Below are 72,089 nucleotides of genomic sequence, written 5' to 3' on the forward strand. Positions count from 1 at the left end.
CTTCCTCTTCCCCCTTTCCCCTTTCCCCTCCCCCTTCGTATACCCTTTTCTCCCCCCCCCACCGAACGCGTTTTCTTTTATTTCTTTTTAAATTTTATAATTTTTTTATTATAGGGGTAGTTTAGGAATTAATTAAAAAAATTTATTAGAAATGACGATTTTAAATTCAATATTACAACTTTAAGAATGATTTTAAATCAAAATATACATCAGGGACGGGTTCGATTCCGACCCTCAACGTGAGGGACCAAAACAATACTTATCCCATCCTAAAACGTAATCCCTATTAAATCACAATTTAATAATTAAAAATTATTGAGAGGTATCTTAAAAAAATAATTTAATTATTAAATTTTTTAAAAATATTTTGATAAAAATATAATTTAATTAATAAAAAAATTATTGAATAGTATTTTAATAAGCAAAATTTAATGATAAAAATTTTTTTTTACTAAAGAATATTTTTATAAAAGTAATTTATTTTTTCTTGAAAATTTGATAAAATTAATATTAGTTAATACAAAAAATTTAAGATAGATTAAAGAAAGAGCTTTTTAAAAGTTATAAAAAATATATATATATTTTACAAATAGAAAAAAATATATTATTTTAATATCTTTTAAAAAAAAAAATAAATTATTATTATTATTATTATTATTATTATTATCCCAACTCAAAATAAATTTTTGTTCAAAGTCATAGATTCTCACAATAGCCCACTTGAAAAAAAAAACGGCATGCCCATACCCATTATCAATAAAAACAGATAAAATATTATCTTTCTTAATCATGTGTTCAAACTTTTAAATTAATATATTTTATTAAATAATTAATTCAACACAAATTGACACAATTTTACACTCACAGCTATTTTCTCAATCTTTATCTACACTTGCAGGTAAAGTAATACCACGCGTATAACTTATCTTATTGACACCTCATTTTAGCCAATGCTAAAAAAAATTTACTTTATCACCGTAGCACTATCCCAAAATAAATACTTTCTTAAAAAACAACAAAGTAAAAGAATGAAAACGACAGTAACATCTTATAGGATAATTAGGATTAGAGTTACTGACTTTTTTTACTTCTCATTTTTTATTATTATTAATTTAATTATTTTTATTAAATACTCAATATAGTGTTGAATTTTTCAATGTTAATAACATGGCAGAGTCTTCTCTTTTTTTATTCCAGACCTGTACGCCAAAAACAATTATCATGGGATCAAATATTAATTTATATGGTGAAGATAAATAAATGGGCTGTGTAGATTGACAGAATATTTTATATGTATAGAATATTACTTGTCAAACGGAGAAATGTGTACATAAGACTAGACGCAGAAACTGTCGGTCAAAGAGACCCACACCTGCATTGGAGTTTGTGCTTGAAGGAGACTAGGTCTGTGTTTTTGCAATTAATTTGGCTAGATTAAAGTTGGTGTTTAGCTGATAATTAAAAAGTGATTATATTATTACCTGGATTCATGATTGGACTTTTTGGGTTATTAATTGTGGACGTGGACTATTTAATAATGTAATTTTTGGCTGTGGTATTTTTCTTTAATACATCAAATACAAAAATACTTTAGGAATAATTTTTTAAAAAGAGGACTTTTGTAGTTGATTTAAAGTAGCTAACATTGAAGTACTTTTTTGTTGTAAATTGTAATGATTGAGGAATGATGGTCACATAAGGCCAAAAAAAATTTGGAATGGGATAAAAAATGAACTAGCATGAGATACCTTGTCCGAAGAAAAAAATAGAAACATTTGCATAAATATTGTTTGTACTTTAAATTATTACTGTTAGAGAAAATTGAAAGAAAATAAGTGTTTGTAATGTAATTATCAACATTTTGAAATTTATAATTAGTATTAAGAGGATATTTTAAAGAAATATGTTATGCAGTAAAGATAAAGAAGCTAGGTGATTCATTATTAAGTGATAAATTATAAATTTGTTTTGAAATATTGGTGAAGAGCATTTATGCGAATAATTTGAAAAATAATTTTGTGAGAAGCATGAAAAGAATCTACTTTAATATATTGAAACTGAGTTTTCTTCCCAGATAATGGAAGTGAATTGTCAATTCTTTATAAATTCATTTTCTCGCCAAACTGAATGTACTATCTTCTCTTCTAAATTTATTTTATAAAAATATCTTTACTACAATGAGCTTATAATTAACATTTTAGTAGTAATGCATAATTATACTAATTTAAGAGAATATCTTTATCATAGTTATCTAAAATCAATGTTTAATAGATTATTTAACTAATTATCAATTATGAATCCAATATATTTTTAATAATAATAATAATAATAATAATAATAATAATAATAATAATATGATAAATATATGACGATGGTAAATATAAGAGAATATCTTTATCATAATTATATTTATGTAAATAAATTTATTTTTTTAAAAAATGTTTATTATAATTATATTACAATTTTATAGTTAGTATTTAATAGTTAATGCATATTTATTTTAATTTTAAAAAATATCTTTATTATAATTATATAAAATTAATATTTAATGTAATATTAGTGATTGTTTTTACTCCAACTTATTCTTTTCGTCTAATGTTCCAATGCGATTGTCTCTTGCCGCAATCGTTTACAATGTATCACATCTATGAAATAGCTCATCGAGGAGGGTTCACTGAATTGAGTAATGATGGTTGGATCTACTCACATATCGTGACCAAGCAGATGAAATGTGGGTAAAATTAGTTTCGTTGACAGGTTCAAGATTTTTAATTGAGGATTTGTATCCACAGAGCTTTGTTGGCTAAGTTCAAGTTCCATGCCCTCCATGATTTGTACGTCTGCTCGGAGATATTCGAAGTGAATTATATAATGAGATTGAAGTCCCTCAATTTAAGTTCTGTTTTTCTAAATTCGTATCAAACTGGGACATGAAATTTTAATGATTGGCAATATCTTTAAATTTTCTTATGTTAAGTTTTTCGTTATTAAAATAATTTTATAAGACATTGTAATTTTTTTCAGAAGTTAGCGACTTTCTTTTGCATCAATGTAATGCCATTAGGGGGAATAAGGGCCAGTTTAGTTTCTCGGTGTAGCAATTCTATACCTTGCTGTTTTGAACAAATAGTGAAGGATGAAACTTATCTAACAATAGGATAGATTGAATTTGCACAAATTCTAGATATCCAAACTTATAATGTTTCAGTTGGTTGTCGTTATGAGAATGTAACTAAACTATTTTTCTGTTTTTTTTATCACAATGATTCATGCTATAATTCTCACACATCCTTAACTATATAATTCTTTATCTTCTATTTTATTTACTGAATAATAATAGTAATAAAAATAATATTAATAATAATAAAAATTAATAGCGGGATAGTAGCTGTTAATTTACCAATATTGACGATAAATAAATTATAATTCAAGTAATATTTAATAATTTCGATAAATTAATTCTACATATTTTGATTTTGTTAAAATATTTTTTTTAAGTTTAATTATTCTGTTAGTCTTTACTGAATCTCCAGATTTTCAATTAGGTTGTTGTATTTTTTTTTTTTGACAAGGTTTCCTATGCTAGTTCATTTTTTATCAAAGTTGCGAAAACCAAATCAGTCAATGAACCGGAAAAGTAATTGATTCACTAATTTATTGGTTCGACCAGAATTCAACCGGAGTTCAACCTGTTTAATTAAATATTAATTAACGATTCAATATATAATTTCTAAATTTTTAAATTTGATCATTTCTAACCTACTAAATTCAAAATTGCACCTAATGTTCTACACCCAAAAACTAATAACAAAATTCAACTACCCACAGGAATTAATTATCACTAATTAGTAATCATCAGAAAATCAGCAACATCATCCTCATTTCAGAAACTTAGCATTTTAGAATAAGCAAACATCAACAAAATAAATAATATTAACTCAGCAACTCAGAACAGTAACTCAACTACATCCAACTCCAATTCAGAATTAAACAAGGCCACTGATCATCACCAATCAGTAATCATCCGAAAATCAACAACAAGCCAACAACATATCAGTAACAACATCATCATCATTTTAGAAAATCATTCTGAAATCATAAATCATCAATTAACCGGATTATTCCAGTTTCATAAAATAAGAGACTATGTACTCATTCACAATTTCAGAAATAATGAAAATTTTGATGCCAAATATAATTATACTTGTCTTAAATCAGTCTGCTTTCGAGTGAAGTGATGTGCAAATATGAAGATTGGGACCAACACTCAGAGAGTCAGAGTGCTTACTGCTTTTCGGCGGCGAAGAGGAAGGGGAGTGACGGCGACGACGAAGGACACGGCCACACCGGCGAACAGAGAGACAGAGCGCATGAACAGGGGAGGCGGCGACAGCCACAGAGCTTCCACGCGACAGCAACGGAGCTTTCTCCAGCGGTGACACAGCTACCTAGGACGGTGACCGAGGTTCCTACGACGGCGATACAGCTCCTGCGATGGCGACAGAGCTTCCGCGGCGCAGCACCGGCGAATGGAGAGAAAGCACGCTCGAGCTGAGGAGAGGAGCTCCAGTGTCTGTGGGTTCCGCGGGGCTGTGGGGCTGCGGTGGTTGCGGTGGGTGCGGCGGTTGCAGTGGTTGCGGTTGGTGCGGCGGCTGCAGTGGTCGCGGTAGGTGCGGCAGCTAGTCCGCTAGGGTTTCCTTATGTTCTTTCAATTTGATTTTTTGAGAGAGAGCGGAGAGGAGATGAGTGGGAGTGTTGGACTTTTGGTGGGGGGTTGTCTGGGCTTCGGGTAGGTGATTTAGATTTTTTTTTCCATAACAGGCCAAAAACGACGCTCCATTGAAGGGGTTTTCAAATGTAAAGCCATTCATAAAGTGTTTTTGTATTTGGGCTATATTAAAGGAAAATACCACATCCAAAAATTACATTATTAAATAGTCCACGTCCATAATTATAAGCCCAAAAAGCCCAACCATGAATCCAGGTAATAATTAATATAATCACTTTTTAATTATCAGCTAAACACCAACTTTAATCTAGCCAAACTAACTGAAAAAACACAGACCTTGTCTCCTGCAAGCACGAATCCCAATGCAGGTGTGGTTCCCTTTGCCCGACAACTTCTAACCCTAGCCTTATGTGCACATTTCTCTGTTTGACAAGTGGTATTCTATACATATAGAATATTCTGCCAATCTACAAACTACAAACTAGCAAAGTCCTAAATATATTTTATTCCTATACATTAATCAAAAAATTTTTAAAATTCAGGAGGTACACTTGCCTCCCCACTGTTGAACATACATCCGTGCCTGTCGATGGTGGACGTTAGATTATCGGTAATAAAATGATTATTATAATGAAAATCTTTAGATTATACATATTACATAACATGGTCTAATAAATAACAATAGGCGCTAGTCTTCATGCATCTTAAATATATGGAAAAGTATATGGAACTAAAAGGTTACCAGCCAAAAACTAAACAAAATCACATTAATTTATATTAATTATTAATTTTAAATTTTTTAAATTCAAAATTTAAAAATTTAAAATTGATTAAGTAAATCTAATTAAACCCTATAAAAACCTTCCTCTTTTCTCTCACATTAACCTACCCATCCTCCAACAATCACACACACAGACCTCTCTCTCTCTCTCACCAATACTGCTGGAAGCGCCGGCGACTTCCATACTCTCTGCGACGCCCTCAACAAGCCAATATAGAGAAAGTCCTTGGCCTTGATGATACAAAGATTGTTGATATTGCTGCCGGTGCCGAACACTCCATTCTTATCACAGGTAAGATGTTCTTCTCTTATTTTTAGGCAAGAAAAAGATTGCACTTAAAATTGTGTCGTCTTCTCATCTAAAAGTAGGTTTGGTTTTAGCGTGGAGACCACGTTAAAATATGGAAGCAATGCAATAAGTATTGACAATTTGACATAGAATACAGTATCAAGAGGTTGATTTTTTTCTATACTTTCATTATATTAACATACTGATTTCGTTCTTATTTTTACCCTTATTCTTTAAATCAGAGAATGGAGAAATAAAGACATGGGGTTAGGATGAGCATGGTCAACTTGGTCTGGGGGATCCTTGTGACAAGCCTATCCTCGAGAATGGAGAAATAAAACCATTGACCACGCGCTGTGCGTGGTGAATTTCATGTCCACGTTTGGCATGAATATGGATCTGATGGACACAATTGCTGAGACTACAAACTACATAATTATAGAATTATAAAAAAATATTCATTTAATATGAAAAAAAAACATCCTAATACTTAATAAAAGAAATATTCAGTTATATTTTAGCAAAAATAATTAAATATTTGTAAAATTAAAAAAAATATGAAATTTTTAAAGAAATAGAAACATTCACATTTGCAATATAAAAAAATTTGAAAAATATATAAAAGAACATCCATTTAATATGAAAAAGAAACATTCTAATACTTAATAGAAGAAACATCCATATATACTAACTCGTAGAGATTTTGAATTTACCCAAAGGTATTTGACTGATTTTTGGCTAATACCCTTTTGGTTCCTAGCATTGCTCTAAATATATATTTGTTTCTGAGAGACAAATGAAAAGTGTTACTGATTCATTTATAGTTATTATATTAGTGTCCGTATCTATTTTAATTTAATTCAAGTACATAATAAATAAATTAAAAATATTTTTTATATATTAAAATTAATTATTAAAATTAATTATTAATATAGTTATATATATATAATTTAATTTATTTTTAATATATATTTATATTTTTTAATATATATTTTATATTAGTAACTAATTTTAATGATTGATTTTAATTTTAATGTATACGTAATATAATCGTAAACAAATAATATGTTGAATAATTCCTTTCTACTTATCTTGAAGCAGACAATTTATCACTTATAATGTCTATTTTAAAATTTTGTTGAACCTACGGCATTAGAGTATATAATTTATGAGAAATGCTATATAAATAATAACTCATCAATAATAAAAAAAATATATAATTTAAATAATACTCTCAGCAAAAGGAGCGTGTTATCATATTTTACGATAATCAGATACATTTTCTTTTTTTATCGTAATGATTTATTCAATTAATTTAATCACATATTAAATTCTAAATTTTGTATGCTCACATATTAATTACACTCATAATGCAAATTTATCTACATTCAATGAAAGATGAAATTGATTATGTTCCCAAAAAATGTGACGACATCAATATGAGTGACTGTAACGCGAAATAGAGAGGCTGAATAAAGCAAGTGTAATATAGAGCAGGACAAACAATTTACTTCGGACAACAAAACAAGTCAAACGAACTATATTGGTTTAAAAGAAGACATGAATGATGATAACGATGATGATGAGTTGAGGGATGTAAAAATTTGCTTTTCGGTAAATTGATTTTTTTTAAGTTATTTGTAATTTATTCTACAAAATCTTAAACCACGACTCAATAACTATTAACAAGTCAGGTCCGATTCAATAGTAAAAAAATTAAAAATAAATTAAAAATACTAATTAATAAGTTAAATTTAATTTTATGAGGACAATTAATTTTTCTAAATTAAATTTGACTAATAAAAGATAATGACTTGCTTTTTTTATTTATTTTTCTCATTAGAAACTTTTTAAACCGAAAATTCATTTTCAGCGACGGTTTTGCATGCGCTGGAAAAAAGTTAATAAACAAAAAACTCGAAATTAGTGGCAAAAGTAATTTCTATATAGGTAATTGTGTCCCAAAATTAATATTAGCTAATAAATCGTCTTAGCCATTGTATTTTACCACATAATAAAAATTATTCCGAACCAAATTTCTAACTAGTATTTCATAAATGATTCTTAGAGATCTCAAATCTTTTTGCTTGTTTCCCAAGCAATACGCCCCTCTCTCTCAGCCTCTCACCCCTTTCTACTGTTTTTTTAATTTTGAGTAACTAACTACGGTTAATTGTGGATAAACTTGACACATAAGCGATGACCAAACTTCTTCGTTTTCACGCCCCTTCTTCGTTAATCCTCAGACCTTGAACACAAAATTCTCAGCCTCTTTAACCACAATTAATCCACCTTAAACTCATATTTTTATTTAAAGAATTCTTGATCACAAAATTCATGAAAAACTTTATGCATTTTTGCACAAAATGACCAAGTTTTAAAGAGAGAAAGAGAGTAAATTTTTGCACTTCTTCTCCATGTTTCAGCCCTCATTTCTACTGTTCTTTCATTGCTATTCAAGTGTTCTTCAAGAATTCAAGTCATACAAATATAATTTCTTGTTCGTTTTCACTAATTCTCGCATTTTTACCGAAAATTTAACAAAGTGAATTCTTGTTCTTTTTCTATTCTTTTTTATTTTTCAGCAGCGATCATAATGAATTTTTGTCAATTTATGTGTCTAGAAAATCTCTCTTAAAATCCATATGGAGCACACCTAAGAAGCAATACAAAATATAAGCTCAAAATGATCAAATTCTAACACCTTTTACGATGATTTTGGCAAAACAAAAATAGCACTATAACCAACGTGTTCCAGTCTTTGTGAGAGCATTCTCTAGTGGTTGAGAGGTCTAGTGACTAAATTATACAAGAGGTAAGGGTTAGAATTAGTTAGAGCATGTTTGTGCTTGTTTTAGGTGTTCATATGAGCCACTTTGTAGTGAACTTGTGCTTGTTTTGCAAATTTGAAAATTCTGTGAGTTATCTCTATTTTAGATTGCTAAATATGTGTAATATGCAATATATTTATCTCTAAATTTTGTGTGGTAACAGCCGAAAATATGGAAGCACTTGGGGTTTAAGTTTCAAGCCTTAAAAGTCACTAAAAGTGGAGAAAAAATATAAAAACTGTACTTCTGAAAATTTCAGCCATTAAGAGTACAAAAATTAGGGTGAAAAAGAATTTAAAAAATTAGAAAAAATAGTTTTAATCCTATAGAACAAGTAGGTAAAAATAAAACGGGTGTTATAATCATTTTTGGGTAAAAAGAGGATTAAAAATGTGATTTAATTAAAGAATAGTAAAATTCTAAAATTAGTGTTATAAGGGATAAAATGATAATTATATAAATTGTTTGGATCAAAATTATATTTAAAATAAATTTTTAGGTCTAAATAAAAGTTTCAATAAAAATTAAAAGTAAAATGGTAAAAAGCGGTAATTAGAACAAGTAAATAAATTAATAAAAGGTAAATTAGTTTTTAGGTCTCTAGTCGTAAAAATTGGAATTTAATAAAGGTTAAATTACACAGTTAGTTGATCCTTACACTTTCACTGAAACTGCAAATTAGTCCTATACTTTAAAAGTTTGTAATTGGATCCTTAAACAAAATTAAATTTTATAATTTAGTCCCCACTATTCAAACACCATTTGATTTAACAGAATATTCGTCAGCATATTCACTATTTTAAACATGTGAGTTACGCGTGTTTGACAGTAGAGACTAATTTGTAATTTTAGTAAAAGTATAGGGACTAACTGTATAATTTAACCATTTGAAAATGACCGAAAACTCTCTAGACTATCTGAACCCACTCCATCCCTTCCCAGCTCTCTCACTCTCACTTTTCCAAAATAGCACCCCACCCCAACGCTCTCTGTCTCTCACCTCGGTTCACTGTCATCATTGCTTCACAATGTTGAGACGGGATCTTTTGGCATCGGTATTCCTTCAACACTTTACCACAACTCCTAACACCATGATCCACTTCTCTTCTTCTTCATTGTTGTTGCCACCATTATTGAGAATCTTTGACTCTGCCAAACGACATCGTGTTTTCGGCACTACCACCATTAATTTTGGAAACGGCTTCACGCGTCGTGTTCAGGTCCTCCACGGGCCCGGGTGGTTCCGGTGTTGGTACAGTAAGATGCTACAGAGCTCGGGCGAGAGGGTTAGGATGGTCCCTGATAAGATCTGGATGGCGCAAGGCGGGGAGGTGTTGGCGAACGTTATGAGAAGGGGAGAGGATGAAGAGTTTACTGCGTTCCAAAATAGTGCGTTTAAAGTTGATGCCGGTGATGGTGTTGGACCGGTGGAGGGGAAGACGTTGGTGGATCGTGAGTTCTTGGATTGATATGTGCCTGCGGGTGGGATCCAGAGGCATATTATGAAGGATTTGATTAGTAAGATTCGAGTTGTTAAAGAGAAGGATTTTTCTTGTGATGAGGTGATGGAGATTTTGATTATTGCTAATTTGAACATAATTGGATTGAGTTGAATTGAGTTCATATATGATTCATGATAATAGCGCACATTAACGTGGTAGTTTGTTTAATTACTATTAATTTTTTTTACTATGTGTTAATGAATTTGGTCATCAGCAACGATGCTGGCATTATTGTTGTTGAAGCCGTATTGTTGTTGTTAAAGAAGAAGAACAAAAACGTTGAAGAGAAGATGAGGAATAAAAGGGACAAGAGAAAGAAGAGGATATTATGGTAAATGTGCATTTTCTTAATGGTAAACGTTATTGAGGACCTAATTACAACATTATATTTTGTACAGGGATCTAATTACAAAATTTTAAAGTGTAGAGACTAATTTGTAATTTCAATGAAAGTATAGTGATCAATTGTATAATTTAACTTTTAATAAAAATATTAAGAATAATTTGGTCATAAAAAACTATCAGGAATAATTTGGTAAAATTTTGATGCTAAACAAAGTTAAACGATAAAATTAAAGTACACAGGTTCAAAAATGGTAATTCTAGGCATAAAGTAAATGTAAAAATGATTAATTAACTTAAAGGGCAAAGAGATGTGTTAGGAAGGATATGGGGGTAAAATGATAATGTAATAATATTAGTGGTAAAAGTGTCACTAAAAGTCTAAAGAAAATAGTAAAAAGAGAAGTTAAGTAAAAAGGAAAAAATTGGAAACATATAAAAGTACCAAAGGCAAAATAGAATATGTGATAAAGGCTGAGAGATTTAAAGAGCAGAGACCAAACACAAGTTTTTTATAAAAAAAAGGACAAAGAAGTCTTTTAGAGATAAAATTTATTTAAAAAGTGCCACGAAAAGAGAAAATTATAAACCTCAAAGTGCTAAGATATTATCTGGGGAGGAGGAATGTCTGCTCTGACAGAACCAGAACCATCTTAAGAGATTATCTGGAGAGGAGAAGTCTCAGCTCCGATGAAACTAGAACCATACGTTGTGGGAATGCCCACTTTATGTTGAAACTTGTTCCTCCAATTGTTAGCATACTATGGCGTCAAGCTCTAAGATGATTGCTAGTTGCCAGAATACACGTGGATTTGTCCATTAACCCATTAGGCACATATGCAGAACATACGCAATTGGAAAAGCCATATCTTGGACTAGTTCCTAGGTAACGTTAGGTTGCGGGTAGTCAATCGATGCATGAGTTCATGACCTGCATAGGACCAACCATGCATCATACTTGGTTACTGCATTTTTCTGTGATTGTGATTTATCTCTACTTCCTGTACTCTATACTTGTTTACTATTCTATTATATACTTGCGCTTGTACTTGTTTGTGTGACTTACCAACACAACTACGCAAACTCTTAGACTTAGGCTGCGGTAACCGTTAGTTTTTTGCTTAGTACCCTACTGAAAACCTTAGGTTTTCACCCCTTACTTCTTCCGTTCCACAAATGCAAACCTGTGAGATCTTCTTTGGGTTCCTACCCTTGGGACGGGCGAGCAGCAGTAGCATTACCATTACCAGTGGGTCAGCATGACTTTTTTTACTTCCACACAACACTTCCATGTTTCTTCAGCTACCAGGGATTAATGACCACCAGCAGCAGCAGCAGCAGCAGCAGCAGTAGTAGTAGTAGTCTTTACCCTCACTCTGATAGACTTTTAGAGAATTAGGTGCTTTTGTAAATATCTATATAAACAAGTTAGAACGGGTCCTAGACTGGGGTGACTCATGTGAGTCGAGACCTATTACTTTAAATATAGAGTCTGAAAATATTTTCATGAATAAGCAATAACGTAGCCCGGTGTGAACTATGATGTACTAAATGAGTTCTCGGACATATATGTATGATATTATTATATTTTTTTGTGTTTTCTAAGCTTCATGTAGATATTCACTACAAGAAATACGTTGAGTACCATCGGATTTAACGTTGGATTTACCATCGTCCTGAAGTTAACGGTATAAATGGCATCGAAAACTGTTTATTGGCATATTATGTCATTCGAAGGTAATTATTGGATGATTTTCCGTCGATTTTTTAAATGAATTTGTCGAGATTGAGTTGCTGATAACCGTCTAATTATTTTGACGGTAACTTTGGCGCTATATCACGTGTTTTGGCGTGAAGTTATCATCGGATTTGTTCGCTAATAAATCCTATGGTAGTTTTTTTTTTGGCACAGTTAAGCCACAATTAATAGTCAAATTAAAACTCGTTAACAAAATTAGGGTAAAAATTTAAAATTACCAGAAGTCAACAAATTATTTTATTAAAAATAAATGGTCTGAATATAATAAAATATCATAAAAGTAGAATACAATGAAGTAGATATAGAAAAATCAAATTTCTAAACCCTACATATCCCAACAATCATCGTCGTTGTCTTTCTCCTGTTGAGGCGACAATGAAGTAGACATTATCAGCATAAATCCAATTTTGAAATTGCAATTAAGTCTTGCTGATGTTCAACAAAAAATTATAGGTAGAAAAAGAATTAAAAAGACTTTGAACGAGATGGTCAACAGAAATTTAAACATAAATGAATTTTTTTTTCTTGGTGGTAAAGCATCACTAAAGAAATCTCTTCAATATCACTTTAATTTATTGGAAAATTATAAGGTATAGATATCAATATACATATATTCTATTTTAATCACAAACATAGTGACACGTCATTTTTCTTTAGTGCAATGAGAAGTAACTTCACAAAGTATTAAATGGCTTAAAGTTTCACATGAGCCAATTATTATTGCTAGCTTGTAGACTTGCATACATAATAATAATTGTTGTGACGAGGATGCTATGAATAAGAATGGATGTCCATTAATGAGCAATTCAATTTTTCTATGTTGAGAGGAACAAGTCTTTATGTTGAAGGAAATTAATGAGGTTTGAAAAAGCAAATTTTGTTTGCCTATAAAAATATGTACGGGGCAAATGGAATATACACAAGCAAGCAATAAGAAATCAATTCTCTCTTTTTACGTTGCAATCAAATACTTTTCTCTCTTTTATATATATATACTACAGCATATAATATTAGTAATATATTACTCTGATCAAATTTTTAGGAAGATTCCAGGTAATAAATTTTCATTATGTCGAAACTCTCTCATCTTGAATTCAATGCTCTTGATATATCTGGAAACAATTATTTATCATGGATACTAGATGCTGAAATTCATCTTGATTCAATGGATCTTGGAGATACCATTAAGGCTGAAAATAATGCATCCCAGAAGGATAAGGCCAAAGCCATGATTTTTCTTTGTCGTCATCTTGACGAAGGATTGAAAAATGAATATCTCATATTAAAAGATCCTGCAGATCTTTGAAAAGACCTTGAAGAAAGGTATAATCATAAAAAAACGGTGATACTTCCTCAAGCCCGATATGAATGGACTCACTTGCGTCTACAGGACTTTAAATCCATAAATGAATATAATTATGCAATGTTTCGAATCACCTCACAAATAAAATTATGTGGGAAAAAAGATAATTGATCATGATATATTGGAGAAAACTTTCTCAACCTTCCATGCCTCAAATGTGCTCCTGCAGCAGCAGTATCGAGAAAAAGGGTTTAAAAAATATTCTGAGTTAATTTTTTGCCTTCTTGCAATGAGTTGCTTTTAAAGAATCACGAAGTGCGCCCAGCTGGCGCCGCCCCATTTCCTGAAGTAAATGCGGCAAATCATTACTCCAGAAGAGGTAAATGGCAAGCTTTTAATAACAAGAAAAATTATGGAAGGAAAAGGAATTATATTCAAAAGAGAGGATCTCACCAGAAGTGGGATAAAGAAAGAAATATCGGGCAGAATAAATCAACAGAGGATAAGTATTTCCGTTGTGGTGGAAAGGGCCATTGGTCATGTACCTGTCGTACCCCAAGGCACCTAGTCGATCTTTATCAAGCATCTTTGAAAAAAGACGACAAAGGAAAGGAGACGAATTTCATTTCAAATGATGTTGCTGAAAATTCCACCACTCATTATGATGTATCTGATTTCTTTGAGGATCCTGAAGGAAATATTGGTCATCTGATCAATAATGGAATAGTTTAATGTGTGTAATTGTTAAGTATCCATGTAAATAAATAATGTAAAGAACTTATTGTTAAGTTTTATTTTCTATGTATTTAAGTTTCAAAAATAATGTATATAAATAATGAAATATTAATGTTTATAAATTTTGAAATCATTAAATGTGTCATGTTTTAAAATAAAATTTTAGTATATGACATTATTTTATGTACAGTGAAAATAATTTCGATCAAGTATTCAATTTAACTGTGCATACTACTCATTTTATTATTATTTGTCTTTGAAGAAAATGACAAGAATATATTATGAAGATGTATGTCTTGCGGATAGTGCAAGTTCGCACACCATTCTCAAAAGTGATATATATTTTACCCATCTTGTGCCAAAAGAAGAATATGTTAATACTATTATTGGCTCAGGCAATGCGATTGAAGGCTCCGGAAGAGCTATAATTTTGTTTCCTGGAGAAACAAAATTCATAATAAATAATGCACTATTATCTACCAAGTCTCTAAGAAACTTGTTGAGTTTTAAAGATATTCGCCGAAATAGATATCATGTTGAGACAATGAATGAGGAAAATCATGAGTATTTATGTATCACAACTCATGATTCAAATAAGAAAGTTATATTAGAAAAATTACCCTCACTTTCATCTGGGTTGTATTATACCAAGATTACTGCAATTGAATCACATGCCATTGTAAACCAGAAGTTTACTAGCCCAAATGAATTCATAACTTGGCATGATAAATTGGGTCATTCCGGAACAACCATGATGAGGAGAATTATTGAAAACTCCCACGGACATTCACTAAAGAACCAGAAGATTCTTAAAACTAGTGAATTTTGTTGTGCTGCATGTTCTCAATGGAAGTTAATTTTAAGGCCATCACCAGTAAATATTGGATTTAAGTCCCCTGAATTCCTAAAAAGAATTCAAGGTGATATATGTGGACCTATTCATCCACCATGTGGATCTTTTAGATATTTTATGGTTCTGATAGACGCATCTTCGATATGGTCGCATGTGTGCTTGTTGTCTTCTCGCAACCTGGCGTTTGCGAGATTACTGGCTCAAATTATTCGATTAAAAGCACAATTTTTAGAAAATCCAGTCAAAGCAATTTGTCTTGATAATGCTGGTGAATTTACTTCCCAAGATTTTGATGCTTATTGTATGGCTAATGGAATAAGTATTGAACATCCAGTAGCTTATGTTCACACACAAAATGGGTTAGCAAAATCACTTATTAAACACCTCCAATTGATTGCTAGACCCTTACTTATAAGAACAAATCTCCCAACCTCGGTTTGGGGGCATGCTATTTTACATGCCGCAACACTTATTCATTTGAGGCCAACGAGTTACCATCAATTCTCTCCTATGCAATTAGCTTTTGACCAGCAGCCAAATGTTTTCCATTTAAGAATATTTGGGTGTGCGATATATATTCTCATTGCACCACCTAATCGCACCAAAATGAGACCCTAAAGAAAATTGGGGATATATGTTGGATATGATTCTCCCTCTATAGTGAGGTATCTTGAGATACAAACTGGAGATGTATTTAAAGCCCAATTTGCAGATTGTCATTTTGATGAATCAAAATTTCCAACATTAGGGGGAGAGAAAAAGCTTCCTGAAAAGAAACTTAATTGGAATGCATCATCGTTGATGCATTTAGATCCTCAATCAGGACAATGTGAACTGGAAGTTCAAAAGATTATACATTTGCAAAGAATAGCAAATGAATTTCCTGATGCATTTTCCAATACAAAGAGGATAACCAAATCTTATATACCAGTGGAAAATGTCCCAATTCAAATTGATGTTCCAGTAGGACAAGTAACCACTGAAGCAAATTCATGCCAAAAGCGTGGCAGGCCTGTCGGTTCTAAAGACAAAAATCTTTGAAAAAGAAAAGAGGTAAATACGATTCCTATTGAAAAAGACATAGTAAAGACACCTGCAGTTGTCCAAAATTCTGATATAACGCCAAAAGACGTTCAGGTACCTGAAAATTGTGAAAATGACGAGATCTCGATAAATTATGTCTTTACAGGAGAGAAATGGGACCTAAATAAGACAATTGTCAATGAAATATTTGCATATAATGTGGCATTAAATATCATGCATGAAAATAAGGATCTTGATCTAGGATCAGTCGAAGAATATCGACAAAGAAATGATTGGCCAAAATGGGAAGAAGCCATGATGGCTGAATTAAACTCACTTGCAAAACGTGAAGTCTTTGAACCTCTAGTCCGTACACCTGCAGATGTAAAACCTGTTGGATACCGATGGGTATTTGTGAGAAAACGAAATGAGAAAAATGAAGTTGTGCGCTACAAAACCCAACTTGTGGCACAAGGTTTTTCACAAAGGCCCGGTATAGATTAGGAAGAAATGTATTCCCCTGTAGTGGATGCGATAACATTTCATTATTTGGTCAGTTTATCTGCATATCATAAACTGCATATGCATTTAATGAATGTGGTAACAGCCTACTTATACGGCTCATTAGATCGGGATATCTATATGAAAGTCCCTGAAGGACTAAAGATATCTAAACCATCCAATGAATATTCGCAGGGGTTATACTAAGTTAAATTGCAAAGATCTTTATATGGTCTAAAGCAATCTGGACGAATGTGGTATAATCGTCTTACTGAGTATTTGGCCAAAAATGGATTCAAGAATGATGATATTTGTCCATGTGTTTTCATAAAGAAAACTGCATCTGGATTCATTATAATTGCTGTGTACGTTGATGATTTAAATATCATTGGAACTCTTGAAGAAATTCCAACAATTATAAAAACTCTAAAAGAAGAGTTTGAGATGAAAGATCTTGGAAGAACTAAATTTTGTCTCGCCTGCAGATCGAGCATACAAAAAATGAGATCTTTATTTATCAAACAACATATACAGAAAAGATCTTGAAAAGATTTTATATGGATAAGTCACATCCCTTGAGTACCCCAATGATCGTAAGATCTTTGGATGTGAAAAAGGATCAATTTCATCCTAAAGAAGAAAATGAAGATATCCTTGGTTCTGAAGTACCATATCTTAGTGCCATTAGAGCACTAATATATCTTGCTTATAATACGCGACCTAACATATCATTCGCGGTGAATTACTAGCATTAGTTCAGAGCCAAAATCTTTCGATATCTTCATGGAACGGTTGATATGGAATTGTTTTATCCCTATGGATCCAAGTCACAATTAGTTGGCTATGCAGATGTTGGATACTTGTCTGATCCACATAAAGGGAGATCTCAAATAGGATACCTATTCACATATGGTGGTACAGCTATATCATGGAGGTCCACGAAACAGACGATTACTGCAACATCCTCTAATCATGCCAAAATACTAGCGATACATGAAGCTAGTCGCAAATTTTTTTGGCTGAGGAGTCTGATTCAATATATTCTGTCATCATGTGGACTGATTGACATAAGATAGCTCCAACTGTCGTGTTTGAAGACAATGCAGCATGTACTGCTCAACTTAAGGGTGGATACATCAAAGGTAATAGAACAAAGCATATTTCTCTCAAATTCTTCTTCACTCATGATCTTCAAAATCAAGGGACAATTGATGTCCAACAGATCCGTTCAAGTGACAATCTGACAGATTTATTTACAAAGTCACTCCCAAAATCTTCCTTTGAAAGATTGGTACATGAGATTGGGATGCGCCGATTTCGAGACATTAAATGATGTCGACAAAAGGGGGAGACTGTACTCTTTTTTCCTTGGTCAGGTTTTTTTTCCCATTAGATTTTTCTTGACAAGATTTTTAATGAGGCAGTCTCTACCACAATGGATTTTGTACTCTTTTTCCTTCACTAAGATTTTTTTTCACTGGGTTTTTCTTTAGTAAGATTTTAACGAGATATAATCCTAAATGGACATTCAAGGGGGACTGTTGTGACGAGGATGCTATGGATAAGAATGGATGTCCATTAACGAGCAATTCAATTTTCCTATGTTGAGAAGAACAAGTCTTTATGTTGAAGGAAATTAATGAGGTTTGAAAAAGCAAATTTTGTTTGCCAATAAAAACATGTATGGGGCAAATAAAATATACACAAGCAAACAATAAGAAATCAATTCTCTCTTTTTACGTTGCAATCAAATACTTCTCTCTCTTTTATATATATATATATATATACTACAACATATAATATTAGTAATATATTAATCATTCTTATTATATTAAAATCGTGGTGAATATTATTACTAGATTTATCTAATTATATTATTTATTTTATATTACCACTTTTTTATTTATCTTATTTATTTATTTCACAACAATAATCAATTTTTTTCTTTTTTCGTGGGAGGAGTAGGATCATATAGTAGCTAAATAACATTAAATACTACTTGAGAGCTAATGAAAAATATTAAATTTGTTGTACTAAAAATCAAGTGTATATTAATAATTTAACATTGGCTTAGCTGGTTCACAATTGTCACAATTGCCATGCTATTTGTTGTATTAATTTTTTTTTCTTTGATATAACTTAAATAATTGTTTTGAAGATGATTTGAAGATTATTTTTGAGGAAAAAAAAACATTTGTTTTATCTCATCAGGATTTAACAAAAAAATTAGTTTTTTATCTTCATAAAGTAAATAAATTCAAATATTCATCAATTTTAATTTGAACATCTTAAATAATTTTATTTTTATTTAAATATGCATAGCACACTTTTATCATACATTTAACAAATACTAAATTTATGTTCTCGTAAGAAAAAAATTTACAAAAAAGTATGAGTTTTTATGCAAATAGTGGTAATAAAAAAAATTAAAACTATAATTATATCTAGAAATAAAAACACAAAAATCAATATTTTAATTTTTAAGTGGTATTTAAATGTATAATTTTATTTTACACAAAATTATTGATTAAATATTTATTATGAAAATAATAAAATTTTTTTGGAATAATTTGACTTCATTTTGTAATAATCAATTATATTTATATTTTTTAATAGTTGACTTGCTCCTTTAGTATTAATCAATATTATAAGTGGTAAATATTTTTTGGTTAAAATTTATAGTTAATAGTGCATTGTAAATGATATCTTTTTATAAAATAGTGTTACAAAATATTATTTTTTCAAGTATTTCAAATTAAACAATTATTCAAATCACTAAAAAATTTAAGAATATTAGATATTATTATTGCGTCAAGTATTTTCAAACTAAACTTAATCACTAATAAAACAAGTATAAAAATTCAATAATTTTATTTATGAACTACACATAAAAATCCGAGATTTAACTTCAAAATATTATCAAAGGTAAGAGTTTCTAAAAAAATGTGTTTAGTAATCAAAAGAATAATTCAAAAGAATCATAAAAGTGTGTTGTTTAAAAAATATTCTAATTAAATATTTATCATTTTAATTCTAATATTTTATTCTTTATTTTGTAAAATCTCTTCTAGTTTTGTAAGAGAATTTTTTTAGTTATTTTAAAAATATTTTGATTTATGATTCTTTTGACTAAAATAATCGATATGATATTTTAATGTTTTAAAACTTCAATTCAAATTTCTAATTTATAATTCAATCAAAAATCATGATATTTTTGCCTTTTTAAATTAAAATTTAATTTTGATACACTGACAATGTAAAATATTTTATATAGTCATTCAATTATATTCTTTCTTTTTAACTACCATTCATACTATTAAAGTAAAACGTAGTTATTTTTTATAACATGTCGCTATACAATTAGATGCATGCGTAAAATTATTTTACAGTGACAGTATTAAAATAAAATTATTTAAATTCATGCTAAATGACGTTTTAGTCTCCTAAAACAAACTCTATCTTTATTTTAGTATTCTTAAAAGTTGAATTATAATCTCTAATATAATTAGATAACCTTAATTTTAAAGGGTTAATTTTAATGTTTGTAAGATGAATCTTAAAATATTATTTTAATTCTTTTAGAATTAAATAAAAGATTATTTTAATATTTTTAATATTAAATTTAAATTCATAATTACTAATACAATCAATCAACCTCAGTTAATCATATAAGGATAATTTAGTATTTTTAAATTAATGTTTAAAAGGATATCTTAGTCCTTTAAGAATAAAGTAAAAGGTATTTTAGTTTTTTTTTTGAAAATCAATCTTCAAAAATTGTTTTGTTCTTTTAAAAATTAATTATAAAAGTATTTTAATCTTTTTAAAAATTAAAATTTAAAATTTTTATAGGTATATTTTTCAAATTAAGTTTGTGCATAAAAATAAAAAAATATTAGTGATTTTAATTTTTTTACTTATAAAAATTGTATAAATGATATATTAATAAAAATGACATTGTTAATTATTATTATCAATCTTAGCTATTTGTTATTAGTTATTCCAAAATATTAAAATTTACATCTTTGATATTATATATACGTGAGTAGTTAACATAAATATTTTCATCTGTTATATTATTTTAGATAAAATATTATGTCAACTTTTTTATTATCTATTACAAAATAGATAATGAGTTTATGTGAATTATAATGGCTAATTTAAATTAAGTACACCTAAGATTTAATAATAATTCTAATAATATAATTTAGTTGATCTATTTATTTTTGTCTCTTTTCTTTCTATCTAAGTCAGTTAGCCATCTTACTTTATATCACTCTTATCTCTCCTTAATCCTATCTCTGTTATACTATCATTGTGCCTCTACCATGTTAGATCGTCAAAGCCCCACCGCCATACTAACCCGTCGACGTCCCACCACGATACCAACACATTGGCGCTGCCCTATGCAAGTCTCGCTGCAACACCAACTTGCAGACTCAACGCTGCCACGTCGCTCTAATTTGTCTTTGTTTCTTTCTCACTTTACCTCATTTCTTTCCCACTAATTCTTTCTCACCAATACCCGTTACCATGCTCCACTAGGCTTCTGCCTTGGTTCTCACCAATCACGCATTCATCGATGGCCTTTTTCCCCAACTCGCATGGTTCTACCTCTGTCAATCATTTATCCTTCTCTTTAATAGAATTTAAATAATAAAAAAATTTAAATTTTAAATATAATATAAATCTATTTAATTCAAATTATATTATATTAAAGTAAGATAAATAATATAAAAAACATAAATTTTTGTGTTTATATACATACAATTTATATTTATTTTTTTATATAAAAATTTTTTAATATTATTTCATAAATATATACTTACACAAAATATGTTTTATTTAAAAAGAAATTTTTGTCCTCTTAAAATTAATTATAAATTTGTTTTATTTTTCTGTAATTGTATTAAATTTTTAATTCAAATTAAATAAATTTAATGTTAAGAGATATTTTAATATTTTAAATTAATCCTAAAGGAGTATTTAATTTTTTTTTTCAATTCCTTTAACTCTGGTTTTTGTTTTTCATAATTTTATAATAATTTAATGTCATTTAAAAAATAAAATAAATTAAAATTAAAATAATAAAACAAACAATTTTAATACTCTTTTTTCTTTTTCTTTTGAATTATGGGGTATTAAATACAAACGTTTTTTTCATTTTTTTTAGTTAAAAGATTCTAAAATTTCATATGACTTTAGAGTATCAAATTATGTACAAATTTAATTTTAGTGCAAGAAATTCAATTCAATATTTTTCATAGGATTCCAACAGCATTTCTTGTTCTTGGTTATATTCGATTTTTACTCTTATGATCCCACCTTTCTCATAAAAAGAAAAAAAAATCTCATATTTTGCACGTTACCAGCTAAGGAAGAAATGATTTCCAAACTCATTATTCATATTGGCTTCCAAACTAGTTCTGAGCCACCTTTGATATTCTCTATCAAGCTCCTGCTACACTTCATACCACGTGTTGCTATATATGTGATTAAAATGGAAAATCCGTATATATCTGTACAGATTTACATCTATACCGTAGTATTCCCTTAATTTATTTCTTTCTACTCTTTCCTTATGAATTTATATCCTTTTGACAAGACAAGCCCTCAAATGTCAGTAGACAGAACAAAGGAAGAAGCGTTGTGGAACTAGTGGAGTTATGACAAGACTTAAGAATAAATTATATTAAAAAATCACACTATTGAGTGACTCGTTCTTTTTAATAAATACATGAATAAACAGATTACTATTCATCATCTTGTCAAAAGTTTGCTCTTCATATTATGGTCAGGCAAATGAGTGCACTCCAGCGGTTCTAAAGGTCTTGTTATCATTTTCACTCTACCATCCTTTTTCAATCTGATGGACAAGGCTCTTGTAACCAAATGATACTCATATATCTAAATCACAGCAATACATAATCAGCTTTTCATATGATGACGATGAATGTAAAACTTCCAACAGATCATGCAAACTCTTGAATTTTGAGATGATATCTTCAACCTAAGCAAAAAAACGAAAGAAAGAAAATTTTCTTAAAAAGAAATTATTTTAGGAAATGTTATGCCAAACACCACCTTTGAAACTGAAACTTCTTCCCACATCTCTGAAATAAGATCACAATTTATTAACATTTTGTGATTAGGGGCATGGGAGAAGCCCATTTCCAGCAGCACCCTACTATTCCCCTCATGCCCTCAGAATTATCTACCAACTTTCAGCAAACAATTCTGCATAATATATAAATTGAATAATGCATATACTATATAACTGGATTTAAGAAGATATGATCACTTCCAGGGATTTATATCTGCTCAGACACTTATTAAGGTACATATCCGTCCACTGTTCAACTAGCATGTGTACCACTTCTTTTTGCCAAAATCAGTAAAAGTGGGCGAAAACGGTTTTAAATAATTTTGGATGCACATCGGTCATTTTATAGATATGGAAAATGGAAAAGTTTGTTTGTCCCAGGTAAAATATACGCAAACTTACCGACCAACTAGATTTATATAACATCCAGTGATTCAAGTCTCAATTATCTTGAAAACGTAAAAGTTAAAACATAGGTCAAGGACTTCCGTTTCAGACATGTTGAGAGATTGGAAAACTATGCTTTCTAGATAAATCGTTTTTTTGCTTTGCTTTTCGAAAGGGATCTCTTATCACGCAATCTTGTCTTTCCCTTTCCTCATCTTAATGAAATTTTCTAAAAAAAAGGAAGAGGAAAAAGAGAAGGCAGCAAAATATAGATATGCTGACGAGCCTCCTGACATCACACAACATCAAGGACGTTACCAGAAGCATTCATGAGAAGTTCCTTACCGATAAATTTGGAATGCTAACAGCATAATCAGCAATGAAGCCTGAAATATCATCTTCATCAAAATCTGCATTACATAAAAAATGAATAACTCTAATTACTTATAAAAGACCACCATTAAGGACAACTTTGTAGAGTAAAACACAACTCCCTAGATAAACAAAAGTACAGAACCAGAACTCAACAAATTCAACATCAACTCATTCTTTCCGCTTGGAAATAGATTTCTAATGTCTTAATTTATTTTGGCTCAAACCCTACTTGTTTTTAGAATTTAACTCATAATTGGAATTGAACTTCTGAACCCAAATACTTGAAATGCCTATTAGAAATGGCGTGCCTTTCTAAATGTTTGGAGTTGGTGCTCTAAAAACATGCTTCCTTTGGTCAATCCATCAATCTAGTTGCCTACATGGATAATATTGCCATTACATGTAATGATTATAAAGGAATCTATAACAAATGGAAGCAAAAGAGATAGAAATAAACAATAGAACTAGAAGAGCTGGGGTAGGAATGAATTAGTGTGAAATCACCCCTTCCCCAGTTAGAATTAGACTAGAAATGCAGGAAGTTATAGAGCAGAAAAACACTATGGTAGTGTTAGATAGACTCCCATGCTCCACTTCCAATTCTGTCTTAGTTCCTACCTTCTCATTATCCCTCTTTCCTCTATAGAACGAGAATCTCTCTCTCATCCCTAACAGAATTGGCCCAGGATCACACACCCATCCGCTAACTCTTGCACATGGCCTAATTAGTTACACAGGTGGTTCCCCACCATTTGCTCTTTTATGTCTCCTATTCATGCTAGTAAAGGAGGAATTCTATTGGCCCCCTGTTGCTGCCTCAATAGAATCTTCTTTCTTGCTCCCACCCTTCTCAGAGTATGTATTAGAATCATACAACAGGAATAGGTGCAAAATTTTTCTCAGGATTGAAGTAGCTCAATCAAAAACCAAAGTTATCATCTCTCGAAGAAATATGTTCTTGATATTTTGGACAAAATTGGGACTGGTCGGTGACACTCTTGAATCTTGTGGACCCAAATATTAAGCTTCAACCAGATCATAGAGATTTAGACGAATGAATTTATCAAAAGATTTGTTTTATGCATTACATGTGTAAGAACCGAGCTTAATTAACTGTTTAATTAAGTAATTAATTGCCCCAAAGTAGGTTCCGAATAGTTAGAGTGAGAATTTGAGGATCTAAATATGATTTTTGGACTCAGTAGGTCTTTCTGAGTCAAAAAATATATTTTCTACAAAAAACCGTGAAAAACCGCCGAACCGACAGTCGAAACGGTTGAACCGGTTCAAGTCTGCCCAGTGCTGTGCGAGAAAGGGTGGAAACAGTAAAAAACCTTAGAAAAATATTAGAAGTCGAAAACCGGGCATTAATTTTAAAGGTTTTGCCCGAAGTTTGGTCAAACGGGCTAAAAACGCTAACGGGTTGGACTGGGCCCAAGTTGGACCCAAGCCCAACATATATAAGGGCTCATTAATGAACCCATTCAGCATTCCACCTTCATTAAACACACACACACCAGAAAATTGAGAGAAGAGGGAGAAGGGAGAAGAGACACTATTCACACATCACTTCATTCCGTGATATCTCGAGCTACGGTACTCCGATTCGCGTGCCGTCAGCGGCTACGTGAAGCTCTCGCCGAGCCCATTAATTCTATCTAAGCTTTGTGGTAAGTTTTTCGAAATTCTTCTTCCCTTCTGCTGCCCTAAGATTTCGAGTTTGATGAGTGATGATCTTGAGAAAACCTTGTGTTTTGGTTGTTTAGGTGCTACTCCTTAGTGACGAAATGTTGGGTTCTTGCCCAAATTTCAGTGGATGAGGTAAGATTCTCATGAACCCTAGTAAGAATGACTAATTTTGAGTATTAGGTTTTGATTTATGTGATATATGTGGTATTAGTTTGGATATTTGAGCTTGTTGGTGATTGTTGGTGCTTGTTGGAGGTTCTTGGTGGCTTAGATTGTGATTGAAGGCTTGCTTGTGCTCGTTTTGGGGTTGATGACATATTGGGAATCGGCCAAGATATGGTTTCGGATTCCTCTATGTAGTATATAATATTCATGAAAACTTAGACTAGTGACCCAAGGATAGGTTTGAATTAAAATGGTTATTGAGTTGTTGAATGATAATATGTGACGATTTATGAGGGATTGATGATTTTTGAGTTTGTTCATGATGATGGATAATGTTATGATGAGGATGAATGATTATGTGAAGTTGAGAAGTGATTTGTGTTGATATATGTAATATTGAATGTTGATGATTTGGTAATGTGGTTGGAAAAGTTGAATGGGGATTGATTGTGGTATTGCACTTTTGATGTTGATGGATGAGAGTAATGAATTGAGATGGAAAGATTGTATAAATGATGAATTGTAACCCAAGAGGGTAAATTGTACTGTAAATGGAGGTTTGGTATTGATCTAGTTGGATGTCGCTTGTGAATTTGATAAATTTGGGTACATGTGGAAGTTGGGTAAAAAGGAATTTTTTGTGAACTTTGTCTGATCATAACTTTTGCCTCGGTTTTTAAAATTGGTTGAAATTTGTTTATAGAATTAAAGTCCATTGAAAACGCTTTAAATCGACATAAAGTTTGCAAAATTTGAATTTTTGTAGAGGAAGTTATGATCATTCTGGTATGTGCGCACGCACACCTCTGCGAAAATTTTAACCTGCCCGCACGCACACGCAGAGGCAGGCAATCTGTTCTCAGCGCTAGCACAGCTGGTGCGCGCACATACCAATGATGATTTGCAACCTGTACGTACGCACAGCCCAGTGCGCACGCACACGTTAGGAATGCTAGTCTGTTGAGGACGCTAGCACAGCTTGTGCGAGCGAACAGATATTATGAATTTTGGTACCTGTACGTATGCACACCTCTTTGCGTACGCACACTTTTTAAAACTTTCCTGGGCGTGCGCACGCACACCCCTGTGCGTACGCACACGTCCTGTTTCTCAAATTTAACTTTGTTTAAAACTATTTTACATTCCCCACAAGATTGTAAGCTTCTATAACACTATTTTAAGACGTTTAGGCTTAATTTTGAGTATGAGAACATGGGTAATAACCTAAGGATTTTAGTTGATGATTTTTATGAAAAATTAGAAAACGGATGATTAGGTTTCTGATGCACTGAGGATGGTTTTGATGGTATGTGATGAATGGTTGATGTATGAGATGAGAATTGAAGAACTGTTGGAGTTCAAAATGAAAATGTGAATTGACAGTAGTTGAAATGAGTCGAGGATTCGGAATGAAAATGTGAACTGACAGTGGTTGAAATGAGTCGAGGACTCGAATGTGTGACAAGGAATCACTGATGTATTGAAAATGTTTTCTGAAAAACCACTGAACTACTATTTTATATTGAGATTATGAGACGTTATGCGCCTGGCAAGGACAGCGGTTGGATCCCGCCTGTTGAGGTAGTGGTGGCGGCGTAAGGACGGTGGTTAAATCTCGCTTATGTTGAAATGTGAGGTCTGAGGCAAGAGTATCCCACTCGCATCCCTTCGGATCAATAGAGCGTGCAGATGCAAAACCCTGGACAGTGATCCAAGCACTATATCTCAGGAGTTTCCATATGATAATTCCGAAGGGCAACATTTCCATGGAGATGTGTCGGGTTGGCAGTTGAACCGACAATGTGATAACACAGCCAGTAGAACAGGCATTCATCATGTGCATTTTCTAACTGTTTGTTTGCTTTGCCGACTTGTAATCGTATGCCTAATTGAACAACATGTCTATTTGCTTACTTGACTACTTGTCTTATATGCTTCTACTTGTGTATTACTTGCATTGTATATAATTGTGATTTCTACTGGGATTGAGGAGGTTCGGAAGGCAGTGGCGATGGGATCGCATGGAAGATAGGTTGGTGAAGGCTGTGGAACAGCGGTGTTTGGTTAGAATAGAAATCTCCTAAGATAGAATACCCTGTTTATTTATGATAAGGTTTGCATACATATATGGTTTATTGTTTTAGTATGCTTTAAGTTTGAATCTTGTGATGGATATGAAGTCTAAGATTGCCTTTGACGTCCCGGGGTCTTATATCCTACATTATTGAACACTGTTACCATACTGAGAACCTCCGGTTCTCATACCATATTTCTGTTGTGTTTTTCAGATGCAGGTCGCAACCCACCTCGGTGAGTTGCTTGGATGGTGACAGAAGCGGAGGATCCGGATACCTTTTGGAGTCTTTTGTTTACTTTGTTTATACATCTCTCATTTTGTATTTTGTTTTAGCCTAAAGGCATGTATTTAGAGAACGAAACTTGTATAAGCTGTTTTTGCTGTCTGGTTTCTATATTATCTGTATATATGACTAGCCGGCTTAAATTCCGGGAGCCGTGGCTAGATTATTATAATATTATACTCCTTATCTTTTGTTATATCACCTCTGTTTCTTGTGCGTTAAGATAGTAGCTTCGTTAGTACGTTTGCGCTTTTCAAATCTTGTTTTTGAGCTATATTATTCATCGGATTTCTAGATTATACTATTCCTTCTATATATATTATATGTATGAGCTTAGAACTGTTGTAATCTCTGATTAACTTTGCTTTACGATGCGAGGTAAAGCTTAGGCTAATTAGGGTGTTACAACATGTATAAGCAAAACGTCTTTCAGACAGACAACAAAAGCAGAAAAAAGAACAAGTTATTAACGAAGTGGAGTTTTCAGATTCTATAAATGTCTGAGAGGGGAAACCCTCTAAAAAATCATGAGTTTTACACCAAATAGAGGCCAAATATCCAATTCTGCCCAAACTTTCTTATCCATGTGTTTGCTATCTAATATAGTTATGCCCCAACCAAATACACCAATTAGCGGCATAGATAGCACACTACTGCAAAGATTTGGCTTCCTTCCTCCTCCCAAAACCAACTTACCTAGTCAACTAGAACTGCTCCAGAGATCTAGAACACCCAACACATAAATCTATAGAATTAGCCATAAAACAAATATTCAACTGATTCTAAACTAGCACTGTACATAATCCTCATGGGAAATAGTCTTTAATGTCTTCAAACCCACAATGCATCATTAGTGTTAATCTGTTAAGCACAACTGCCCAAATAACTGATTTAATCTTTTAGGAGCTTTGGACTTCCAATGGACATATCAAGGCAAAAAAGAATTTAGTTGAAAGAATGGGCTAGGAAATTGAAAGTAAGATTTAGAAGAACATATTCTATCAGACTGTTAAATACCTACTCCTTAGGGAAACCAAACATTAAGAGCTAGCTGTTAAGGGGGAAGAGCTAATCTCCTAAATACGACATCAAGCATCCCATACTACCCAATATGGGACTTTGGGCACCCCATAATACCCAAGTACCTAACACAGACACAAGAGACAAAGACTTATTTCCTAGACAAGGAGACAGGATGACAAAGTTAAAGAGACCCAAGACTAGGTGAATTCCTAAACATGATAAAAACTCTGGATTGAAAAGTTGTGGATAGAAGATATCTCTAAGGATGTGGAAAAGGCTAACTAAATGAGAAGTCTCCCTACATAGAAAAGGATTTTGAATCTGTCTCTACACAGATGCAAATGAATGTAAAGAAGTGCCAAAGGTTAACTCTCAAGTTATAATTACATGATGACTACGTGATTAGCATAGTATGATCTATACCCTCAATGTGTTGTATATTTTGTCACTATCAACATAATAACTACTTAAGCAAGTGCAATAGTTGGATTATACTTGATCAGCAGTGGATCCGTGTACTATATATTAGTACAAGAGAATCCAAAACACAAAAAAGGAAAACAAATACATGCATGCATACATACTAACATACACATGTATAAAGACTCCTTTTCAAAACAGAACAATCCTCCTCTTGTATTATTTCAAAGGAGCTTAAATAAGTATAAGGTCAGAGTCATACCTCGTGCTCTCAAATCCAAAAGTAAATTCTTGGCAAGAGATTCCAACTGTAGCCTTCCTAATGATTGAAATACACTTGCTATAGATTTTGCAGATGAAAGCATTGTTATGTCTATATTTTTCAATGCATTTGTAATCTGGGTCTTCAGATCACTTTCACAAAGAGCCAATAAGTAATTTTCTGCAACAAGATTTGATTCCAATTAACGTATGTTAGTGCCACATGTGACAAAAATTCCTTTTACAATGGGACGTCAACATACACAATAAGTGAAATTGCATCAATATGTGTCAGGTTAGGCTTGGCACAATCACTTCTATTATTATGAAGCTAGATGCTAACTATGTCCTGGGAATACAATTTAGCATGAATTTTCAAACCATGTTTCTAATATCTAAGATGTGAACAAAGACTAACTTGTTAATTGCAGTACAATGACAAAGCACACCCATGTCCAACAAAGATAACAAGTTAAAGCAGCATATTTAGTATTTCCATTTCACAATGCATGGCACACGTTCCCAAATCAAATGAAGAAGGATCTCCTGTAAAAAGCATCAGCATAGTCTCTACATTAAAATAAAGCAAATCATGAATGTCCCACATGGTACTGCTAAAAACCTGTGCTGTAGATTCAAATACATGTTACTGTTATCTGAAATAAACTATAAAAAGTTCATGCACGTGAAACATAGATTCACTAACCTCGCATAGCAGAAGTGTCTTGGCCATCTTCTACAGTAATATATTCACAAATATCCCGAATCATTTCTTCATCTTCAACTCTTATCCACAGCAACATTTCATAGTAAGCCAACCGTGAAACTGAACAGGGATTCTCAGCTCTGACCACATCGGAGAAAAGTTGAAACTCTTTAACCATGCCCATGTCTATGACATACCTAAGCAGTGGTTGATACGTTTCCTCTTCTAGCTTATAACCGCACTCCTTCATATTTTCTAAAAGGCGAAAAGCCTTACTCAATTCTTCTATGGCAGCATATTCATTATTAGTAGTCCTTGCCTTCTGTATACTCATCTTTATTAATGCATTGAACTCTTTCACATCAGTCTCTCGACCCAGCTGACGAAACACATCAAAGGTCACCCCTGTTCCTAGTTTTTTCGCACACATTTTAACTAACCTATCAGAACGATCTTCGAGGTTGAGTTTAAGAATCCATTTGCTTTTTCTCTCATGGGCTACAACATCCTTCCGTCTAAACAAAAGGTCGCCAGCAGACAGATTAGGAGACCACGTGAAATCTATTACTTTTTCCATTTTTGCTTTGCCATAGTCAACTTCTTCGACAACAGGTTCCTCTTTCACGACAACATGTTCCTCTGCCAGAGATGGACCTGCAAAACGAAAAGGGTGCACAGACACACCCCAAAAGATTAGCATCAACCATTTTAAGATGTCTGGGAACATTCCAAAATTGCAGCATAACCAAGTCAAAACTTTTAGTACTCCGCATTTCTCACAGTAAATTTCACAAACACTTACTGTACACTATAGAAGAAACCTCGGAAGACGTATTATCATCATCAGGAGAATCCTCTGCACCTAAAAATTCAAAAGAAAAAAACGTTACTACGAACACAACAGAGGGAACCCAATCATACAGCAACAAAAAAATAAAGCATTTGATCACACACAAAGTTCAGTTATTATTATTATTATTATCCTCTTTAGGTGGAAAACAAAAACCCAGCTACTATACTCTATTTATTATTATTATTATTATTATTATTATTATTATTATTATTCTGTTTCTCTCCCCTCAATTCCAAGAAGCAAAATCCATTAATGCAACGAAGTTCAAAAGCTACTGAGAAATGAGGAACAACGGTAATGGTGGTTAGGGGTAAAAAAAGTTGAGACATGATTGAGTATTGTTTGCAAATATGGAAAAGTTTTTTTTTTGGTTACCTCGAGAAGAGACACGGTTGAGGTTGATAGAAGAGTGGTTGAACTCAGAAGCATTGTGCTCAGAAATGGAAACGGAAGAGGAAGAGGCAAGTGCCTTGGCTTTCCGTGTTGAGTGAAGGCGAAATAGGGTGCTGAGGGTGCATAGTTTTCTTATGGTGGAGGCGCGCATCTAAGTTCTACAAAAACGAGGAAGTGAAGATGACGGTTGGGGGTTTTGCTTCTTCTGTTCTTTCTTTTATGGTTATAGGTTAGCGTGTGGATTTTAGAATGAGGTGGTTTGTTGTGTTGCACTGCGTTCGGATTTCTCAAGTCATGAGGCAAAGATTGGTTATACAAGTGGCTCTTTGAATGCAATTGAAGAGTGCAACTCAGACCCGGCACGAACAAAAGAAAAAGAATTTGCTATTATTATTAGGGAAAAAGACAGATAAGTCCTGACTTTTTAAATCTTTTATAAATACCATGATTTTAAAAATTGGATCGGATCAGCCGGTCAACTGGGTTATTGGGAATCAGTTATCAGGTCGGTTTGGTTAATTCCAAAAATCAGTCTGCAAAAAATCAGTAAAAAAATTGGTCGAATCGGTGGTTAATTAATAAATTGGTCAAACTAGCCGGGTTTTTAACAGTTTTTTACAATGGATCCAAAAAAAAAACTAAACAAGCCCAAACCACTTATTAACTGACCCGATAACTCAATTTTCCAACCCCTTATGCAAATAGCCAGACCCAGTTTCCTCATTCACTAGCCACCACAACTCAATCCTAATTTCTCTTCCAAGTTCCACCACACCAGCCTCATCTTCTTATGCGATCTCCTCCCAAATAGGTTCCATAATCCCACGCACCAAAGAAGTTCGCTTGCTTCCTCTCTGCAACGATATAGCTGCTATTTGCTCATCTCGATTTTCGGAGCACTGCACCACTGGTGTTGCAGATCAGATCTAGTGGAGTCACGTTCATCATCTCCATCACTGCAACCGCCTTCCCTTTCCCTTCTGCAGAGGCGTCGACCGTTACGCTACTACTAGCATCGTTAGCGACATCACCACTGAAGATTGGAGATGGTAGTGGAGCACCCTCAATCTCCTCCTTCCTCTGCCTCTTTTCGCCAGGCACCATCGCAGCTGTGTGTTCCTCACCGCAATTGTCATATCCTTTTGTTTGCATGTTGTTGTGTTAACTTTGTGAGTTGGTATCGCAATTGGATCTACGATTAGATTAAATTTTTCTTCCTCTGTTTCTTCATCATCTAACAAAATTGAGCTCTGATCTCTTATTTCTTCTTGTTGCTAAGGTTTTATTGATATGTGAAAGTACTGAATTCGAGTTTTTGATATTGTATTTATTTATTTATTTAATTCTTACTGCCTCTTTTGATTAAAAGAAACGACAATTGTGATAATATTTGACACGGTTCTACTGGAGACAGGGACATCCTCTGTTTAATGGTTCCCCCTCCTTATGATTGCTGCATATGAAAGCTGTAACAATCAATTGCCATGGCAATGTATTGTTCAATGAATCTAAGATTAAGATGGTCTTATGAAAAGAACAACTGTTTGGTTAACAAATCTTCTGCTATTAAGAAAACTCAATCTATTGTTATTATATATTGAATTTTTTTTTATAATTTTATTGTATATTTTAACTAAATCGGTTCAACTCCGGTTGAATTTCAGTTGGACCATTAAACCATTGAACCAGTCACTTGATCGGTTAAATGACCAGTTCGATTCTTACAACCTTGATAAATACATCTCCAACAAATTTTAAATACAAAAAAGTCCATAACTTTAATAAATAGATGACAATTTAATCCTTCCGTCTATTTGTCTCTCATACACCAAATGAAACTTGCTGACGTGGATGAAACGGTGTCCAGGTGTCCGTCACGGTGCCACGCTGGAAGGGGAATAAAGTTCGAAGGACAAATAGGTCCTTGATAATTTAGTTCATTATGCTTATATTATGTTTCTATTATGAGAATTTAGTTTATAAAATTATGCTTGTATTTTGAAATCTAGTTAACTTGTTATATTCTGCAATTTAGATTATTTGTAGTAAAATTACAGAAATTGGACTTATTCTGTTTCTACTTTTTTTTCTTAAATTGCATTAGTTCAGTTTTCTTACATTAGTTAGAATCAGTGCATTTGTGTATTATATTGAAATTTGTTAAATTACATTAGTTTAGTTTTCATCATACCAGTGGCATTAGTTAGCATCAGTTCATTTATGCATCAAGTTAGCATTAGTTCACTTGTGCATCATTCATGTATTAAGTTAGCATTAGTGCATTTGTGTATTATATTAGAACTTGTATTTTTATTCGTAATAACATTACGGAATAATTTTTTTAAAATTATAGTTCATTTTGTTCTGACAGTATAAATTATGTATGGTACAAAAGATTTATAAAATCAAACTACTTTTATAAAAAAGTCGTAAGTTGACAAAAGTCTCTGGCTAAAAAGACCAAGATATCTGTAGATAAAAAATTAAATAATAAAATTTTTAGTTATTATTTTTATATGAAAAAGTCTAATTTTTTATTAATAATTAATTTTAACATTCGTTATCTAAAATTTAAAATAATTTAACGTGTATACTTTTACATTTAAAATATTTTAATTGTAAAAAAATATCGGATGATATATTTTGATTTGTCAAATTACTAATATAAAATATAAATTATATATAGAGTAAAAATAATATAGAGAAATAAAAAAATAGAGAGAGGTAGATGAGAGAATTTAAGAAGGGAGTTTATTACTTTTGAAAAAAAAATATTTTCTCTCAATTTTAATAAGAGTGTCATGTGACACATTTGATTATTAAATTAGATAGTAATATATGATACATAATATAGGTATATTTCAATTAGATAGTAATGTATGATACATATAGAAGTATAATGAACTAAATTCTCAAAGACCTATTTGTCTTTCGAACTTTATTTGCAAAATAAAGTCAATGACTTATTTGTCTTTCGAACTGTATTCCCCTTCTAGTGTGGCACCGTAACGGATATATGAATACCGTTTCATCCACGTCAGCTAGTTTCGTTTGGTGTATAAGAGGCAAATAGATTGAAGGATTAAATTGTCCTCCGTTTGTTAAAGTCAGAGACTTTTTTGTATTTAAATTTTGTTAGAGATGTATTTGTCAAAAATTTAAAAAGTCAGGGACCTATTTGTCTTTTTTCCTTATTATTATTATTATTTCCTTACCTTTCTCTTATATTTGAGCCAATTTTTTTTCCTTTATTCACTAGAAACTTTAGTCTCAAAACTAGGGGTGAACGCGGATCGGATCGAATTCTATATCCACAATTTTAAAGTTTGAATCTGATCTGATCCAATCCGATCCGCACTATATCCACAAAAACAAAAATATTTTTAAAAGTTTATTTTTATTAAAAAAATCAATAAAACTCATTTTTTATATTCTTTTAAATATGTTTACTCTTAAAATAATATTAAACATACTTTTTTAAAATAATAAATTAAAATAATACAACATATATGATAATTATTATTTAAAATAAAACAGAAAAAAAATTTACTTATTTATTTCTTTATTTTTTTGGATACGCAAATATGCAGATCGAATATGCGGATACCTACACAAATCCGCAATCCGATCCGATTAGTGTGCGGATCGAATTCAATCTAATCCGATAGTCTTATTGATCAGATTCGAATAAACACGCAGATATATAGATTAGATCCGATCTATTTTTGCTATGCATCAATCTTTGTCTCCTCCTTCACTTTGTTTGCTAGTTGGTTTGCTCCTTTTGGCTACGCTGGTTTTGGTTGTATCATTCGCAATCCTGATGGATGTTGGTTGAAAGGTTGCACTGGAAAAGTCGAAGTGTGCTGTTGTATGTAATTTGGAGATGTTTACTTCTTGCTTGGGAGAGTGGATTTCGTGAGGTTATTTGCGAAACAGACGGTTTAGAAGCTCTTTTCTTGATAAACCAAAGAATGCTTGGTAAGGATATTCCGGAATGGGATTTGGCAAAGCATATACATGAGGTTATGAATTGGAATTGGAGAGTCTCTATTCTTTTAATTCAGAGGACTGCAAATAGTGCTGCAGATTGTATGGCTAAAACAGCTGTTTCTGGCGCGGACATTCACTCGAATTGGAGCAAACCATGGAATGAGTTTCAACATCTAATAGATTTAGATATGATCCTAGCCAATTAATTTGATTTTGTCTCTTTTTTCTTTCTTTCTTTTCTATTTAGTTAAAAAAATAAAACATTTTTAAATAAAATAAAATTTTGCTTGAAGTTTTTGGTATGAGCCAAGCAACGGAGGTCAATATGAGGCGAAAGCCCAGCTTATTCTAACTTTTTTTTGGTGACATTCTAACTTGGATAATGGCAAATTTTATCTGTGGACTGAATTTTGAAACGGATATACGTGAAATTCTAGTATTAGTTGCTAAGTATGGCACACATAAACGTACACATATATATAATGATAAACTATCATTTTTAATCCTTACAAACTGTTATGCAAATTTTTAATAAATTTGAGTTCTACTGATCTCAAAGCAAAATTTACTCTTCTTTAAAAATTTCAGTTTTTAATTGTACATCAAAAACTTAGGTTAGACTAATAATAAAAAAAAAAAAGAACGTAAAAATAAAAATTAATGAACTATAAAATTTAGAACGAAAAGGATACAAAAAAATAAATAAAGTAAATGGCTATATTTAAATAAAGCAATAAATCATTTTTAACATTATCAAAGAAATTTAAAATTCGAATACATTGAAATAAAAAAAAATTGTAGAGAAAATAAATTAATTACAAGGAAAAATTAAATGAAAGTGAAGACTATGGAAAAAATTTTACAGAAAAAATAAATTTTAAACAAGAGATTTTTTTTTAATAATAAATTTCAACCTCTATTTCTTTTAAACTTTGTCTATTTATAGCAATCTTTAACCAATCAAATTCAATCACGTGCTTTATAGACAAAGAACCAAATATAACTGTTTCCGCCACATAAATAATACAATAACTGTCTTTAATTATTTCAATTACTAGTCCTTCCATTACTTCAATCGTCAAATTTTGTCTTACACAAAATTTTTTTTATCAATCTTCTTTGTTCATCAATCATCATCTTCGATAAACTCAAAAACCTACTCGATGGATTCCTAACAAATTTTATCGATATATTTACTACTAATTTGGATTTATTTTGAATCAACACAAACACCTATTAGCTTTCTTATCTACTGTCTATGGCTGTTTTTTTCTATCCTATACACACTTTATTTTCGCCTTCCCATTTTTTCTTTTATTTATGTTTATCTAGATTCTTTTCACCGTTGCCTGCCAGCTTTACTTTACTTTTCATTTTGGCCTTGTCATCTGTTATTCTGATATTTTTTTCACCATCTCTTACTCTTTTCTGTTCTGCTTTTTTTGTATTATCAATACCTTTTTCTTCTACTTGACCTGATCTTTCGTCAACCAACTTAAATCTTATCATCGTCATGATACTAGATTCTTTTTCCTCCAATGATCTTATCAGTGCACATCATCTTTTTTTAAAATGATTTTGTTTTTTTGGGCCAGTTTTTGCTCTCTAAGACACCAACTTCTTCAAACTCTTTTTCATGAGTTCAAGTATGTAATTTAGGAAGCATTTCAGGTATATCCTATTCTTTTTTAAACGTTTGAAATGTCATAATTTAAAGTCATTCAGATTTAATATTAAAAAAATTATCGGTTTAGATATAAGAAAATATACATTATGTGATATACGCAAAAAGAGCTACATAAAAGAGTTGCAACTACAGCAGAATATTATAGGTTTTGTAGAGATAAGCATGTCACTATTATCTTATCTTTAGTCCGATGAATTGACTTAATGTGCATGTATAATTTTAAAGGGGTGAGCCAACCAATATTATTATGGGTTGAAAATGCATTTTGTTGACCCCTACAAAATAATAGAGTAAAAATATTCTTTCAAATTTATTATTTATTTTAATATTAACAAAAAAATTAATTAATTATTTATTTATCTGTTGTGTATAAAAAAACGTTTTAGTCTAAAGATAAAATGAGAATAAAGATAAAATGAGAATACCAACTAAGTCATTGATTTTTATTTTTTAGACAAATAAACTATTGATTTTGTAATATATTGTTTCGCTTATGTCATTTTATGATAATAATACTTTTTAATAATAATCAATTATATATATATATATATATATTAAAAAATTTCTAAATGTATTTTTATATTATATATATTATCGTTTTTATCTAGTTTATATTTTTGAAAGTAACGTTTATAAATATTATTATACATACATGTACTTAATTATTGATATGGCTACTATTTATATTTTTTGCTATTATACTTTAAATTTGTAAATTATTATTGATAATTTTATTATTTTTATAATTATTTATAAAATACTTTGCAAAATATCTCCTTTACAAGTTACAATACTTTAAAGATTATTTTAAAAAAAATTTCTATTCCTAAATTTTAAATTATAAAAATAATATTACCAATAACAGTAAAATCGTCTATGATAATCATCAGGTATATATTATTAATTATTATATCATAGTAAAAATTATTTTACAAATATGATATAAGAACAAAATTATTTTACAAACTAAGTCGAGATCAATAAAATATTAGTTTAGGAATATTTTTTTAAAAGACTCGTCTAAATGATTAACTAAAGTTTTAGTTTATACTTTTTTTAGTCGAAATAGACCAAAATTTTAAAGAAAGTCAGTTAAATTATTTTTCTGAGAGGTAGAAATATTAATATTCAAGTATACTATTGTTTGTGATGTTGTTGTAATATGCAGTAATTAAGAAAAATAAAACAGATTTTTTATTCTTTGTGTATTTTTGTAAGAAATTAGAAAAATAAATATAATAGAACGAATATTAGTAATTATAAAATTTAGTGATTTTATTTGCATTAACCCAAAGTAGATATAGTGTTTATTGAAAAAAATAAATATTAATTTTAATTTCTAAGAGAATATTGATAACACAAGTTTAGAGCAGTAATAATTTTTTTTTTCTAAAAAGTATATTGATCGTAAGAAAATTAATGTCAAATAATTTAAAATTCAGGAAATATGAAAAAATATGAAATTATTGTAAGTAGCGAATGACATGAAAAAAAAGTGGAGTTACCAAATTAGATATAATAAATAATGTATTTTATTTACGAATTTGGTTAATGCATGTTATAAAGACATATAATAAATTTATTTTTAGTGAAAAATTTTAAATATTTTTATTTAATAAATACAAAATAAATTCATTAAAGTTTAAAGTTTTTATATTTATAATAAAAAATTTTAATTTTATAATCTTAATTTATGTTTTAAGAGTACAAAATAAATAAACTTTTTTTTAATTATATTTTTTGGTTTTTAATATTTTATTATAACTAATATTATACATCTAAATCTTTTTATAAACCAACTGTAACTAAGTTAAATAATATTAGTTATAAATAATTTTTATTATATTAAACTTATTTAATTGGATTTGGTTAATAAAAAAATTTGAATATATAAAATTATTTTTTTATTATTGAACATTAATAAATAGGAACTATGAGATGACACATGTTGCAATAATAATGGTGAAAAAAATAAGAAAAATAGTTACAATTTTTATGGCTTTCATTAAAGTTTCAGTGTATTGCAGCTGTCTCTTTTTGTCTTTCAAAAGCTTTTACAAGGATAATATTGTTAATTACTAGCTCACTAAAAAACAAATGATTAACCATAAAATTATAGAGAATTATAGTATATAGATCTAAGTTTAAAGATTTGCTTACACCACACTTTCTAAAGTCATACTTTAAATCGTAATTCTTCACAAAGAAAAGCGTCACTTAATGGAAAAAAGTAAATTAGAAGATTTAAGAGAAGAAATAATTAAGTTATCAAAATTAATAGATCAAAAATTAATGATTTTAACTAATGTTAACTGTAATGACACTGAATTCTTAAAATCAATACAAAATGATTTTTCTCAAAATCTTTATTTTACTATAAGTTTTATTGAAGGACTTCAAAAACCTAAAAAAACTTATTTTTCACACGGAATTTCTAAGAAATGTTACCATGGAAATGATTCCCCACATCTTTATCATACTTTTAACTCACAATTAAATTCTATAGTAGATATGCTTGAAGAAATATTAGTATCCATAAAATTTCAAAGAAATAAGGAAAAAGAGAATCCCAAAGAAGAAAAATTTCAAAATATAATCAACATAACAGATTTAAAAGTAAAACCACCACTAAAATTATGAATATTGAGGAAAAATTAGAAGAAGTTACAATGCTTTTTAAACAATTAAAAATGACTCAAAAAAATAATATTATGGAACAAGGATTTCAAATAGAAGAAGAATTAGTAAATTCTGAAAATATAGAAAATGAAGAACACATCCTAGATTATTCAAGTGACGAAGAACCAGCAATTCCAATACAAGTAAAAAATGAAGCTGGAACATCTAAAGATAATCAATCTCAATTTAAATGGGAAACAGGTTTTGATAATTATGCTTTTAAAAAAGGGTTTATAAATAAAGATTCAAAATATACAAAAATACCATCAAAATACGTTCCTAAAATCCAGAAAGTGGAAGGAGAAAGAATGCTTGATTTAGACTGTAAAAAGAATGAAAAAGAAATTTTCGAAAATTGGTTGAATTCCTTTTTATTAGAAGTTTTTACTAATCCAAAGCTTAGTGATTTGTCTGGAAGAGATATTTGAAATTACATAGGGTTTCATACTAAAGGAACTATAAGAGATTATATGACATCAATAGAAAACCAAATAATAGAAGATTTAACAACAAAAACAACAGCTTATGATAAAATATTATATATAATGATGATTCTATATAAAGAATTTTTTGGAAAAAATATTATAGATCATAGACAAGAAGTCTATAATAAAGAATATCAAAAAGCAAAAAACCATTTAGCTAATATTCAGATATATGATCTATGTAATGTGGAATCTTATATATGTGAATATAGAATACATTATTACAAATTAAAAGAAGAAGATAAAAATCATTATCTTAGTATGTATATAACAAAACTTCCATATCCTGCTAATGAATTTATAATGGGAAGATTTATAAGAGAAATAAATAAAGGGACAATTGAAAATAATTTTGGTGGAGCAACCTCTGCAATAAGAGAGGAAATAAAAGAACGTTGTATGCAAGAAGCAACTCAAAAAAGATTTGCAAATATAATTAGAATTTGCTGTCAGGATAATGAAGAGATACCTCAAAAATATGGTCTTAATAAAAACCTTTAAAGAAAAAGAAAATATCAATTTAGAAAAAGAAAATATTATCCAAACTGGAGAAAAAAAAAGTATTTTAGGAAGGAAAATAACAATAAAAACAAAAGACAAAAAAATAACTATTGCCCAAATAAAAAAGAAAATTGTAAGTGTTGGTATTGCCAAGAAGAAGGACACTATGCAAATGAATGTCCAAAAAAGAAGGATAAAAAGAATCTTACTAAACAAATAGAAATTGCTAAGTCTTGTTTCATGGAACCATTAGAGGAATCTGATGATAACTTAGACTATATTTTTGAATATGTCTCAGAAACAAACTCAGAGATTGAGTAATAATGCCACATTTATTACTATAAAAATAACAGAAAAGTTTATAAATGCTTTCATAGATTCTGGAGCAACACAATGCTTTGCTAGTTCAAATATAAAACTTGATTGGAAAAAATTAAAGAAACTATTAAGAGTTAGAATAGCTGACAAATCAATATATAAAATTGACCAAAAAGCAGAGATGGCTGAAATTTTTATTCAAAATTATAGGTTCATTGTTCCATCTATATATATGTTAGATTTTGGAATGGATTTTATCATAGGAAATAACTTTTTAAAGCTATATCATCCATTCATTCAAGAATTAACATATATAGTTTTAAAAGCTCCACACGATTCTTCAATAAATCAAAAATCGAAACGTATAAAAATACCAACCACTACTATAGATAAGATTCTAAAATTTAAAATATTTTCTATATTAGAGACATGTTATTTAAATTTATACTTTCAGATAAAAATTCAAAAAAATAATCTTGAAACAAAGATAGAAGAACTTCTGGATGAAATTTGTGCTGAAAATCCTTTAGATACTAAAAATACAAATAACGAATTAGTAAGCATTAAATTAAAAGACCCTACAAAAGAGATAAATGTTCCAAATAAAATTTCCTATTCCGCAAGAGATAGAGAAGAGTTCTCATTAGAATGTAGAGATCTTTTGGAAAAAGGAATTATAAGATTAAGTAAAAGTCCTCATGCGGCTCCAGCCTTTTATGTGGAAAACAATAATGAAATTAAAAGGAAAAAACGAAGAATGGTTATTAACTATAAGAAGATGAATGAAGCAACTATTGGTGATGCTCATAAACTTCCAAGAAAAGATTCTATTTTAGAAAAAATCAAAGGAGCAACTTAGTTTTCACTCTTGATGCAAAATCAGGATATTGGCAACTTCGTTTAGACGAAGAAACAAAGAAATTAACTGCTTTTACTTGCCCAACAAAAGAATCAACAAGTGTGTTGCTCTATGAATGGAATGTATTACCATTCGGATTAAAACAAGCCACAGGTATTTATCAAATATTTAGGGAAGAAAATCTAAAAGAGTTAAATGAATTTGTTTTAGTGTACATTGATGATATACTAGTTTTTACAAAACAAGATAAGGAAGATCATCTTCAAAAATTATTAATAGTTTTAGAAAGATGTAAAGAAAAAGGATTAGTTTTTAGCAAAAAGAAAGCAAGAATAGCAAAACAAGAAATAGAGTTTCTTGGATTAATTCTATCCACCCAAGGAAAGTTAAAACTTCAACCAAATGTTCTAGAAAAGGTAAATTTATTTCCTAATAAAATAGAAGATAGAAAATAATTACAAAGATTTTTGGGGTGTATAAATTATATTTCTGATCAAGGATTTTTAAAGAATATAACAGAATACACTAAAAGCTTATTTCCAAAAATAAGTACTAAAAAAGAATGGAAATGGGATGAAAAAGATAGTATGCAAATTCAAAGAATTAAAGAATTATGTGAAAAACTTCCAGAACTTTATATTCCAGAAGAAAATGATTACTTAATAGTAGAAACAGATGCCTCAGACATAACCTGGTCAGGATGTCTAAAAGCTAAGAAAGCTATAAAAAGTTTGGAACGAGAAAAAGAATCACTAGATTCTAAATATTCCCCATAGGAATTACTTTGCAGGTATATTTCAGGGACTTTCACTCCAACAGAACAGAGATATACCACTCATGAAAAGGAAACTCTAGCAGCAATTAAATCTCTTAAGAAATGGAAAATTGATTTACTACCCAGAGAATTTACATTAAGGACAGATTCAAGTTACCTAACAGGTTTTATACGATATAATTTAAAAGTTGATTATAATCATGGACGATTGGTAAGATGGCAATTATTTTTGTTACAATATCCAATAAAAATTGAATATATTAAGGGTGACAAAAATGTTATTACAGATACATTAACAAGGGAATGGAGTTCGTCTACAACGCATTAGATCAAGAAATTCAGAAATACGAACAAGAACTCGAAAAATGCAAGCATTGTCAGCAAATAAGGACACAGATCCAATCCCTCAAGAAGGCCATCGAAGCAATGAAATCAACACAACAACCAAAATCATCAGAGTTCAGCCAGCTAAGCGTGGTGGACAAATCAGGTGAAGAAAAAATTCCAGAAAATAAAACAATTGCTGAAATTATCAAAAAATCTACCCAAGATAAAAAATATTATGTAATTTATAATGGCCCCATGAAAGGAGTATATGATGCCTGGGAAAAAGCAGCACCATTTACACATCAATCAAGGATAATTCATAAAGGAGGGTTTTTAACACTGGAAGAAGCAAAGGAATCTTTCAGGGAATATGAAGCTCTTCATCCAGAGCAAACCCTAAAAAGAGCAGATAAAGCTCCAATTCAAACCCAGAGAACAGGAATAATAAGAAACATTCCTACAAGGGCTGAAATCAAAGAAAAGAAAAGGGTCTGTAGATCAAATCCCAGAGAAACCCTTAACATAGTCTTGAATTGGACTGAAGAAAAAAGGGCAATCTTGGGATATTATCCTATTGCCAAAGAACAGCTAACAAAGCTGGTTATATTTCCAGATGCTTCCCCATCTGACACCTATCAGTTTTTCCAGTATGGATTAATTGATACAATTTTAATTTTTAATGATTTGAAAATTATTAGTGAGTTTCCTGCAGGATTCATTGAAAAGATTTAAAAATATGATTGACAACGTAAATCCAAGGGATATATCCCTAAAATTTACGAATAGTCAACCTATTTTTAATGAAGAAGAAGAATGCTTGGTTCCAGCATATCAAGTAATCTTCATGTCCGTCTTCTCAGGAAATTTTCAACCAATTGATCAAGTTCAAAATTTAACAATCTACAGTCATGAAGGAAGATTAGCCAGCACACTAGCAAGGGTCTTCGAAAGAACTCAAAAGATAACAAGGGAATCTCACACAAGAATCAATTATAAAAGCAGAAATACTTTGCTTGTGTCCAGTAAAAGAAATGAAATTGAAGAAAGAGAGATGAGACTCTTAGTGGAATTTGAATCAGCATTCTACAACTTATCTGGACTCTTAGAAAAGCTCCCCGAAGGGATAAAGAGGAATCTCTGCTATTTGATAAAAGACAGAGAAGACCACAAGTGCCAGCTATGTGTCTCAGAGTTATCTGAAGAAAGCAATAATGAAATGGAATCAACCCACATGATAAAGGAAGAAGACAACGCATCTGAAGGTCACATAACGAAAGAGGAGGACAGTACATCTGAAGCATCTCTCAACATTATTGCATAGTGACGTAAGCGCTTAGGTCATAGAGCACCAACAATGTAGCTGGTGCAAGATAATAAACAATGACGTAAGCAATGACATCATAAGAAGGGTAAGGATGTGAATTGTCTATCAGACCCAACCATTATAAATAGGTTGCTTAGGCAATTGTAGAAGGCATCAAACAATAGAAAGCAGGAGGCTAAGAGTACTCATATGCTAGGAGAGCAAGGAGAAAGCGGCCGAGGCGATTCTGTAGTTTGAAGAAGAATTCCCTTAGGAAAAACCAATTCTAAACTCCCCTCTGGAGTTAGTATCTACAATCTCCCCTCTGGAGATAAAAACATCTTATGTAAAATATTCTAAATAAAGGAAGTTTTTCTCCAGAAAGGTACGCCTTTATCCTAATCTCTTAGTTATGAATTATTTAGAAAGTTTAGAATTAACAGAAGAATCTGATTATTATAGATTAACTGCTTTATTAGATAATGAAAAACAGGCTGTTCTAAAAACAGAATTAAATCTCAAATCAAATGAAAATTTTAATAAACAAAATCTTTTAAAGGAAGTTTTTAATAGAAAAAATATAATATACTATGGAAAAATTCAACTTGAAGCCCCTATAAAGATAAAATCCGCCAATGGAGAACTTGAAATAGCTTTGATAAATGATGAAGAATTGAGTAAACAGATTGAGAAAATTAAGGATCAACAAAAAAGATCTAAAATTGGATGGATTCATATTAGTACTATACAAGTCTTAATCAAATCTACATATATGAAAGGAATTAATTCACCAATAAGCTTAGCAATCTGTGACAAAAGAATTACTGATAACCCAATAGACCAAATAATTGGAATTGTTCATGGAAACTTGGCAAACGTAAATGTTAAATTCAATGCCCATCTTGGATATGCTATACCTTTATCAACTGAAAACCTTGGAAGATCTATAAGTTTGGCTTATAAATTTCATAGAAAGAATCTAATGGAACAAGAAGATGAACCTTTTTCAATTACATATGCAATAAATTATGCTTTAATAAACAGCCATCATAGTATAATATTTAAAAATAAAGAAAGAATTTATGTTGATGAATTATTTCAGAAAATTGTAAAAACAGAAATACCAAAATATAAAGCTATTGAAAACCCAGTTCTATTATTAAAAGAACCATCAGAAAAATTAGTTTCATCAAATTTTCAAATAAGAGAATCTAAAATTAATAGCCCTTTGAGTTTATCCAAGTTAAAGATTAAAGAAGAAAATTCTGAAATAAAAGAATTAACAAAAAAGGTCGAAAAATTAAATGAAACCCTAAACATTAAACTGTGACAATAAATAAAGAAAAAATATATGTAACTTATTAAGACAAGAAACAAGAGCTCTTTGAAAGAGAAAATCGGTTGAATTATTTACAGTTTTCTGAAATAAATCAAAGAGCATTTGAAGCTCTAAAAATAATTTATGACAAGTTAAAAAGAGAAGTCGAAGAGCTAGAAAAATTAATAGAATCTCTAGAAAATAGTGATGAATCGATGATAGAATTTGCAGAAATTCTAAGATAAATAATGAAGCATACAAAGATTGAAAGACCAGAAAACAAAATAAAAAGAAAAAGGGCGAAAAAATTAAAAACTAAAATAAAGGAATATAAAAGGGAATTAAATAATCTTCGGTTCGAAATTAATGACCTTATAATAAAAAGGATAGAAATAAGAACAAATATAAACAAGTTGGAGCTAAACTTAAAAAATTTATAAATGCCTGGAAAACCATATTATGACTTAAAAGAATTAAAGCTGTTGAAAGAAAAAATGGAGAATGAATTTGAAAAATTAAAAAGATATTTAGAAACAACAGAAAGTGTAGAAACAAAAGAAGTTTTTGAGGACTTGAAAAATTATACTAAAGAAAAAGACAAACAGATAAAAGATTTTATATACAATAATCCATGCAAAAAAGAATATTATAAACTAAAACAAGATTGAAAAATTGTAAAAATGAAATCAGAATTAGTAATAGTAGAAATGGTCAATACTTTTGATTATGAAATTGCAAATTATAAAGCACCACCAACCGAATCTATACAAATTACAAACTTATTCGAAGCAAAATATGAAGAGTTAATAGAAATTTCGAAAAAGAAATTACAGGAAAAATCGACTTTTAAAAATTGGTATCAGAGCCAAGTTAACAATTAAGGGTAACACTTTCTCTTTAAACAACACTTTTAATGACACGTTTTTTCAGCCACAAAAAGACAAAAATCTGTATATATCCATCTGTGCACTAGATGGACCCATATATTATTCGTACATGGCATTTCAAACTTCCAAAAAAGGACAGGATATACCTGAAACGCTTCTTATAACTTATTGTAAATTTATTCTTGTTATAGTTGTTTATTTTGTTATTTGGAAAATTCAATTTAGGGTAATTTACTGTTATAAATAAACTAGCCATCAATATTATTAAAATACACATTTTGCAAAATGGATATCAAAATACATTTTTTTTATAAATTGGTATCGCAGTTTACAAAAATATATATAATCTATTAGAGGGGTGTCATAGTTTGTGTGTGAATTGCAAATGTGCATAAACTGCGTAGCGGTTTATGTTGATACGCGGTTTAGGTTGATATGCAAAATGGCTAGAAACTGTAGCAGGAGTCTCGCAGTTTTTGTGTACATGTGTTTTTTCTCTCCGTTGAACATTTTTTCAACCTGAACCTTTAATTTTAGCATAGTTTGCACCAGTTTTAGTCTGACATCTCATAAGTGAAAATGGAATTGCACATCATTTGCCTGTGAATTGGAGATTGAAATCATCTTTTTATATACCCTACGAAATAGGGCGCCTACAAAATAGAGCGGTGGCCATTTTTTCTATTGTTCGCAGGTGAAATGGCTTCCATTAGAATATTAGGATGGATAAGGAATAATCATATTGAATTTTTCTATTTAAACAATAATAAGTTTGGATGTTTCACAAAAAGAGAAGGTGATCGTTAAGAATAGGTTTAGATTTTATTTTTTATTTTTATTTTTTATAGATAATTTTTTACATTTAAATTTTTTATACCTTATTTTTAAATGTTGAAAATAACAAAAATATGTTCGACTGGTCTAATTTTAAAATATATTTTTTAATATTTAAAATATAAAATTATATTTTTATTAAATGTACATTTTTAGTTATTTAATTTTTTATTAAGTTAACAATTTATTTTTATATAATATCAAACATGAAATACATTTGTTGAATTTATAGTCAATTTAATTCTAAAATTTTTATTTGATATTATATAAAAATAAAACAGAGAACTTAGCCAATGAAATAAGCCAATAGTTAGAGAAGGTATAGCCTAAAAAAAATAAAACTGAATAAATAAACACAACATTACAGGCTCCAAAAAGGTCGCTGAAAAAATCAACAATATATATATATATATATATATATATATATATATATATATATATATATATATAAAAGAAAGCGAAATAACCTGAGAATTGGGGAGCATGACAGGAGAATCAAGGACTAATGACAGGAGTATAGTGATGCATGGTGATGCAGAACAAGAAAATGCAGATACAAAAGCAAAAAGGATCGATTTGAATTTAAATTAGGATTGTACAATGGGCTATTGAGTTACGAAATGAACATCCCCCATACTATCTATGGTAACCATCCGAATAATAGGGATAATAAACATCTTTCCAAGAGATTAAACTGTTTTTGGAGTTCACCAAAGATCGAATTTTTGACCTTTCAGTTCTAGAAAGCTGATGGAAAATGGTAACAATAATAATTATATCTCTAATACTCCATAAACCTCCATTGTACATATTGTAGAAGTATTCTATTGACTCCTCATACTTTTCTTTTAAATTATTTGTTATTGTTCTAATTATAGTTTATGTAGTTGTTTCTAAATTGAAAATACATCATCAACTTATTTCAGATAGGTAAAAAGGGTTAACCATGCAGTATCTTAAATTGAGTTTTGATTATTATAGAATTTAAATATAATTTAATAGAAAAAATTTAGATAATCAATTTTTATTTAGTCAACATCAACTAATTTTATTTAAAAGTTTATAAATTCTAATTTAATATCAATTTTAATTTATAAAAAGTTAGTTGATGTTAGTTAAAAAATATTGGCAACCTAATATTATATAATTTAATAATTTTATTAGTTGTTATCTAATTTTTACTAAAATGTTTAACGTATTAAGAATTTCTTTTATAAATAATATAAGCAAATTAAGTTAAATATGAACTTGAAAAAATTCTAAATAACCTCAAAAATCAAATATGAGTGGTAATTCATCTTTAAAAGTACAACTTCCACTGATAACCAACCATAATTCTAAAAATTGAACTGGACTACTGGTTGAATAAGAAAATCTATGATCTTGTTGCAATTTGATTTAGTCAAGTAGAAAATCTCAAAGGAGTTAACCACCAAAAAATTTTCGAAATTTTTTGGCGCTAATAAAAATACCTTCAAATTATGTTAATGACAAAAATATTCTCGATAAATTAAAAACATTACAAAAGTGTCAATCCCTAAAGAAAGCTCTCTTCATTAAGAAAATTGGCCGAGATGACAAACGAAAAGAAAAAGTAGTATAATGAGCAATAATATGACACAGTTAAAACACAACAACCCCCCAACCCCATCTTCCCACCTCCTTAACCTCTACTCCTTCTCCTCCCTCACCAGCCTTCTACACATAGGATGTCTCTATAGCCTCATCTTTCTATGCCATCAACGTCAAGCTCTATTCAGTTTAATTCTACACATCTCTATCAATGATAATCTACAAATCATCTATATCAGAGCCCTCATTGAAGATATTAATCTACCCAACACTATGCATCACTACACGGACCCAAAGGTCACCAAATGTCTAACCTGTGTTTGTGTCTATAAAGGTGACCACACAAGACAAGAAGAAGAAAAGGTTTTGGAAGGTGAGAACGAGAGTGGTGTTGGAAATTTTGGTGGATGTGATGAGAGAGAAAAAATTGGTTTTTTCATTGTCACCAGAATCACGGTCAACAATGTCATTTCGACATTTGATCTACCTCCAATTTTGCTTTTTAATTGAAGTCTCCAACTTCTGTCAGAGTCAGAATAAAAGCCATGAGCTTGAGTTTTGCAAATTACTTATAGATCTAAGGTAAGTATCACAAGAAAGCGACTTTGAAGTTTGATTGTGTTGGAGAGTGTTCGTTTTTTTTATCACTCTTGATTCAGTCACCAAGTTCATTGTTATTCATGAGAACCAGTTGTAAGATTCCTCTCCCAATGCATTTTACTTTTTTTCATCTCTAAAAAATTGATGGTAAGTTTGATTGTGTGAAAGAATTGAAATCCTTTTTTGGCTGTGAATGGGAACGAACTCTCATCATGATATGTGAAAGTAAAAAATGCTTCATTTTTGTTCTATTATGCATTTTATTGGCGTTGTTCTCAGAGAGAGAGAGAGAAAAAGAGAGAAGAAGAGAATGAGAGGTGGAAGAAGATGGAAGAGAGACAAGACAGATAGTGGTGACGCTAGAGAAAAGGTCATCGAAGATGCTATTGGTTGCCCCATTTGAAAAGTGGTGAGTTTTTTAGGAATTGTGAGGTTATCGAGTTAATACTCAAAATGACCCTTGAAATTTGACTCTTGAATCAGTTTGGCTCTCAAAAATTCAGTTGACCCAATTTGTATCTTGAAACTTTTAAGGCGTGACTCATGTTCGGCCTTCTGTCTAACTCCATCTCTAGAAAATGATGTGGCACCCAAACTCTCATTCTTCAAAATCATAAAGCAAAATGGCAACCCATCAAAACAATCCCTGTTGGAAAAAAGACAGTCAAAGACTACAAATCCAATTTCAACCTTTCATGCACCAAGAGATAAATCAGAGGCACAAGATCCTCAGGGGTAGAGTATATCACAGTCTTCATCAAATTACACCGCACCCAATATCTGTCATTTTGATTCTCCCAAACTCCTCTGAAACCATGTCAAGCACCAATGCCAGTAATGAGAACAGCACAGACGTGCCCTTCTCCCAACCAGCTATTGTGCTTGGATCGAACTTCAAAGACTTTGCCTTGAGCTGCGGAACGCACTCTTTCAGCTCCTACAAAATAGATGAAGATTGAAGAGGACACATGGTGAGTCTTGGTCGGAGAAAGGCCTTCTTTCTCCTGTTCTTGCTTAGGTGGGTCACTCGGTGGCGTAGGAACAGTTTCGGAGGGTTTATGATCGTTAGAGTTTAGCGTGGAGGTTGTGTAGGGAGTGTAGAGAATGTGGGTTTTTGTTTCTTGGGAGAAGAGCTGCGACGGATTTCTTCTTCTTGGCAGCGGCGGCACAAGCGCCGGACATGAGAGCATCGAAGGCAACAGAAATAAATTGAACCAGTAGCAGGAGAGGGCTCGGGATGCTATTGCTCGATGAGAAGAGGCTGCTCGGTAAAGGTTGCTACGACAAAACTTACCCTAAAATCAAAATCAAGACTAGCAACAGTGAACCCTAAAATCAAAATCAAGAACAAATTAAAATGAAGAACAAATTAAAAAATTAATAATAGAAGTGAACCAAGAACATGGTTAAGTAAGAGCGCAACAGAACGACAACTCCGGATAGCTCCTACGACAGCGCAATAGCTTAGCGACAGTGACGGCTACTTTAACAGCGGCATGCAGCTTGCCGATCAGCTCTTTCGACAAAGATGGTCGTGGCTCCAGTGACAAGCCCCAGTAGCAACGGCAATAGGGCTGCTCTTTTCTCTCCTTGTTCATCTCTCTTTCTTCCTCTCAAGCTCGACGGCGGCGACAACCTCCCCTTGCTTCGCCGACACCGACATCTTCTCCTTCTCTTCTCCCTTTTCCACTTCTTGATCTATGTTTGTGAACTCTCTCTCTCTCTCTCTCTCTCTCTCTCTCTCTCTCTCTCTCTCTCTCTCTCTCTCTCTCTCTCTCTGCGACGGCAACGGTAATGGAGAAAGGTGGTCCTCCCTCCGCCGGCACCATCCTCCCCTTTCCTCCTCTTCTTCTCTTCTTCTTCTCCCCTGCTTCCCTTATTCTATATTTCTTTCTTTGTTGAGTGTGTGAGGGTTAGTGAGTGGTGGGTTTGAAATTAGAGTAGGATTAGGATTGAAAAACTAGAGTTAGGGTTAGGATTAGGGTAGTGTAGTAATTTTAATAAAATTAGAAGGTAAAATAGTAACTGAAAACCAACTATAATTTATTTAAATTATTTTAGAAATATAATATCTATTTGTCAAATTACTAATTAGTTTTAAATTTTAAATATTTTTAATTTAAAATTAAAATATTCTACTTAATTTTTTTATTTATAAAACTAGATTTAAAATCTCAATATTTAAATTAAATCATATAAAATTCTCATTAATTTTTAATTATTAAATTTTTTAAAATTTTAAATAAACAAAATACCCAAAATCATAAAAAATATATAAGAATCTTAATTAATTTAAACTCAAATGATCAAAACTTGATTTAATTACAAAAGAATTCATGAGTTTTGTAACAAACAAATAACTTGTTACAAACTATCTGAATTTTGTGACAAAATAATTTTTTATTATAAAATAGTTGAAGTTTTTGAAACAAATAGATATTTTGTTGCAAAATAATTGTGTTTTTTTAGTGCCAAGACGTGCTGCTTCTATCGCTGACAACAAATGCACGGAAGGCACACGACTGAGTGCAAGATGGTGATGAAACAAAGAACGACGATGACTTTGAGCACGAGATCGGAGGTAGTGAGAGACAGGAGATGAGAGAGCTTGAGGAAGGAATAACAGGATTTTTTTAACGTCAAACGACGTCATTTTGAAGTTGGATTTCTTTTTATTTCAAATTATAAAAAATGAGAAAAAATAGTAATTTAGAATAATTATAAAAACAATAAAATTATTTTAAGAATAAATAAGATATTTATTTATTAGTTTATTAATGAATTTAAATAATTTTTTTAATTTAAAGATAAAAATATTTAATTAATTTATTTTATTCATAAAATTAAATTTAAAATTTTAGTTATTTAAATTAAACTTTTTAATTTTATTATTTTACAATTACTTAAATTTTAATCTAATCATGTACAATGACCAATTATTAAAAAAATTATATAATAGTCCTAATTAATGAAAATCGTGATTATAAACTTTTTTAAGTCACTTTTTAAAACTGTGACCATAGATCTCTTTAAATCATCTCAAAAAATTGTAATTATAGACCTTTTTTAGGTCATCCGTTTGTAAAACTGTGACCACAGACTCTTTTAAGTCACCTACCAAAACTATGATCATAGACCCTTTAGGCTACCTCCCAAAACCATGACTACAGACCCTTTTAGGTCATTCTTTTTCGAAAAACTGTGACCATAGACCCTTTGAAGTCACTCTCCAAAACTATGACTATAAACTTCTTTAGGTTACCCTCTAAAACCGTGACTATAGACCTTTTTAGGTCACCTCCCAAAATTGTGATCATAACCCTTTTAGATCACCTCTGAAAATCGTGACTATAGAATTTTTTAGGTCACCATTTTTTTAAAAACCGTGACTATAGATTTTTTTATCACGGTAAAAATCGTGATCATAAACTCTTAACGGTCACGATTTTTTACCGTAACAAAAAAACTGTGATCATAAACTCAAAATATTATAATAATATAAATATTAAATTTTTATTTTATCATTAATATTATCACTAAAAGTAACAAACCATCCAAATAAAATAATTTTTAAAATTTAAAAAAATTATAATAGACATAAACATAATAAAAAATAATTTTTTTCCTTTTTAAACTTTAATTTCATATAAATATTTATTTTAATATAAATATCATTACTAAAAATACCAAAGTAACTAAATAATCACTGAAGCCTAATTTTTTTCAAATAATTTTCATAATTTTAAGAAGCTCATTATCATTTTTTTATTTTTATCTTTATCTTCATCCTCATCTTTATTTTTGTTGTCATCTTCGTGTTCAAACTTAACATTCATTTGGTCATATCAATTAAAATTTAAAAATACACAATTCATTTCATTTAAGTGATGGATAATAAAAAAGACCGAATCCCATATCCCTAAATAAAAAACTGACGAGTTTAAAAAACTCTAAATTAAATTAGTGATAACTAAACATTATTAATATGATTAATTACAAAATTATTAATTTAATTTTGGTTCATATGTGTTAATTAAATAATTTTGCTGTGCAGATTTTGCTATTGGGCCGAAAAATTGCTAGCCCAATATGTGAAAGAGAATTAGCCTTGGTTATAAAATTATTATATGCTGTGGCTGAATTGTTATGCTTGTTGGGCCGAAAAGAAAAGGAATATACAGCAAGCCCATTTAAATATACTTTTCAGCATTGATACAAAACTATTTTGATCCTTGTGGCTGAAACAATATTTTGTTAATTGGGCCAGTTTTTAGTTTTAAACAAGCCCAAATAAAATTCTTTGGTAGACCAACAAGAGTGAGGTCTGAATTTAAAAAAGGAAAGAAAGCATTTTGTTGCATGCTTCCACGGATCCCGCTCTCCTTCTTAAATGGATTTTAAATTTATTAAACTTGTTTTAATTGCATTGGAACCATGAGAGAGAAAAAATAATTGATTTGATTGATTATCATTAGTGCTACACACTACCTAAAACAAAAAGAGAGAAGTAAAATTAATTCATTTTCACTTCTTCATTCTAATCACATTAAAAGTTTTTTCTCTTCTCTCTCTTCTCTCCTCTAACTTCGGTCACTTCACAGCAACTATGGAAACAATTTTAAGATACCATCTGAAAGAAGAAGAAACTAGTGGTAAGGACATTGTAATGATGACATCAAGAAAAAGAAAATCTAAAGTGTGGTGTGGCTAAGATCTTTACCACAAAAGGCAAGATGTGGTGAAGTAATCCTAAGCTCTCCATACCCTAAAAAGGAAGAAGATGATCTCGGTCAAAAGAAGAAGATCCTTGGAGGCATGACTTGTCTCTGCTTCTGATCAACCACCACAGGAGGTAGCTATAGTAGCTACATGATGGAGAATGCAGAAGTTAGAGCAGATGAATATGTCATCATCAAGAACTCATCAAGGGTTAGGAATCCTTCTTGGAGTGCAAGTCAAGATGGATGGCTCGGATTGATGAAGCTTGGTGACAAGAGAAGACACAGAGGTAATTGCATGTTGGGTTTTACATTCGGTTATCTCTCCTCTCTCTCTGGCCGAACCAATTTTTCATGAAGAAGAAGAAGTTTAGCTTGGTTCAACAGGTTCAACCGTGGAGTCTTCCCCTTCTATAAATAAGGGAGAACAGCCAGGGCTTGAAGTAAGGAAAAGAGTAAAGCACAGTGTTCACATAGCTACCTAAGATAACAGAAGTTCTTCTCCTTCAATGTTCTTCATTTTGTACTTTTCTGTTTAATTTTGTCTGTCTTGAGTCTCATAAAAAAAGTAAACAATGAGGTTTGTAAGAAAAAGTCATAGAGTAGAAAAAGACAGAGTGCACAAAATTAAAAGAAAAAAGTCATAGATGTCCTCAGAGGTCCTTTGTACATCTGTGTTGTGTATCATGATTTTGTGGAAATTCTCTTACAAGTTGGGTTAGCACTTAGTAGTTGAAAGTTTGGTGGGTTACCAAGTCAAGTTTAGGATTGGGGTTAGATTCTGAATTTGTCCCGGATAGGAAGGGTAGTTTCTAGAAAAAATTGGTATTTGTAATCAAAGATGATTATAGTGAAATTCCATCATTGTTGTGATAGAGACTGGATGTAGGCTGTATTGCACTTAGCAACTGAACCAGGATATATCTTGGTGTATTTTTCTCTCTCTTCTACTCCATTTCTGATTCTGTTGCATAGGAGACAAAACTGAAAAATATCTCCTGGCTGGTCACGAGACAAAACGAAAAAGTCTCTTGACTAGTGATGCGTGAGCATCTTGTCTATCTTTTCCTAGTGAATTTGCATCTAAATTGTTGAGTTTAATTTAGAATTAATTATATTTTAGCCACTATAGATGCTATTTTGAGTTTTGTGCAATTTTATTCATTTTAGGTAGCATTCGGATGGATTTGATGAAGTTTCTGCAGAGAAGAAGAAGAAACCAAAGAGATGACCAGCAAAGACCGACGCGGACGCGTAGCTCACGCAACCGCGCGGAATGGAGAAATCGCAATGACGCGATCGCGTGCCTGACGCGAACGCGTGGACTGGAATATGCACAAATGACGCGAACACGTGGACGACGCGGACGCGTCACATGCGCGATTTGCAAAAATACAAATGACACTGTGGGCGAATTCTGGGCTGTTTTAACCCAGTTTTCAGCCCAGAAAACATAGATTAAAAGTTGTAGAATGGACAAATCAAGTGGTCTCCACCCATCAACTGAAGATATGTTAATTAATTCAAATTTAAATTCAAATCTTATCTTTTAGAAAAAAGATATTATTTTTAGTTTTAGATATTAGATTTTAAATTAATTAGGATTAGTTATAAAAAGGGGAGACTTCTCTTCTATAGAGGGACATTCAGATCAGAAACAGTTTACCTAAATCCTAGTTTTCTACTCTGAACAATGAGCAACTAATCCTCCATTGTTAAGGTTAGGAGCTCTGTCTATTTGTATGGATTGATTTTATTACTTTTTCTATTTTAATTTATGTATAGATTTATAATTTAAGAATTATTTTCGCTCTTTATTTTATGAATTTGGGTGGAACGGAAGTATGACCCTCTTTCTATTTGAATTCTTGTAAAACTTGGAAAAGCTCTTTACTAGAACAACAGCTTGAAAACATATTCTCCTAAATTTTAATTATCTGGATTTAACGGGATACGTGACATATAATCCTTTTATTTTTGGGTAATTAAAGTTTTTGTGGCATGTAAACTAGAATTTGATCATCACCCTCTAATTGGAATTAATTGACCAAGGAATTGATAATTGATGAATTTTAGAGGAGACTAGGAAGGTCTAAGGAATTAGAGTCTAGTCACAAATAGTTTGCCATAAATTAAATCCTACATAATTAAAATAGTTAGTAAGGAAAGTTAATCCAAAAAAATAGATAACTCTGAAACCTTAATTGTTTCTCTAAAATTTTATTCCCAACTTATTTACTGTGTCTGTCTTATTTTCAACTTAAACCTTTTGAACATCTCAATATCAAAATCAATTTTTGTTTGTTTAACTAAGCCAATCACTCAACTATTGTTGCTTGATCCATCAATCCTCGTGTGATCGACCCTTACTCACATAAGGTATTACTTGGTACGACTCGGTGCACTTGCCGGTTAGTAATGTGGGTTATAAAATAACCACCAACTAGGCACGAAACAAAAATAAGAAATATCTCCTCAATGTTCTAAAGGACAGCAAGAGTTACTAAGCGAAAAAGGAGTTAAGATTCAATCCCCCTTCTCTTAGCCACTGATAAACCATCAAAAGCTATAAACAACAATCAATGGAATATACGGAGTTAATAGTCAAGTTAGTGCTTGAAAAATAAGATTTTTTTAAATTCATTTTTGAAAGATTTTTTCAATCAAACTGGTCCTTCAAAGATTGCAAATTAATTATATTTGTTCTTCAATTACTTCATTAACAATTTTCTTCAAAAATTAATATAGTAAAATGTTAACTGATAACATATATAATACCTAATATGTCTAATTAGATATTGACCAAATATATTTATGAAATATTATTAATTTAATCATTTTCTCCAATTACAAAAATCTTAATCCTAATATGACCTAGTGACTAAATTGATAGATTTTTAAAAACATATTTAGTTAACATCTAATTGAACATGTTATGTGTTATGTATGCTATTAGTTAACATTTCATATTATCAATCGTTAACGAAAATTGTGAGTGGAGTAACTGAAGGACAGATATGATTAATTAATAATTTTTAAAAAATCAATTTGATTGAAAAAAATTTTCAAAAACGAATTTAAAAAATATTTTATTTTTTAAGAGACTAATTTAACTATTAACCCAAAAAATACTCATAAATAGTACCTTTAATACTCGTTAGCAATTATCATCAACGTAACAAGCTATATAGATATAAGATACATCATTTAAAGTGGATATTAAGATCTTCTAAAATAGGAAATTTATCAAGTGAAAAAATAAGTATTCAATTTCTATTACATTAAGAGAATAAAATTTAGAGGAGTGCTACACATACAAGTCATTTGGTTTACAAGTCATATAAGTTGGTAGAAACTTAACAAAAAGCACGCTGACCCATATACGATTTCCATGACGTGTTTTCCGTTCTTCCTTCTCCTCCTCCTCTTCCTTCTTCTTCTCCTTCTTCTTCTCCTACTCTTCTTCTTCTTCCTCCATGAAAACGAGTTTCTTGTCAAATTTGTTTGATCTCCATCGTGCGTTCTCTCTTTGTTTTTTCATTCATTATTTTATCTGCGTTTATCATTGGTATTCTTGCTTCGTTTTATTTCGATTTTCATGGTTTCTGAAATCAAGCTTTAAAATCGTTTTGAAGATAATGGAACTTCAGAAATACACCCAAACGATTACAGAAATACACGCAACCGATTACAAAAATACACCCAAATGGTTACAGAAATTCACCCAAACGATTATAGAAATACACCCAAAGAATTATAGAAATACACCCAAAGGATTTAAAAAATACACCCAAAATTCGTTGAAGTACACCTTATGCATAATTCAGAACTCTTCCTCTTTCTCCTCCTCATTTTCTGCTGCTTATTCTTCTTCTTCATTTTCTTATTTCATATTCTCATAATTTTTTTTGGGAGGAAAAAAATCAAACAAAGAAAAAAAAATACATAATGTTACAAAATTAAAAGAAGAACGAGGAAAAACATGACAATGAAGATGAAACATTTCAAAAACAAAGAAGAAGAAGAAGAGGCACGGAAAAAGAAGAAGGAGAAGAAAAAGAACAGGCATGAAGAAAAAAAAGAAAAATAAATAAATAACTTGTATGACTTGTATGGAAAAACGCTTGTACGTGGATAATTTCTCTAAAATTTATATATATGATAAAAGTTACAAATTCAATAATTATTAATCTCTCACTTAAAGTTACAAATTCAATCATTATTAATCTCACTTTATCATTGTATTAATTTTTCTCCTTTAAAATTTTAAATTCAAACTCAGGATTCCAACTATTTTATTTATATTTACATGGCAATTTCCTTATTTTAACTATTTAATGGGGACAATTCGGAGTATCATCTATTATGTTTTAAGAAATGCATCAAAATCATTAGAACTTGACCAGATATTAGTTTAACACTAAAAAAACATACATAAATGAAATAAATATTCTCTATTGAGAAGGAACAACAAAATCAACAGTTCATAGTTCATCTCCTCTTCTGACATTATCATTGCTCTAAACCGAAGCAAATTTTTTTGTTTCTATACAATAGAGTAACTGATCAAAGCTCAAAACAAAAAATATAAACACAATTTAACATATTCAAAAAAACAGAGGAGCTCTAGATTAATAGGAGAAAAAACCTCATTGAAAATTATATATTATAAAATTAATTATCACTTGTAGGAACAATCATGAGAAACAGCAAAAAATTTCTCGGTTGTTAAAAAGGACACATGAGATTTACCGCAGAAACAAATAAAGGTAAATTTTGTTGTGATAGGAATGGGACGTGGATGCCGATTTTCTATATGAGACTTACATTCTCAAGAGAGAATGATATTAATGAAGGTAGAAAATTTTCATCCTACACACTTATAAATAGGAGGTTAACCTCCGTTAATGTTGCACAAGCAATAATAAAAACTATAATAATTCTCTCTCTCTATTGAGTGATATCTCTCTCTTTCTATAATATATATCTCTCATTTATATATATATATATATATATATATATATATATATATATATATATATATATATATACTTCATATAATAAATAAGCACATATATAAATTATTTATAGTGAGCTAATTATATTAATACTAAATTTTTTTATTTACACTTTCTTATTTCATATTTATTATATCTTCTTTAATTATTTATTTTACAATACGTTATCAGCACGAAACTCTGATCAAATTTTTAGGAAGACTCAGGTAACAAATTTTTATTATGTCGAAGCTCTCTCATCTTGAATTCAATGCTCTTGATATATCTGTAAACAATTATTTATCATGGATACTAGATGCTGAAATCCATCTTGATTCAATGGATCTTGGAGATACTATTAAGGCTGAAAATAATGCATCCCAAAAGGATAAAGCTAAAGCCATGATTTTTCTTCGTCGTCATCTTGACGAAGGATTGAAAAATGAATATCTTACATTAAAAGATCCTGCAGATCTTTGGAAAGACCTTGAAGAAAGGTATAATCATCAAAAAACGGTAATACTTCCTCAAGCCTGATATGAATGGACGCACTTACGTCTACAAGATTTTAAATCTATAAATGAATATAATTCTGCAATGTTTCGAATCACCTCACGAATGAAATTATGTGGGGAAAAGATAACTTATCATGATATGTTGGAAAAAACTTTCTCAACCTTCCATGTCTCGAATGTGCTCCTGCAGCAGCAGTATCGAGAGAAAGGGTTTAAAAAATATTCTGAGTTAATTTCTTGCCTTCTTGTTGCTGAACGCAACAATGAGTTGTTATTAAAAAATCATGAAGCACGCCCAGCTGGCGCTGCCCCATTTCCTGAAGTAAATGTGGCAAATTACCCCAGAAGAGGTAAATGGCAAGGTTTTAATAATAAGAAGAATTATGGAAGGAAAAAGAATTATGTTCAAAAGAGAGGATCTCACCGAAGTGGGATAAAGAAAGGAATATCGGGTAGAATAAATCAACAGAGGATAAGTGTTTCCGTTGTGGTGGAAAGGGCCATTGGTCACGTACCTGTCATACCCCAAGGCATCTAGTCGATCTTTACCTGGCATCTTTGAAAAAAGACGACAAGGGAAAAGAGTCGAATTTCGTTTCAAATGATGCTGAAAATTCCACCACCCATTATGATGTATCTGATTTCTTTGAGGATCCTGAAGGAAATATTGGTCATTTGATCAATGATGGAATAGTTTAAAATGTGGGATTGTTATGTATCCATGTAAATAAATAATGTAAAGAACTTATTATTAAGTTTTATTTTCTATGTATTTAAGTATCAAATATGATGTATATAAATAATGAAATATTAATGTTTATGAATTTTTAAATGTGTCATGTTTTAAAATGAAATTTTAGTATATGACATTATTTTTATGTACAGTATTTCTTAGAAAAATAATTCCGATCACGTATTCAATTTAACTATGCATTCTACTCATTTTATTATTATTTGTCTTTGAAGAGAATGGCAAGGATATGTAATGAAGATGTATGCCTTGCGGATAGTGCTAGTTCACATACTATTCTCAAAAGTGATATATATTTTACCCATCTTGTGCCAAAAGAGGAATATGTTAATACTATTATTGGCTCAGGCAATGTGATAGAAGGCTCCAGAAGAGCTATAATTTTGTTTCTTGGAGGAACAAAATTTATAATAAATAATGCACTATTATCTACCAAGTCTCTGAGGAACTTGTTGAGTTTCAAAGATATTCGCCAAAATGGATATCATGTTGAGACGATGAATGAGGAAAATCATGAGTATTTATGTATCACAACTCATGATTCAAATAAGAAAGTTATATTAGAAAAATTACCCTCATTTTCATATGGGTTGTATTATACCAAGATTAGTGCAATTGAATCACATGCCATTGTAAACCAGAAATTTACTAACTCAAATGAGTTCATAACTTGGCACGACCGATTGGGTCATCCGGGAACAACCATGATGAGGAGAATTATTGAAAACTCTCATGAACATTCACTAAAGAACCAAAAGATTCTTAAAACTAGTGAATTTTGTTGTACTGCATGTTCTCAGGGAAAGTTAATTTTAAGGCCATCACCAGTAAAGGTTGGATTTGAGTCCCCTGAATTCCTGGAAAGGATTCAAGGTGATATATGTAGACCTATTCATCCACCATGTGGATCTTTTAGATATTTTATGGTTCTAATAGACGCATCTTCAAGATGGTCACATGTGTGCTTATTGTCCTCTCGCAACCTGGCGTTTGCGAGATTATTGGCTCAAATTATTCGATTAAAAGTACAATTTCCAGAAAATCCAATCAAAGCAATTCGTCTTGATAATGCTGGTGAATTTACTTCCTAAGCTTTTGATGCTTATTGTATGGCTAATGGAATAAGTGTTGAACATCCAGTAGCTTATGTTCACACACAAAATGGGTTAGCAGAATCACTTATTAAATGCCTCCAATTAATTGCTAGACCCTTGTTTATGAGAACAAATCTCCCAACCTCGGTTTGGGGGCATGCTATTTTACATGTCGCAGCACTTATTCGTTTGAGACCAACGAGTTACCATCAGTTCTCTCCTATGCAACTAGCTTTTGGCCAGCAGCCAAATGTTTCCCATTTAAGAATATTTGGGTGTGCGATATATCTTTCCATTGCACCACCTAATGGTACCAAAATAGGACCCCAAAGAAAATTAGGAATATATATTGGATATGATTCTCCCTCTATAGTGAGATATCTTGAGATACAAACTGGAGATGTATTTAAAGCCCGGTTTGCGGATTGTCATTTTGATGAATCAAAATTTCCAACATTAGGGGGAGAGAAGAAGATCCCTGAAAAGGAACTTAATTGGAATGCGTCATCGTTGATGCATTTAGATCCTCGATCAGGGCAATGTGAACTAGAAGTTCAAAAGATTATACATTTGCAAAGAATATCAAATGAATTGCCTGATGTATTTTCCGATACAAAGAGGATAACCAAATCTTATATACCAGCGGAAAATGCTCCAATTCGAATTGATGTCCCAGTAGGACAAGCAGCCACTGAAGCAAATTCACGCCAGAAGCGTGGCAGGCCTGTCGGTTCCAAAGACAAAAATCCTCGAAAGAGAAAAGAGGTAAATACTATTCCTGTTGAAAAAGACATAGTAGAGACACCTGTAGTTGTCCAAAATTCTGATATAATGCCAGAAGACGTTCAGGTACCTGAAAATTGTGAAAATGACGAGATCTCGATAAATTATGTCTTTACAGGAGAGAAATGGGACTGAAATAAGACAATTGTCAATGAAATATTTGCATATAATGTGGCATTAAATATCATGCATGAAAGTAAGGATCTTGAGCCAAGATCAGTCGAAGAATGTCGACAAAGGAATGATTGGCCAAAATGGAAAGAAGCCATGAAGGCTGAATTAGACTCACTTGCAAAACGTGAAGTCTTTGGACCTATAGTCCGTACACCTGAAGATGTAAAACCTGTTGGATATAAGTGGGTATTTGTGAGAAAACGAAATGAGAAAAATGAAGTTGTGCGCTATAAAGTCCGACTTGTGGCACAAGGTTTTTCACAAAGGCCCGGTATAGATTATGAAGAAACGTATTCCCCTATAGTGGATGCGATAACATTGCGTTATTTGGTCAGTTTATCTGCATATCATAAACTGCATATGCATTTAATGGATGTGGTAACAGCCTATTTATACGGCTCATTAGATCGGGATATCTATATGAAAGTCCCTGAAGGACTAAAGATATCTAAACCATCCAATGAATATTCGCAAGGGTTATACTCAGTCAAATTGCAAAGATCTTTATATGGTCTAAAGCAATCTGGACGAATGTGGTATAATCGTCTTACTGAGTATCTGGCCAAAAACGGATTCAAGAATGATGATATATGCCCGTGTGTTTTCATAAAGAAAACTGCTTCTGGATTTATTATAATTGCTGTGTACGTTGATGATTTAAATATCATTGGGACTCTTGAAGAGATTCCAACAATTATAAAAACTCTAAAATAAGAGTTTGAGATGAAAGATCTTGGAAAGATTAAGTTTTGTCTCGACCTGCAGATCGAGCATATAAAAAGTGGGATCTTTATTCATCAAACAACATACACAAAAAAGATCTTAAAAAGATTTTATATGGATAAGTCACATCCATTAAGTACCCCAATGATTGTAAGATCTTTGGATGTGGAAAAGGATCAATTCCGTCCTAAAGAAGAAAATGAAGATATCCTTGGTCCTGAAGTACCATATCTTAGTGCCATTGGAGCGCTAATGTATCTTGCTAATAATACGCGACCTGACATATCATTCGCGGTGAATTTACTAGCAAGATATAGTTCCTCTCCAACCAGAAGACATTGGAGTGGAATTAAACAAATCTTTCGATATCTTCATGGGACGATTGATATAGGATTGTTTTATCCCTATGGATCCAAGTCACAACTAGTTGGCTATGCAAATGCCGGATACTTGTCTGATCCACATAAAGGGAGATCTCAAATAGGATACTTGTTCACATATGGTGGTACAGCTATATCTTGGAGGTCCACGAAACAGGCGATTGCTGCAACATCCTCTAATCATGCTGAAATACTGGCGATTCATGAAGCTAGTCGCGAGTGTTTTTGGCTGAGGAGTCTGGTTCAATATATTCTATCATCATGTGGACTGATGGATCATAAGATAGCTCCAACTGTCCTGTTTGAAGATAATACAGCATGCATTGCTCAACTTAAGGGTGGATACATCAAAAGTGATAGAACAAAGTATATTTCTCCCAAATTCTTCTTCACTCATGATCTTCAAAATCAAGGGACAATTGATATCCAACAGATCCGCTCAAGTGACAATCTGGCAGATTTGTTCACAAAGTCACTCCCAAAATCCTCCTTTGAAAGATTGGTACATGAGATTAGGATGCGCCGATTTCGAGACATTAAATGATGTCGGCAAGAGGGGGAGACTGTACTCTTTTTTCCTTGGTCAAGTTTTTTCCCATTGGGTTTTTCTTGACAAGGTTTTTAATGAGACAGTCCCAATCACAAAGGATATTGTATTCTTTTTCCTTCACTAAGGTTTTTCCCACAGGGTTTTCCTTTAGTAAGGTTTTAATGAGGCAATAATTCTAAATGGTCATCCAAGGGAGAGTGTTGTGATAGGAATGGGACGTGGATGCCCATTTCCCATATGAGACTTACATTCTCAAGAGAGAATGATATTAATGAAGGTGGAAAATTTTCATCCTACATGCTTATAAATAGGAGGTTAACCTCCGATGATGTTTCACAAGTAATAATAAAAACTATAATAATTCTCTCTCTATTGAGTGATATCTCTCTCTTTCTATAATATATATCTCTCATTTATATATATATATATATATATATATATATATATATATATATATATATATATTACTTCATATAATAAATAAACACATATATGAATCATTTATAGTGAACTAATTATATTAATACTAGATTTTTTTATTTACACTTTCTTATTTCATATTTTTTATATCTTCCTTAATTATTTATTTTACAATAAATTTATGAATTAAGTCTTAAAGTAATCTCTAAAATTGTATTTGGGACTCGAAGTGGTTCTTAAACTTAATAGTTATTTAAATTCATCTCTAAAGTTACACTCGAGAATCCAAACTCATCCTTCAAATAATTTCCATCCACTTGCTAGAAAATTGATTTGGACTCTATCTTAACACATGGAATAAGTAACGAATAAGTGATAATACATGATAAACTTTTTGATGGCATATTGATCCTTGTGGGAAATTTGAAAAACCGTAATCACCAATTAGATCACAATCTCTAGATTTTCTCTTCTCATGTCTGTTGCTGAATTCTTATCCATCATGATAGGCTATTATTCTAAAATACTACACACACATAAAGGGTGAACAATCAAATAATTATAGAAGCCATATTGACATGTATTAAGCAAGATTTAGAAATTAGCAACATATTTTTTTGAAGGACAATGAGATTATCAATAAGTTTAGAATGCTACTATCAAATTTCATTACATTGTTATGTTATGCTCCAAATAATTTTAAATCAGGCTTGCAATTTTACCGTTAAAACAAATGACCGTTTATAAAATTTGTCTTGATGATAGAATTTTTCACATACTATAAATAAAAAATAATATTAATATTCATATCTTGTGATAAAATTTTTTATATAAGTGAACAAAAATTAACAACCAACGTAACTAAACCAATTAAATGAATGCACAACCACAATAGATGTCATAACTACTATGATGAATTATTTTATGATGGTAATATGATGCTAATAAAAGGATGCTAAAATATATCACCATCAAAAAAATAAAAGGATCATTCATCTGAAACATCTGAATCAAGCTAAAAAAATGAAGTAGCTATCAACCATAATGAGCAACCATTGATTAAAAAAAAATTATTCTGGTCACTAACAAAATTAGTTCCGATGAAATTTTAGCAAAAACAGCAAATTATCAACATACATACCCACAAAATTAACCATAAATAACTGTATTTAACTATTAAAAAAATTATATTAACAACATTAAAGTAAAACAGAATATCTCTTATTTTTATTTTTTCTTTTTTTTTTTTTGCTTACTTTTAAGGGAGAAATAGTCTTCAGCACACTTTCTCTAAATGATGACGATGATAAAACCAATGCTGGAGTGTAGTCGTTTTCGAAGACAACAACTGCAGCGACGCCAATCACGTCATTGCCGTTGAGGAATAAAGGGAAGAAGAAACGTCTCAGTATGTATTTTGAGAGGGAGAGAGAAGTGTTGATTTAACTTTAAGAGAGGGGTTATAATGTAGTGTCAAACGACATCGTTTCACAATGTTTGCGCGCCAATACAATACTGTGTCGTTTTAAGGTTTGCCAACATGTCAATATAGAGTCCAGATCAGTTTTTCGGTGGTACTAAGTGAACGGAAATTGCTTAAAGGACGAGTTTGGGTTCTAAAATGCAATTTCAAGAATAAATTTAGGTAATTTTAAGTTTAAGGACCACTTTAAATTCCAAATGTAATTTTAGAGACTACTTTAAAACTTAATTCATAAATTTATAGAAAGATACATTTTAATATACTATATAAAGATGACTACCATAATTATAATATTTTAGAATGTATTGTTAAAATTAAAATAATATTTTTTAAAAAAATTACTAAAAAATATGTTACTAAAATATTAAAAAAATATATGTTACCATTATAGGCATAGACATATTAGAATTCAGCTTATAAAAATCTTTGAATTGACTTTCAGTTCGGCAATCCTTCAAAGATAGAGAGAATAATAAAAGAGAGGCTCAATAATTAGAGAAATACAAAATAATTCAAGATAAAAGTTCATGAATTTTTTATTTTTAATATTGGAGTGGTAGTGGTGTTTTTCTTAAATGTGGATTGTTGGAGTTTATACTTAAATGTGAGATCGTTTAACTAGAGAAGCAGAAATCGGACCGTCCGATCTGTTAGAGGTACACAAATTGGACTGTCTGATTTCTAGAGGTACATAAATCGGACTGTCCGATTTCTGAGAGGTACACAAATCGGACCCAGAAATTTCTGAGAGATACACAAATCGGTCCTAGAAATTTGTGTTAAAAAAATTAAAAAATTTTAAGTACAGAAATCGAACCCAGAAATTTGTGTACTTCCACAGTTTTAAAAAACACCAAAAATTACAATATTAAAGTATATCACCACTTTTACTTCCATAACAAAAAAAATTAGCCAAAAGTTCATACCTGATGAATATGTGAAGGTAATGTGTGTCCGCTGCAGTTTCTGTAGACTCTTACGGTGAGGGAATATATAAAGACCTGCTTAATTGGCGGGAATTGTTTATGAGAAAACAAACAAATAGAGGAAAATTTGGCCTCAATAACTAATTAAGAGTAAATTTAAATATTTATTAATATATAAAATTATATTAGATATTTTAATTTTAATAAATATAAATCAATTTTAAAATTTTTTTAGATAATTTTAAAAGTATTTTTAATTTTTAAAAACTACAAATATAAATATATAATTGTTTTCATTTATCAAATATAAAATGAATTACACATATAGGTATTTTATTGAAATTAGTTGGCAAAAGAAGGGTCAACTTGATTAAAATTATAAATATCAGATACCAAAATGAATACGTTTAAAACTTAAAAATAATCTGAATATATCATATAAAAACGGAGAAAACAAATTTAAGACTTATATCTATATTCCTACCATATTCCTACTCAGACCAAAAAGAATTGTTGTATTTGTGTTGGTAAGCATTACTTAATAAACTATGCTGCTTCTTTTTTTCCTTCTGTGTTTAAAACATTCTTTTTGTTTTCTCTTTTCATTAGAGTAGATAATCTTCTTAGCTCTTCAAGTATATATGTAAGATGTTTTTTCTCTTTCTTTTTGATTTTTTTTTTCACTATGTGTCAAGAAATTAAAACTACATATAAAAATGACAATCATCGTTATGAAAGGTTAAAATCAATTTGAAAAGCCAATTTTAATGAGTAATGGTCAATTTCTTATACGTTATAACTATTATATCAACCATAGTACATAATTCTCATTTAATGTATAAAAAAGGGCTCATCTTGTAACTGAATCCTTTTTTATCCATGTATTTTGCATCACGAGTTCTCATTTTAATATGAAAAATTATAAATAACATTAATTTCAAAAAAGTTGAATTTGTCATAGTTATTACCTCAGACAACAAAAATCTACCAATCCCATCGTATACAATTTTAACACTTGATATTAAGGTTTGTTTGGGTCAACTTCTAAAAGAAAATTTTTTTAAGTTATTTTTTTAAAAAAATCTTATAAAAAATAAAAATAATTTTATATTTTGATATTTTATATAAAAAGATTTTTTTTATTAATCAATTATGTTTGGGTATAATAATATAAAAATATTTTTTTGTTTATTTATTATATGAAAAATATTTTTTTTAAAAAAAATCTTTAAAAAAAAGATGTAAATTACATCTTCTCAAAAAAAATATTTTTTTTTTATTTTTCTGATGTTTTTATTTTTATTACTAGAAAATTACCCAACACGCTAAAAAAAAGATATTTTTTCATTAAAAAAATATTTTTTTTAATCAAAATAATAACGTCCAAACAAATATTTAGTCTGATACATAATATATATTTAAAATTATAATGCTAAAAAATACAATAACCCAAAATTCTTTTTATTTAACTTAACATCTATAATTTTATATATGTAATATTTATAATTACGAGTTTATTACCTCTAAAATTAACAAATTATTTCATCTATAACTAAAAAATATAAAATAAAAAAGCTTGATGGATAATAAAGTAACTTTAGGCTATTCTTATTATTTTTTAAATATTTTTGTATTTAAAAATTTAATTATTAATTGTCCTAACTATGAGCATCTTAAAATTAATTTAAATGTATTCTCTTCTATCCTCATTTAATTTATGCATTTCGATCCTCTCAATTCTCAAATGCTCCAAGAAACACCGAAATAAATAAATATAAAAAGGATCCATTAGCACATGAAAGAATATGATTCTTTGATTTCTTTCTATTCATTTCTGAGCAGCAGCCACTAGGGAAAAGCATCATCAACGTGGAGTAAGAATAAGGATTTGCATCGGAATAGAAACTAAAGGAACTGAAAAGCAGAGAGAGTAGAAGTGACAACATTACTTAGTATATGTTCTTCGTGACAACTAATTAAATGAACAGCACCATTAATTTCCAAAGTTTACAAATTCTTGGAAGCTATATTTACAACCCAAGTAAGGAACCCATTACATGTTTAGTTTGAAGAGGAAGGTGAAATCATCATGAGCAACAATTATTTCATGCCTTTGCCTGGGTCTCGCAGAACAAGTAGTGATACAAGAGCATTTAATGTTTACACTTTTGATAATACTGATTCCAATGACGTGCCTGTGTATTACAGATCTCGCTCTAACCATAACACTGTAAGTATACATATAAATATATAATGTTAGAAAAATTTTAAGTGTACCTAAAATATTAGTGTTCCAATATTTTTAACCGTTGATTTTAATTAATATATATTATATATATTTTTTATAATTGAGATCAATGGTTAAAATAATTGGAACACAGTATTTCAGGTATACTTGAAACTCTTCCTATAATATATACAATTTTTATTTGTGTCATGATACTATTTATTTCAAAAATTTAAATTAATAAAAAGAGATAAGTAAATGATTATATCTCTAATACGTCGTTTCTTTAGCCTCTTTTTGGATTTTTGTGACATGGATTGAACACTATACATTTTTATAATAGAAATTCTAATATCCTATCATGATATTACTTTTCCCAAAAATTTAAATACATGAATAATTATATCTCTAATAATTGGTTCCATGATACGTGAGTTAGTCGAAAAGAAAATTCAATTTGTGACTATTTTGTATATGGTTTTGGTTTATAATAACAGGGTAACAGGAATTCAGGTGTGATAGATCCAAGGAGGGTGTGGGAAAGCAGAAGTCCATCATCAGGACGCCACACTGCTCCAAAGTAAGACCAAATTGAAATATAATTTGCCTTAATTTAATTTAATTGTTTACGTAGGTAATAGGTTATCATTCAACAATTCCTTAATATAAATATGATTGCTCTTGATTAGTTTGATATTCATATTGGTTGAGTATTTATTGATGCTCATTCCAAATGGTATACACATTAATTATAGGAATTAAAGTATTCTGTTTTATGTAAATTTCAGAGAACACCAGCTAAACAGATTTGCTAAAGAATCAGGATTTAGCAATTTTTTTTCTAACCATTAAATCTGTAAATTTTAGGTATTTACCTGTAATTATACTCCAACTTTAACTAGGTTCCTATAGCTTAAATTTGTACTCAATTCTTAATCAAGTTTTTTAGTGTAATTTTTTTTAAGAAACATAAATACAAAAATTAGTCTCCAAAAAATTCTAACAAATATTTAGAAAAATAAATTTTTTAGACACCAATTTAAATGTTTATTCTTTCATAAATTTAAACACCAATTGTTATAGAAGTTTTATAATAGATGGAATAATTTTGTCCCGTGTCCCATGGAAGTATTTAATAATTGCGGTAGTAGTGCATATATTTTTTTATATAACTATATAAAAGGCTATTAGATCGCAAAAATATTACTATATGACAAATTAAGCCTTTCTTCGAAATAATGGATAAATCAATCTGTACGACAAGCATAATTTTTAAAGATTTCTAGAAAATAAAAATTTGTTAGAAACCAAGATATTCTATCTAAAAAATTCATTAGAACCAATTTGGATATCTGTTCAAATATGAATTAAATGATAAAAAAGCCTAAATAAGAATGAAATCATATCAAATTTCCATTATTAAGAAAGTAAAAGGAAGAAACCAGGAGCGTAATTTTGGCACAATGTTATTATTTGCAGTGCACAAACGTTGTAACCAGTGAGTATAACTTTGGTAGATAGTCAGGGCAGAGTTTATTATATTTGATCTTAGTAGTTGCATAAACCAATGAGCTGCATCATGAATATCAAGTGTATCATACCCAAATCTAGTGACTATTTTCTTTCCAAATTTTCTCTGTGAATTTCACACTTAATAAACACAATTCAATTCACTCTCGTTTTGTTCCGTAGGAGCTTTAAAACATAAGCTTGAGGGGTTAAGACTCAAGAAAATCCTAGCTGATTTAATTGACCAACTTTGACCATTTTGCAGTTTTGAAGCACAACCAAATAACAGGCAACAATTTCATTTTAATAATGGCGAGATAGGAAGGGGCTCAAACCCTAGGTTCAGAGATATTTTTCGGCAATCACCGCCACGAACCGCAACAACCAGAGAGATTCCCCCACAAGTAGAAAATTCTGAGTCAATGGCTCTTAGCAAGCTCAAGAAAGAAGTCTACAACCCCGTGCCAAAGCGGCTAGCCCGGAGGCTCAGCCTATACTACAGAGGCGACAACAACAACGGGTCAAATGGTGTTCGAGAAAGGGAGAAAGACAAGGATGAAGAAGGTAAGAGTTGTGCTGTTTGCTTGGAAGATTTTGAGGCAAAAGAAGAAGTTATGGTGACACCATGTAACCACATGTTCCATGAGGAATGCATAGTGCCTTGGGTAACAAGCAAAGGACAGTGCCCAGTTTGTAGGTTTGTGATAATTGAGAGAGTTAGAGGGAACCTTTACCCTTCTTCATTCAATAGCAGTAACATTGCAAATATGGAACCAAGTGAACTAATTGCTGGTGAGCTTTTGTCAATTTTGAGCGCCATGGAAGAAGCTTTTCAGTTGGGGAATGGAATGTACTAGTAGGAACCATAGATATACATACACAAGAATAAGCAAGAAGCTTTGTCTTTACTTCGCAAACATATTCTATATAAGATTTGATGGGATATGTACTGCTGAATTGTGACTTTGCGAGTTTGGTAATTCAAGTCCATGGTGCATCCAAGCACATAATCATCCCATGCTATGTTCTTCTTCCTACTTAAATCCATAAAGCGTTTTGTCTATTACTTTCTTCCATTCAATTGAAAAACAATTTGATTAAATAATAATAAACCCATTTGCAGCTCAGTAGGGAAGGAGATGGTATGCTCTTGCAATAATCTTAATCCAAGAATTGTTTATTGTGTTGGCAGACCTCAAACTATTCCTACCAACAGCATAAGGTCGGTTGGTTTCACTCAAAATCGAGACACTTGCAAAGTTCGTGCGGAAACTTTTGATCACCAATTATGTCTCGTTATGTGGGTGGGGATACACAA

General features: G+C 30.7%; 2 protein-coding genes and 2 long non-coding RNA genes across 5 annotated transcripts; 2 read left to right on the plus strand and 2 right to left on the minus strand.

Moving 5' to 3' along the window:
- Positions 1-22,312: 22,312 nt before the first annotated feature.
- On the minus strand, positions 22,313-31,744 carry LOC112789923 (pentatricopeptide repeat-containing protein At4g04790, mitochondrial). Of its 2 annotated transcripts, XM_025832093.3 has the most exons (6): positions 31,366-31,744; positions 30,940-30,999; positions 30,138-30,791; positions 29,433-29,612; positions 23,484-23,548; positions 22,313-22,658 (listed from the first exon to the last, which is right to left on the minus strand). In XM_025832093.3, the coding sequence occupies exons 1-6, from the start codon at positions 31,532-31,534 to the stop codon at positions 22,548-22,550; spliced, it is 1,239 nt and encodes a 412-aa protein (XP_025687878.1). In that variant the 5' UTR covers positions 31,535-31,744; the 3' UTR covers positions 22,313-22,547. The 2 variants fall into 2 exon arrangements, with proteins under 2 accessions (XP_025687878.1, XP_072088728.1); XM_072232627.1 differs by lacking the exons at positions 22,313-22,658; positions 23,484-23,548 and adding an exon at positions 28,197-28,450 and having other exon boundaries at positions 31,366-31,717.
- LOC112789924 (uncharacterized) lies at positions 25,001-27,923 on the plus strand. Its single transcript, XR_003196448.2, has 3 exons — positions 25,001-25,183; positions 25,280-25,334; positions 27,656-27,923. It is a non-coding gene; the product is annotated as an uncharacterized lncRNA (long non-coding RNA).
- Positions 31,745-50,093: 18,349 nt separating the features above from the next.
- Positions 50,094-51,425, minus strand: LOC112789925 (uncharacterized). Its single transcript, XR_011879640.1, has 2 exons — positions 50,917-51,425; positions 50,094-50,816 (listed from the first exon to the last, which is right to left on the minus strand). It is a non-coding gene; the product is annotated as an uncharacterized lncRNA (long non-coding RNA).
- Positions 51,426-68,785: 17,360 nt separating this feature from the next.
- On the plus strand, positions 68,786-71,834 carry LOC112789927 (uncharacterized). The gene is made up of 3 exons (XM_025832097.3): positions 68,786-69,265; positions 69,760-69,842; positions 71,037-71,834. Exons 1-3 carry the CDS (start codon positions 69,125-69,127, stop codon positions 71,626-71,628), a joined length of 816 nt encoding a protein of 271 aa, XP_025687882.1. The 5' UTR covers positions 68,786-69,124; the 3' UTR covers positions 71,629-71,834.
- The last annotated feature ends 255 nt before the right edge of the window (positions 71,835-72,089 follow it).

This window comes from Arachis hypogaea, chromosome 3 (assembly GCF_003086295.3).
Source record: "Arachis hypogaea cultivar Tifrunner chromosome 3, arahy.Tifrunner.gnm2.J5K5, whole genome shotgun sequence".
Taxonomy (NCBI): domain Eukaryota; kingdom Viridiplantae; phylum Streptophyta; class Magnoliopsida; order Fabales; family Fabaceae; genus Arachis; species Arachis hypogaea.

Excerpts from the sequence above, each read along its gene's own strand:
- LOC112789923 (XM_025832093.3), bottom strand. The coding sequence starts at position 31,534 with ATGCGCGCCTCCACCATAAGAAAACTATGCACCCTCAGCACCCTATTT. Across the intron at positions 31,000-31,365 it reads CAACCGTGTCTCTTCTCGAG|GTGCAGAGGATTCTCCTGAT; the intron begins GTAACCAAAAAA and ends TTGAATTTTTAG. Across the intron at positions 22,659-23,483 it reads TTAGCATTCCAAATTTATCG|GTTGAAGATATCATCTCAAA; the intron begins GTAAGGAACTTC and ends TTTTTTGCTTAG.
- LOC112789927 (XM_025832097.3), top strand. The coding sequence starts at position 69,125 with ATGAGCAACAATTATTTCATGCCTTTGCCTGGGTCTCGCAGAACAAGT. Across the intron at positions 69,266-69,759 it reads CTCGCTCTAACCATAACACT|GGTAACAGGAATTCAGGTGT; the intron begins GTAAGTATACAT and ends TTATAATAACAG. Across the intron at positions 69,843-71,036 it reads GGACGCCACACTGCTCCAAA|TTTTGAAGCACAACCAAATA; the intron begins GTAAGACCAAAT and ends ACCATTTTGCAG.